Source organism: Azolla caroliniana, unplaced genomic scaffold (assembly GCF_043228905.1).
Source record: "Azolla caroliniana isolate FFs.n. ecotype wild unplaced genomic scaffold, voAzoCaro1.0.p SCAF_9, whole genome shotgun sequence".
Lineage (NCBI taxonomy): Eukaryota > Viridiplantae > Streptophyta > Polypodiopsida > Salviniales > Salviniaceae > Azolla > Azolla caroliniana.
Window position 1 is genome coordinate 16541067 of NW_028230444.1, and position 72089 is coordinate 16613155.

General features: G+C 41.7%; 1 protein-coding gene and 1 long non-coding RNA gene across 5 annotated transcripts; both read left to right on the forward strand.

Annotated features, from left to right (window-relative positions):
* The first annotated feature begins 12563 nt into the window (after positions 1-12563).
* LOC147860265 (UDP-N-acetylglucosamine diphosphorylase 2-like) lies at positions 12564-44814 on the forward strand. 4 transcript variants are annotated; one of them, XM_087324419.1, is made up of 16 exons: positions 12565-12783; positions 13110-13164; positions 13298-13452; positions 30358-30397; positions 31385-31477; positions 31560-31666; positions 31796-31870; positions 35348-35387; positions 35694-35776; positions 36028-36105; positions 36926-37069; positions 39778-39845; positions 43608-43722; positions 43821-43977; positions 44251-44348; positions 44641-44814. In XM_087324419.1, exons 1-15 carry the CDS (start codon positions 12622-12624, stop codon positions 44346-44348), a joined length of 1470 nt encoding a protein of 489 aa, XP_087180545.1. In that variant the 5' UTR covers positions 12565-12621; the 3' UTR covers positions 44641-44814. The 4 variants fall into 4 exon arrangements, 3 of the variants coding, with proteins under 3 accessions (XP_087180545.1, XP_087180544.1, XP_087180546.1); XM_087324418.1 differs by having other exon boundaries at positions 44655-44814; XM_087324420.1 differs by having other exon boundaries at positions 44251-44340; positions 44654-44814.
* Positions 44815-47920: 3106 nt separating this feature from the next.
* Positions 47921-49809, forward strand: LOC147860266 (uncharacterized). Its single transcript, XR_015530247.1, has 3 exons — positions 47921-48512; positions 48617-48696; positions 49278-49809. It is a non-coding gene; the product is annotated as an uncharacterized LOC147860266 (long non-coding RNA).
* Positions 49810-72089: the final 22280 nt, after the last annotated feature.

Genomic DNA, 72089 nt, shown 5'->3' on the forward strand with positions numbered 1-72089 from the left:
GCAATTTGTCTCCAAATTTTGGCAGCATCTCTTCAAGATGCTCAAGGTCTCCTGCAACCTCTCCTCCGGCTACCATCCTCAGACCGACGGACAGGCGGAACGAACAAACCAAACGCTGGAGCAATATCTCCGGTGTTTCCTGAGTTATCAACAGGACGATTGGGCCGAGGTTCTCCACTTTGCGGAGTTTGCGTATAATAATGCTATTCACTCCTCGACTCGGGTCTCCCCATTTTTCGCTTATACCGGTTTCCATCCTCGCTGGTCGGTGATCGACACTCCGGAGCTACCTACCAACCCTCGTGCCGAGGATCATTTGGAGAGGCTACGCAAGATCCAGATGGATCTCTCTACTCACCTTCGTCATGCTCAACACACACAGAAGACTTATGCGGATCGTCATCGGATTCCCTCCTCTTTTGCCATCGGAGATCGAGTATGGCTCTTACGTCGTCACATCAAGACTACTCGACCGTGCGACAAGTTGGATTATCGACGACTCGGTCCTTTCCGTATTACGGGGAAGATTAATGATGTCACCTTCCGCCTTGATCTCCCTCCGCAGCTTCAGATACATCCGGTTTTCCATTGTTCTCTTCTTGAACCTTATAAAGCAAACACCATTCCCGATCGTGTGACACCACCGCCGCCCCCACTGGAGTTGGACGCCGGCCCGGAGTATGAAGTTGCTGCCATCCTCGATTCCAAACTTGTTCGCAACAAACTCTATTACTTGGTCGATTGGCTCGGTTATAGTCCGAGCGAACGTACTTGGGAACCCGTCGAAAATGTTGCCAATGCACAAGATCTTCTTGCTGATTTCCACCGAAAGTATCCGGACAAACCCGGTCCGCAAGTAGCGCTGACTCGTTCCACTCGTCGTCTTTAAGGGGGAGATAGTGTCATGAGATGGCAAGACTCGAACCCATGACCTTATGGTATATGGGTCGAGCTCTTAACCATCTCACCATCTATTGTAATTCATAGAATATTATTTTCATTTATGTTTTATTATAAGAAAGTAATGTATATTCCAGATTTCTCTGGAACATTCTAGAAGCTTCAGGATTATTCCTGAGAACACTATAAAAGAAGGCACTAAGCATTATGTTGAACCAAATTGGTTCAACACCAGTCTTAAGCCTCTTAGTCGATTTGTACTTATCTTTCATATAATATAAGAGCTGCTTTCATCATCCTATTTTCTCTCTCTCTCTCCTCTTCTCACTTCCTCTCTCTCGGGAATCTTACGCAGTCCCGTCCTCTTAGTACTAATAGTACTACTCTTCTTAGTACTAATTCCATCTCTGTTTTAGTACTATTCCTGACAGAAGAAGTGAAAACGTGGCATTCGACACTGCCGGTGAGTTGTGGCACAAGAGGTTGTGTCACATGAGCCAAAAGGGAATGTAGAGACTTGCTGAATATAACCTCATTTTGGAGGTGAAAGATGTGTAGCTTGAGTAGTGCACCGATTGTTTGGCCGGCAAGCAAAACCGAACCTTTCTCCGATCCTGACCACCGTCAAGACGGAATGCACCGCTAGAACTTGTGCATACCGATGTATGTCAAGTGGACACGAAGTCACCATGCCAGATCGCAGTACTTCGTGACGTTCATAGATGACCATAGTTGGAAGCTATGGGTCTCACCCTTGAAGACAAAAGACCAGGTATTATCCATCTTCAAGGAATTCCACGTGAGACTGGAAAGGGAAACCGGCCGGAATCTGAAGGCGGTTCGAGCGAACAACGGAGGCGAATACCAGGGGCAGTTCGAGGAGTACTACCGATTGAAGGGAATCCGGCTCGAGTTTACGGTGTTGAAGACACTAGAGCTGAATAGATTGGCCGAAACGATGAACCGGACTGTGACGGGGAGAATCTAGAGCATGTTGGCACATGCTAAGCTGCCCAAGACATTTTGGGCTAAGGCGCTAATGACAACGACGTACGTGATAAACAGATCGCCCTCAACACCCTTGGATGGAGACACACCACAGAGAGTATGGACCGGTAAAGACGTGTCTTACCGGCATCTAAAGGCGTTCGGTTGTCTTGCCTATGTGCATGTAGCAAAAGACAAGAGAGAAAATTTGGATCCGAAGTCCCGACCATGCATATTCCTTGGGTACGAGGATGATGAGTTTGGCTACCGAGCGTGGGACTTGGTCAACAAAAAGGTCTTCCGAAGTCGAGGCATAATCTTCATAAAAGACAAGACCATTGCCGACTGGGAGTCAGAGAAGAAAATAGCGGAATATGGGTCGACTGACAGAGATCGGTCGGAAGATACAAGGACCCATCCGGTCGGAAGCCGGATGACACTCGAAGAACCGGCCAGATTCAGACAAGAAACCGAATCGACCGAAGAAGAAGAATTGGACACCGGAACTAGACAAGATCCCAAATCAGATTCTGATGAAGAACAGACAAAGGAGTCGGTGGTCGAAAACCAAGGATAGAAATACCCTCTAAGTGGGAGAAAGGCCCCCCGAAGATTTCCGAATGTAGAGCATGTTTTACAGACCGACGAGGGGAAGCCGGAAAGCTTCGAAGAAGCAAAGAAAGACACCCACAACCAAGTGGTTAAGTGCTATGTAGGATGAGATGGATTCCTTGCATGAGAACCACACATACTAATTGACGAAACTGCCGAAAGGGAAGAGAGCGCTACAGAACAAGTGGGTGTACAAGCTGAAACCGAGAGACGCCAGAAATCCACTGAGGTACAAAGACCGCATTGTGGTGAAGGATTCCCAGCAGAAAAAGGGAGTGGACTTTGACGAGATGTTTGCCCCGGTAGTCGAGATGACATCCATTCAGACTGTGTTGAGCATTGCGACAAGCATGGATCTCAAGGTCGAGCAGCTAGTCGTCAAGACAACGTTCCTACACAGTGACCTCGAAGAAGGGATCTACATGCAATAGCCGAAGGGATTTGTCAAGAAAGGGAAGGAGCACCTAGTGTGCTTATACGGACTAAAGCAAACTCCTCGGCAATGGTATCGGAAGTTCGACTCCTCAGGACCGACCAAGGATACCACAAGATACAGGCCGACCACTACGTGTTCATGAAGAAGTTCAACGGAGGCGACTTCCTGCTACTCATGTTGTATGTGGATGACATGTAGATCGTGGGACTAGACCGAATCAAAATTGGGAATCTGAAGAAGGCCATGAGTCGGACCTTCTCAATCAAAGATTTGGGTCTTGCGAGACAAATATTGGGATGCACATAGTCCGGGACCGGACAAAGAAGCTATTGTGGTTGTCACAAGAGAAGTATGTGACGAAGCTGCTCCAATGATTCAGCATGACGGATGCGAAGCTGGTCGGATCGACACTTCCGGCAAATTGCAAGTTATCTGGAAAACAGAGCCCAAAGACTAAGGCAGAGAAGTCGGAGATGATGAAGGTACCATACGCCTTTGTCGTCGGAAGCTTGATGTACGCAACGGTGTGTACCCGACCAAATATCGCATATGTTGTCGGAGTGGTAAGTAGATTCATGAGCAATCAGGGAAGAGAACATGTTGTCAAGTGGATACTCCGGTACCTGAAAGGCACCTCAAGCATGTGCCTCTAGTTCGGCTCCGGTAAACCCCTATTGGAAAGCATTATGGATTCGTACATGTCGGTTGATGCATATACCATCCGATCTACATCCAGATATGTCATGACATATGCAGGGGGAGCAGTATTGTGGCAGTCGAGGCTACAAAAGTCTGTTGCATTGTCAACAACGAAAGCGGAGTACATGGCGGCTGTAGAAGCTGACAACAAGGTAATCTGGATGAAGGACTTCATCGGAGAGCTAGGGATTCAGTAGGAGGAATTTTGGCTCTATTGCAACAGTCAAAGTGTCATCCACCCCGCGAAGAACGCGGTCTATCATTCCTGAACCAAGCATATCTAGAGGAGATATCACTGGCTCTGGGAAAAGGTAGAAGATAAAGAGTTTTCACTGACGAAGATCCATACAAAGGAAATGGATTGGTGTTGAGAGACAAGCTCAACATCGGCCGGATCGGCTGAGCAAGCCGAGGACCGGATCGGTTGGAAACCGGTACGCATACCGATGCGTAGGAAGGCCGGATCGGTGCAGAAACCGGGAGGCCATCAAAAAGATATTCCGCAAGGAATATATTTGGGAGTTAGTGTAGGGGCTCCTTAATGAGCATTGAGGTACTGTCAGTACTTCTGTCAGTCCGAAAAGGACTTTATAAAAGTGTTCACTGAACACACACTATGTACAGATTGAGTATTATTTTTTGAATATACTTCTGGTTTTTACTCTCTCTCTCTGTCTCTCTCGTGCATACTATGCAAACCTAAGCTTTCCATTAAACCTGCGTTTTCTGTTGTTCGGTTTCCTATATTGCTTCCGCACGCCATTATTTTCATGGTATCAGAGCGTGAGGATTGAAAACCTCTGCAGTCGACTTTGCTTGACGGAAAAACCAACGAAGAAGAACAAGAAAATCGATGGACAGAGGAATGGCTAGCTCGCTTCCGACAAAGAAGCTCAATAGAACCAACTACGCATCTTGGTCCTACAAGATGTACCAGTACCTGCTCGGGCACGGTTACTGGAGCTATGTCGAAGGAGCGAATGACGCGGCACCCGAATCGACACACAAAGACTTCCCGGCGTGGGAACAATCGGCGAGCAGAGTGTTGTACTGTTTTGCGTCTTGTGTGGGCGAACAACTATTAAGCTACATTCGGGATGCAAAAACGCCGAAGGGTGCGTGGGAAAATCTGAAGAAGATCTTCGTCGCGAGCACCACAGCCAAGAAGCTTCAGCCTTGACAGGAGTTGAGCAACCTACGACAACGCGATTTGTCGGTGGCTAACTATACCTCGAAGATCAAGGACATATGCAACTCCTCAGCTTCCATCGATGTGAACATCGAGGAAAGTGAGATGGTCCAGGTCTGTCTCGGGGGTTTGGCGTTGAAGTTCGGGGCGTTCCGAACTGATGTGTGTACCCGGGAGAATACACCGTCCTTTTTTTACTTACAGTTGATTCTCCTGGTAGAGGACAACCACGCGGGTGCGTCAACAACGAGCATGCACACCGACAGCAAGATGTTGTACACATAGGGAGATAGGCCCCGTAGATGTGGAGGACGAGGCGAGTCGGTGCGCAATGGAGGCGGCCGACGAAATCAAGGAAGGAGGCACCGAAATGATGCCGACAGCAATTCCGGACCCTCCGGAAACAGGGGGAGTCGAGGCGATGAGAACCGGCAAGGGAAACCCACCACGGAATGTTGGTATTGTGGCAAGAAAGGCCACAGGGAGAGCGAGTGCTGGAAAAAGCGCGTCGAGTCAAAGAGGACCGGTTCCGAATCTAGTTCCGGACATACCGACAAAGGAAACCGGCAACTATCGCACTACGCCGAAGGATCCGGAAAAGCCGGAAAAGGGTCTGCCTTCGTGACGAGACACGAAGCAAACTCAATGAAGCAGACCACCCCGAAATCGAACAAGGTGTGGTACGTCGACTCCGGCTTGTCAAATCACATGACGAGCCATAAGGAGTGGTTCTCGTACCTAGAAAAACCGATGCAACTGGAGACGACACTCCGCATCCGATCACGAATGTCGGAGAAGTTCCCCTAAGCCATGTCAGGCAGAAAGGGAAACTCATGAACGTGCTACATGTTCCGACAATCATGAAGAACTTGGTGTCGGTCGGACAAATCGTCGACCAAGGGATGGAGGTCTGGTTTACACACCTCGGGTGCTTCATTGAGGAAGAAGGCCATGTTATTGCACAAGGGCGCAGATATGGGAGGATGTTCATCCTCAACTCTACTGACGGTGGCACCGCAATGTTCGCGAAGGGACAAAAAGTCGAGTCAGACATCGACTTATGGCACAAGCAAATAGGCCACATCAACTACCAGCGGCTTCAAGACCTGCAATCGAAACAAGTGGTGTTCGGATTGCCCAAATTTAGTGGCCAGAAGGCACAAATTTGTGAAGCTTGCCAACTTGGGAAGCAACACCAACTTCCTTTCGCCAACGAGCGTAACCAGAGCCAGAACAAGCTCGACTTGATACACTCCGATGTGTGGGGGCCGGCACAAAACGTTAGTCTTGGCAAGAGCCGATATTTCGTCTCCTTCATCAACGACTACACGCGGCACACGTGGATCTACCTCATTGAGAGGAAGAGCGAAGTCTTCGACTGTTTCCGGGACCTCAAAGGGTTCATGGAAACGGAAACAAGAACAAAGATCAGGTGCCTGCGGTCGGATGGCGGAAAAGAATACTTTTCCGGTCAATTCAACAGTTATCTACAACATATGGGAATTCGGCGCGAATTCAGTTGTAGATACACGCCGGAGCAAAACGGCGTGGCCGAGAGGAAAAATCGATTGGTTGTGGAAGCGGCACAGGCAATGTTGGAGGAGAAGAGCTTGCCCGAGTTCTACTGGGCCGAGGCGGTAAGGACCGCGGTATACATCCAGAATCAAATCGAAGACAAAGTGTTGGCGCACGAGCTATATTTCGGAATGAAGCCGAACTTGCGACACTTACAAGTTTTCGGTAGCATTGCGTATGTGCATGTGCCGAAGGAGAAACGGAGGAAGCTAGACGCAAAGGCCGAGAAATGTATCTTGGTTGGTTACTCGGACGAGCAGAAGGGTTATAAGTGTTATAACCCGCACACCAAACAAGCGCGCGTGAGCCGCAACGTTGTGTTTGATGAGTCCGCGTCCTGGTACTTGCCTCCGACTCCGGACCTCGCCTCCAATCCGAGTTCTGATGATGAGGTCAGCGAGGCCGAGATGCCTCCAGATGAGCCTGAAATCGGGACCCGCGAAGAGAGTCCGATTTCGTTTCAGTTAAGTGGACCGAATGGACGACCGAGTCGGTTCAACCAGTCTGATGAAGAGCCGGCGAGTAGCGGAGACTCGGCCATGTATTCCCCACGCAAGAACCTGAGGAGACGGCGTACACGTAAAGAAAAAGGGAAGAAGAAGGTGTAAGATTACAACACGGATAGGAACGAGTCGGATCGACGCGAATCCGACTCCGAGGGAAGTGACGACGGGTCTTCGAGACCAAAGTCCACGTCGGCCAAGAAAGCCTCAATAGCGGTTGATGAGCAATTACGCCGATCTACCTACCAGAAGAACCTAGTTGTGTGGTTCGGATACAATGAGTACGTGGCGCATCATTATGCGTACATGACCCGTGTAGCGGAAGTGCGTGAGCCGGAGAGCTACGTAGAAGCGGCTAAGGATGCGAATTGGCACGCTGCGATGGAGGAAGAGATGCACGCATTGGCGGAAAATGAGACCTAGGACCTGGTTGACGCACCGAAGGGTGTGAAGCCGATCGGATGTAGGTAGATATACAAGGTCAAATACAACACCGATGGCTCGGTCAACCGATACAAGGCCCGGTTAGTGGCAAAAGGCTACGCACAGAAACACGGCATTGACTACGATGACACATTCACGCCGGTCGCAAAGATGACGATCGTCCGTGTTTTGCTCACGGTAGCTGCGGCAAAGGGGTGGCACTTACATCAGATGGATGTAAAGAATGCGTTCCTGCAAGGTGAGCTTGAGGAACAGGTATACATGGTACAGCCCCCCGGATTTCACTCCGGAATGAACACTTCGGTTGTGTGCCGATTGAAGAAGTCCCTTTACGGACTAAAGCAAGCCCCGTGTGCCTGGAACGAGAAGATCACGCAACGATTGTGTTGGATGGGCTTTGCGACATCAAAATCGAACTCCTCACTGTTCATTCGGAAAGGTCGACTCGGGCGTGTTAGTATTTTACTATATGTTGATGACTTGGTCATCACCGACGCCGACCTAGGTGAAATCGACCGCGTAAAGCTCCAGCTTGCGGTATCATTCGACATGAAGGATCTGGGGGACCTTCATTACTTCCTCGGGATCGAAGTGATCCGCACCCCCGAAGGCATACTGATCATCCAACGTCATTACGCGTTGAATATGCTCTTCAAATTCGGGATGGCAGACTGTAAGTCCGTCTCGACTCCTCTGGATAGAACCGTCAAGCTTCGCCCCAATTCCGGAAAGGTATGCGACCTGACGAGGTTCCGACAAATTGTCAGAAGCCTTATCTACTTGACAATCACCCGACCCGATCTCAGCTACCCGGTCAGGTTGATTAGTCAGTTCATGGTGCGACTGACCGAGGAACACCTTCAATGCACACAACGCGTACTCCGGTACGTAAGCGGCACTAAGGACCGGGGACTGCTATATCGGACCAATACAACCTTGCAGTTGGTCGGCTACACCGATGCTGATTGGGCTGGCAACGCCGTCGATCGTCGATCCACGTCCGGATACGCGTTCTCTCTTGGGAGTGTCGTGATAGCGTGGAGCAGTAAGAAGCAGTCGACAGTTGCACTGTCGAGCACCGAAGCTGAGTACCGAGGAGCGGTTGTCGCGACATGTGAAGCCATATGGTTGAAGCGGCTACTTAGGGACCTGCAAGAGGAGGTGTCCGATCCAACGCCGATCTACTGCGACAACCTCAGTAGCATCTAGCTCGCGAAGAACCTCGTTTTCCACGCACGGACCAAGCACATTGAGGTGCACTACCATTTTGTCCATGAGCGTGTCCTTTCTGGTGAAGTCGAACTTCAGTATGTTCCGACGGATCGGCAAACTGCCGACATCTTCACCAAGCCCCTTGGACTGGACAAGTTACAGCAATTCTCAGGTGCGCTCGGGTTGCGTCACCTCGACGTGCCGAACTTGAGGGGGAGAGATGTCCCGAATGACCACGAAAGGAAGCAGGAAAGGAGTGGAAAAGACCGTGATGCCGGGTCGGATGACGAGTTCGACTTCGGATCAGCTGAAGAAGCCGAGGGCGGATCAACAGAAGAGTCCAAAAGCGAACATAAGGGGAGCAACCGAAAGAAAGAGTTGAAGCCAACCAAGCATGGGGGAGATAACACCGTCAAGGGCGAGAAGACCGAAGATGAGTTGGAGACAGCCAACTCGGACGAGAGCGAAAACCGATCGGAGGTAGCCGAGTTGGTTCGGATGTTTGATTCGGATACACTGAATCAACCAAGGGCCAAGCGGAAAAGAAGGCAGTAGGAGAAGCGCCAACACCGCGACAACAAGGGAGTTGTGAAGGTCTGTGGGACCAGACAAGCCAACCAAAAGGGTCGAAGCGCGCGGAGTCGAACAGGCCGAGGAGCGCGAGCGAGGCGTGGAGGAACTGGAGCGGTGATCCGGAAGATCCGGAAGAGCCTCAAGTTGAGCTTGAAGGGGAGTGTTGAGAGACAAGCTCAACATCGGCTGGATCGGCTGAGCAAACCGAGGACCGGATCGGTTGGAAACCGGTACGCAGACTAGTGCGTAGGAAGGCCGGATCAATGCAGAAATCGGGAGGCCATCAGAAAGATATTCCGCAAGGAATATATTTGGGAGTTAATGTAGGGGCTCCTTAATGAGCATTGAAGTATTGTCAGTACTTTTGTCAGTTCGAAAAGGACTTGTATAAAAGTGTTCACTGAACACACACTATGTACAGATTGAGTATTATTTTTTGAATATACTTCTGGTTTTTACTCTCTCTCTCTGTCTCTCCCGTGCATACTGTGCAAACCTAAGCTTTCCATTAAACCTACGTTTTCTGTTGTTCGGTTTCCTATATTGCTTCCGCATGCCATTCTTTTCAATTGGACATGCCGACCAAGGTGTTGTCAGCTGACAAGCTGGAAGTGTGTCGGAGACAAATCGGACTGGCGAGAGATCCCATGCCAGAGTGAAGGGGGAGGTTGTTGGGAAACAAGTTCCTCCGGATGGGATTCGGGTGAGAACCGGACAAGCTGGATCAGACGAGGCGAAGGAAGGAACCGGACCGGATGGATCCGGAAAGGTATCCGGATACCGGATCAGATGGATCTAGAAGGAGTCCGGCCAATTCTGGTATGAACCAGCAAATAGGAACATATTAGTAAATATGTTCAGACGTGACTATTGAGGTCATATTTGTAAATAGCCCCAAAGTTTTATAAGTATAAATATAACTAGGGCAATATTGTTATGGTAGATCATTATCATAGTTGTTATTATCCTTCTTGTTGTACAGAGAGAGAGAGAGATACAGAAAGTTTTTCTGTTGTAACCACTGGTTGGTGAAGATAGAGCTCGAGGTAGTTGCCTCTGAGCCTCACATTGGTGTACCTCTCCTCTATAGTGATCCTGTTCGGAGTTCCGAGAACTCCGGTGGTTTTTCTCGATTAGGGTTTTCCACGATAATATTTTGTGTCGTCTTATTTCTGTTTCTGTTTCTTCCATTGTGTGATCGGGACTTGGTTGTGGCCAAGCACTATTTCTATCAACACATAAGTACTCCGTATCGGAATACAATCCAAAGGTGTGGTTGGAGAGATGGTAATAATCTGCATATTCAATCCGTCAATTTGTACAACACAGAATCGTCCATGCATAAGATTAGACATTCAAGTACACGAGATACCAAGTACACAAATCTTCCAAATATAATATATTACTTGCGTATCCAACAATACAATCCAGACTCCTTATATAGGTAGCCGGTTCTGATACAAAATGGTGTTCATCGGGATTTGCACATCTTTCTAGATTCTTCACCCCTTGACATAATAACTCTTCTAATCTATTTTTATTACAACGTTTCGCTTCTCCTAATATTTCTAATTACTACATATCCTCTAATATTCATCCCACTTTCAGTTCATACTGTATCCGGTTCACACTGCTTCCAGATTCCGATTCCCTCGACTTCCTTCCGGCTTTCCTCTTCTCGGCTCTTCTCCGATTCAAGCTTCATTGGGCAACAATATGGCCTCTACACAATAGATTGTTGCCCATGATGGCATAAACAACCAACATGATGTTCTCTCCATGAAGTAATTATGTGAGTTCCTTTGTGTGATTTTGGTGAGAAATGGGTTATGAATTTGCATGATCAAATACAATAGAAATGATGACCTTCCATTGGGCAACACTTGAGCTTCATGCCAAGTTCAACAAGAAATAAAAGTTCTCCCATGGTCATCCTCCACGGGGCCCAAACCATTGTGGAGGGGCCAAAGCCAAACTATAGTGTGGAGGCATCCATATGAAAGAATTCATCTTTTTTCTTTGTAGTCAACCTTTGTGGGTGGCAATTGAATAGAGATATCCACACAAAGGAACTATTTTGTTTTAGTAACATGCTTTTTACTAATGGGAAACCTTAAAATGAGGTGAAAACACGCAAAGAATAAAGAGAAGTATAGAAGTGTTGATTAGACACTAAAGAGCTTAGGGGTACTCAAAGTAAAGAGTGTAAATTTGCAATGTGATGTCTCTAAGTTGCAGACAATCAAACAAAGGTTTCCAGAGGGATTGCTTAAAGAAGCTAACTTCATGCAATTGGTTTCGATCGAAGTTTTCTTTCCTCCAAATCACTTTCTTTTTGTCTTGATCGGAAATCGACCACATTCATCAAAATTAGTGTAGAAATTTGAGTAGCAAGTCATAGAGAAACAAATCAATCTCATAGTCATGACTTGGGTGGTATGATTGGGCTCATACAAAAGAACGTTTGTGCAAGTTTCGAGAGGACACAAAAGTTTTATGTTGTGTGCTACGGACTTGGCCATGGTATGATGTTAATAGTTTTGACATTACCTTATTTATATACATGAGGACCTGGTATCTCAACTACATACATTCCATCATTTCACAAAGTAATCACATATTCTTCTTCGTCGTCCAAGAGAATGAAGCGGTGTTGGGAGAGGCACATGAAATGAGGTTACCAAAATGGGTGATTATGATTACTATTGTACACGTATTTTTCGTAGCTGGTTAGGCAAGAGTGTATGGGAGGGTTGAATATGGCCAGTTGAACGAGCCAGGATGGCGATGGTGACGGCAACTGGTGACGTTTTACATGCATTTATTTATATACAATATAGATACATACATACACACATGCATGTATTTGTGTGTGTGCGTGCGTGTGTGTGTATATATATATATATATACATGATACAAAATTCAAATACACAAACACATGGATTTATTTATATACAAATACAAATACAAGCACAAAATACAAATACATACATGTATATATATATATATATATATATATACACGATACAAATACACACACAAACACATGCATTTATACAAATACAAATACATACACAAACACATGCATTTATACAAATACAAATACATACACAAATGTATGTATTTATATACATACACTATACAAATACATACACAAACACATGCGTTTATACGAATACATTACAAATACAAACACATGCGTACACACACATGCACAAATTTCGGAGGAGGCTGGAACTCTTGTCTTTTTTGTCTGTCTCCTCTTTGTGTTCCTCCTGCGTCCAGTCGATCGATCTGTATACTACATATATTATATATATGTACTTCAGAAAGCTGACGAACATCAGATCTCTGTCTGTCTGCCTGTCCGCATCCCTCTGCGCTAGATCTATTTATTCCTACAATTTTATCTCGCTTCTGCCTGCCTGCCTGCCTGTCTCTGTGTTCTTTCTTGCGTTTTCCTCATCATCTCTTCTCTGTTTGCTGAAGATATGTGCGAATACAGTGGGGAACAAGTGGATCCTCCTCTTCCTCCTGCTACTCCTCCACAGGAGCTTGTGGAGAGGCTGAAAGACTATGGACAGGAGCACTGCCTCGACTTTTGGAAGGACCTCTCTCCCCCACAGAGAGAATCCCTCCTCAGAAACCTTGAGGTTCTCATCTCCTTCCATTCCTTCCCATTCGGTTTCGTTTCGTTCCATTTCATTCAAGATTCTTATATCGTCGTATCACATAGCTCCATTCCTTCCCCTTCCTGTTCATTTATTTCCTTTCATTTCATGTTCTGTTCCGTTTGATTCCATTCCACTTCCTTTCCTTTCGTATCCCAGTCCATTCCGTTCAATTTCTTCGTCAACTGCTCAGTAATGACACTCTTTTGATGTCTCGTTGCAATGGTAGGAGATGATAGAGGCTAGCTGGTAAGGCAGTGCGTATGTGCTGAATTGTTTACCTGTTTTCTCTCTGCTTTTCCAAGCAGGTCCTAGATCTTCCTCGCATAGACCGCAGTGTGAAACTGTCATTACGTTCTCAAGGTACTCTATTGTGCTTTCTTTGCCTACGTATTTTCAATATTCTGTTGATCACACTCTATTTTTACAAACAGAGAGATCTTTTAGGGGCCAGTTGATGATGGCCATGATCTTTAAAATCTGAGTCATGATACAGGTTTTCGTTCATCTTCTGACATTCAACCTGTGCCTGATGGCAACATCTCAACTATTGAAGCACGGACACAAGAACAAAAAGAGACATGGTGGAAGAATGGTTTGAAGGCCATTGCAGAAGGGAAGCTAGCAGTTTTACTCCTGTCAGGCGGTCAGGTTTGCTTAATTTGCTTAACTTCTGTTATTTATGTTGATCCACAACCTAATGATAGAGAACAGCTCTTAGAGTTTCAAATATCAATCTGAACAAACTAAAGCATGAATGCACATTAATTAGAAAGCAGAAAGAAACTGTTATATACAATACGTTTCTCCTTGTGTTCCTTAAATGCTTCATACTGCAAGGGCTGGGTGCCCCATAGTGCCCCATAGACAATTTGGATGACATTAGAAATGCTTAACAAATAGAGGATGAAGATCGCCATCACTAATTATGAGAGTTACAAGGAAGTATTTAGGGGTAAGATGAACTTGAGGCCATCTTGCAATTTATCTTGACATTATGCTCAATCAAGCCATCCACAGAAATTCTTGAGTTTGAAGATGATGGCGAAGAAAACTTTGAGGATGAGCACTGGTCCATAAATGGCGATGATATTGATAATGATAAAAGGTAGCTCTAGTGATACTTGATATTCAGTCTTGAGAACTCTGACACTTCCACTCTTTGTTTTAGCCTTCAATTTCTATTGTTTCTTGTTTCCACATCCAAATAATTAGTTTTTTGGAGTTTTCACTAATTTTTTGTTCTCTATCAACTGACTATCAAGATTTGACATTCTATTATGTTTAATTTATAGATGGAAAATTGTGCTTTTCAAAGGCATTTATTTTCATATTAATGTAGACTTCTGTGAACTGCTGCAACATATATATGGAATTTATTATGCAATATTAACATACCTTCTGTTGATATTAGGGCTGTGTATGATATCCCATGTATTTCAGAAGTTCTGAATTACCTTTTTTCTGCACTTCACCTTTTTATGTATTTGCTGAGACTTGGAAAAGTTATAATTATGACAAATTTCAAATTGACCAGCATAATCAAAAAAATCAGATGGAACCACCAGGAAACAATGTTGTAGATAATAAAATAAATCATGCTGGAAGTTGTGACATATAAAAGGTTTCAATAATGACCTTGGAGATAAAATTTACTACATATCTAGGTTGATACATTTATTTTCATGTATATTTAGTGAAGTTCTATGTGTAAACAAAGACCATTGATAGAGTTCAAAGTGTGACATACACCTCTCCATCTCCTCCACCCTTTCTCAAGTCTCCCTCTCCAGCCTCGATGTTATGTACTATATGAGTTAATAGATGTTTTCTTATGTATCTCAAGTTTCCCACTTATGATTTCTCTCGTTTTATTACATTCAGTTTTTTGTCTTCAGCTCTACAACTTTGCATTTTTTGGCCTTTTATATCTGATGCATTCTTAGGGTTTTGCTGATGATGATATCACATTTCATTTCATTTCTGGATTTCCGAAAATCCTTCAACACTTTTAACATGTGCTTGGGTTATGCAACAGCTAGAAGCCCTTGGTGTCCCTATAAATATGTAATGGGGGATCTATGCATTGTATGAAATGTGCCATCTCCCAATGGTTTGTTAGAGGCTATGGCTAGCACAATTGGAGTAACACAAGGATGTCTGTGAGAAAAGCTGTTAATAGCAGCAGCGGAATAGTTGTTAGAACAAAATAAACACAACCAAGCTGTGAGAAGGCTGTTAGACAGCAATAGAGAAAATAGTTGCAAAGAGCAGAGACACAGCCAAAGAGTAGTGCTTGTTTGTAAGTAGCAGCAAAAATAAAAGTCTTTACAAAAGAGGCTGGTATAGCTTATTTATACAAAATTGGGGAAAGTGAATGAAATGGTTGTTTGGTAGTTAAGTGACTCTTGTACTACCAAACAGGTACAATAAACTAGGAATAAGTGGGAATATCTTGGAAAAAGTGGAAGAGAGAGAAGGGATTTAAAGCATTGCAGATTCTAGATAGAGAAGGCATTTAAAGAGTTGTAGATTGTAGAGAGAGAAGAATCTAGAATGTAAAAGAGAGATAATAAAGGTGAAAGATAGTGTAGGTTTGGAGCTGCCACCCTCCAACACCTCTTAGCTCCAGAACGGTGGTCCAACATTGAGTCGACTGAGGAGTTGATCAATGGCTTGCCTTGGAAATGGCTTAGTAAATAAATCAGCCACATTTTCTTGAGGACAATATGCCAAGTTGATGACTTGTGATTTCACTAATTCACGAACAAAATGGTAGTGCACTTCAATATGTTTTGTTCTACCATGAAATGTTGACCTATGTGCCAAGGCACGGGCACTTTGGTTGTCAGTGAAAATTGCAATAGGAGAGTCTTGCAAAACACCAATGTCACAAAATAATTGCAAAACACCCAGGTTGTTTTGAGGTCAACGTGGAGCTCCTTGATTTATAGAAGCAAGGGACCTTGTAATGAGAAGGTCATCAACAAATAATATTATCAAGCATAGCAAATTATCTTTGGAAAAAACATAGAGATTGCTGTCAGCATAACACTGCTTAAACCCAAGTGAGAGAAAGAAGGTATTAATTTTGTCATGCCAAGCTTTGGGAGCTTGCTTTAAACCATACAAGGCTTTGTGTAACTTGTAGACCATGTTTTTCCGCTTTGATATCTCGAAACTTGGAGGCTGTTCAACATAAACTTCCTCTTTCAAGTCACCATTAAGGAAGGTTGACTTGACATCCATTTGAAAGATGGGCCATTTGTTGTGAGAAGCAAGTGCAAGCACACGTCGAATAGAGGTGTACCTTGCTGTTGGAGCAAAAGTTTCCTCGTAATCCACTCCTTCGACTTGTGAGTAGTCTTTTGCAACTAAACGTGCCTTGTGCTTATCCAAAGTACCATCAACATGGTCCTTGGTCTTGAAAATCCATTTCAATCCAATGACTTGTCGATGTTCAGGCCGTGGGACCAGCTCCTATGTATGATTCCACTCAATGGAATCAAGTTCAACTTCCATTGTTGCTTTCCACTTTGGAAGAACAAGGGTGTCCTCTTCCAGTTGGAGTCAAATATGACTCAACATACCGACAGAGGGAGGAACAGACAAAGAAGTCCACAAAGAAGGGACAAGTTCCAAGCTAGGTCCAAGTCCAGAGGGAAGCTCACATGTTTCTATTGTGGAAAGCTTGGACACTTTCAGAAGGATTGCTGACACCTCAAGAAGAACAAAGGTGTCGGTAATGATGTTGAACCCAGGAAGATTCTTGATGAAAAGGGCACTTCAGCTGTAGCTACAAGTGCAGAAGAGATCCTATTCATTTGTGAGTAGGCAAGCACAAATCTTGCAAGTGATGAGTGCACATGGGTGATTGACTCCGGTGCATCGTTCCATATAACTCCGTTGTGTTTCTCGACTTAACAAAACCGGGGACTATGGCTATGTAAAGATGGGAGACAATGGTGAGTGCAAGATAGCCGACATCGGAAGTCTAAGCCTGATGACGTCGACAGGTTGTCAATTGACCTTGAGGGAAGTTCGACATATCCCCGATATCAAATTGAATTTGATATCGATTGGAAGGTTGGATGACGAAGGCTACAATGGCAACTTTCGAAATGGCAAGTGGAAGTTCTATCTTGGAAACCTCATAGTGGCTCGAGCACAGAAAGAGGGTACATTATACATGATGCATGCTTGACTGTGCAAGTTGGAAGTGAATGTGGCAGTCGACTCGAGTTATGGCATAAGAGGCTCGGCTATGTGAGTGAAAAAGGAATGCACATATTGGCCGACGAGGAACTTCTCCTAGAAGTGAAAGGAGTACACTTGGAGAATTGTGTCGACTGCTTAGTCGGAAAGCAGAATAGAGCAACATTCCACTCAAGACCACCAACAAGAAGAGAAGTGACACTGGAACTGGTTCACACGGATGTGTGCTATGTAGATGCTCCATTGCATCGAGGTGGACAATACTTTGTGTCATTCATAGATGACTACAGTCGGAAGACATGGGCCTTTGTATTGAAGTCGAAGGACCAAGTATTGTCAATGTTCAAGGAGTTCCAAGCAAGAACCGAAAGAGAGTTGGGTCGGAGGTTGAAGGTTGTCCGAACTGACAACGGTGGAGAATATAGAGGGCAGTTCGAAGAATATTGCAAGGCCCAAGGTATTCAAATCGAATACACAGTATTGAAGACCCCTGAGTTGAACGGGCTTGCAGAGAGGATGAATCGGATGATAATGGAGAGTGTTGAGAATGTTTAAAAGTTGTAACGGCTAGCCCAACGGCTAGTTAGCCCAACGGCCAGATCTTGGCCTTTATAAAGAGGGACTTCTCCTCATGTAAATATAAGAGATCTCTGTATTTTCTCCCTCCAACGAAGGTATATTACAGAACAGATGTGCTTTCTCATATTTCTTTATGGTATCAGAGCATAGATCCGCCCCTCTGCAAAACCCTAGATCTGTCCTCTGCAAAACCCTAGATCTGTCCTCTGCAGAACCCTAGATCTACCCTTCTGCTGAAATGACAGTGATTGGAACAGCACTATCCTAGCATTCAAGAGAGGAAAGGGGGATTTTTGTTTCATTTGGGATGACATTGCTATGTGATTGAGAGGTGACTTGGGAAAAAAAGTCAGAAGAGGAAAGCAGAGATAGGCCAAGTTGACAAGATGGATGATGTGTTCTCAAAATTGAATGAAGATGAGGTGAAAACATTGGTGAAATACATGAAACAGGCTGAGATAGTAGCATCTGGAGGTGTGACAGGAATGCAACCACCACCCCGACTTGAACTCCTCCCAGTTGAGTTCAAACTCGATGGACCAGCCACATACTTGAGCTGGTCGCGTCGGATTATAGGTGCCTTGGCAGGAAGAAGCCTTGACGGCTACCTTACGGGAGAAGAGAAAGAGCCTCCTATCAAAACGAGCAATGAATGGAAAGCATGGAGAGCTACCCACATGTCATTGTACACGTGGCTCCTAAACTCCATGATTCCATCAATCGCCACAACAGTTGATGGAATTTTAAGTGTAAAGGAGATATGGGAGAAATTGCAAAAGACGTATGCAGGGAGGGGAAACAACATGAGAGTATTTCAAATCGAGCAGGAGATTGATGCTGTTTGCCAGGGAGATAGGATGGTCCAGGAATATGCCATAGAGTTGGAGCGTCTATGGGCAGAATACGATCATTTCTCGCCTGTGACAGTGTGCAATGATCCTCAGTGTAAGAGCAAGGAAATTTCTGCTCAAAGAAGAACTATGCAATTTTTGAAACATCTCAACCCGTCATTTGATCAAAGAAGGGCAGTTCTTCTAGCTAAGGCAGAAATTCCTACACTTGATGAGGCAATCGCGACTATGATACAAGAGGAGAGTAGAATGAAGCTGCTCTCTGACACTACCGGACTTCCAGGGGTACGATCGGCACTAATGGTATCCAATACAAGCGGAAGTGAAAATCGAAAATGCTACAATTGTGGTGAAGCTGGTCATTTCAAGAATGCTTGCCCTAAACCATCTAAGGAGAGAGAATATGGGGGACGTGGACAAACTAGAGGTCGTGGTCGAGGGGGCCGAAGAGGTGCACGAGGAGGTTACCAAGCAAACTTGATGGTAGCAAAAGAAGAGGAAGGAACTAAGGTGGTGTTCACCGAAGAGGATCAAGCTCTCTTAGAAATACTTAGGAGGAAGCAAAGAGCCGCAGATGATACTTCATTCATGTCAAGAGGTAACACTGCCACCTATGCTTATTCGGCCACAAGTACTAGCAACACAAATACTCTTGCCTCTACACCAGAATGGATAATTGATTCTGGTGCATCTAGGCATGTGACGGGTAATGCTAGTGAATTCTCCTCATATACTCACTTATCAATGCCAGAAAGCATTCAAATTGCTGACGGTACTATACAACCTGTAGTGGGTATAGGTACAGTAAAATGTACCGACTCTGTGACATTGTCTAATGTGTTGCATGCTCCTTCTTTCCCAGTAAACTTATTATCTATAAGTTCTATCATACACCAACTAAAATGTGTTGTTTCTTTTGATATTCCCAAGGTGATATTCCAGGAGAAAGGGACAGGTCGGAGACTTGGGACTGGCACATGGCATAGTGGACTATGGTATTTGGATCGTGAAGGGCTGGATTCAGCATTAGCATCTATGGTAGAGGGAATAGATGTAAGGGGATCTAGAATGAGTTATGAGGACTTGTTAATACTTCATCACCAACGCATGGGACATGCCTCTTATGGCATTTTGAGTCGGGTGTATCCACACCTTTTTGAAAAGGCGGATAAAACAAAACTTGTTTGTGATGCATGTGAATTTGGTAAGCTTACTAAAAGTTCATATGCTAGTTCGGGTCATAGGAGTTCCCATGCATTTGATGTAATACACTCCGATGTTTGGGGACCATGTCCCACAAGTTCTATTAATGGATATCGATATTTTGTCTCTTTCATTGACTGCTTCTCTCGTGTGACTTGGTTATATTTGATGAGGAAAAAGAATGAAGTATTTGCTTGTTTTAAAGATTTTCATAGAGCAGTTCAAACTCAATATGGTGCAGTAGTAAAAGTGTTGAGGTCTGATAATGGAACAGAGTATGCTAACATGACATTTAGGGCATACCTCTCAGATCAAGGAATACAACATCAAACTACATGCCCATATACACCAGAACAAAATGGAGTAGCAGAGAGGAAGAATAGACATCTTCTAGAGGTAACGAGAAGCATGATGATTTCTATGAATGTCCCAAAGCAGTTGTGGGGACAGGCAGTTTTGACGGCTGCCACATTGATCAATAGAATGCCCTCTAGAGTATTGGAGTGGAAGTCTCCATGTGAGTTGTTGCAAGGCAATAACTCTGGAATCCTTCCTTTGAAGGTGTTTGGATGTGTGTGTTTTGTAAAGGACAGTAGACCATCAGTAGGAAAACTTGATCCTAAAGCTGTAAAATGTGTATTTGTGGGATACTCTGCCACACAAAAGGGCTATGTTTGCTGGAGTCCAGTAGAGAAGAGATTATTTGTGAGCATGGATGTGCATTTCAGAGAGTCAGAGCCATATTATAAACAAGGGGTAACTTCACCCTTTGATGACTTAATTCAGACTGAAAATATGAGGGAAGGAGATAATTGTGAGAGGTTGCTAAAAATAGGATCAATTCCTTTGCTGATCCCTACATCAGCTGAGAAAGAAGTGAGCGTAGGAGGTACGGAAGAAGAAGGAAACGAAGACGAGGAGCCTATATGTGTTGGGACTCAAGTTGAGGGGGAGCTAAAGGTGTATACAAGGAAGAGGAGGCAGAAAGACGGAAATGTGAACACGTCTTCAGCACCACATGTGCCATCAAGTTCCATGTCCCGACCTGCCTCGACTTCTGAAATACCTACAGAACTCCCGAACCTAGAAATCACAGGTGATATGATTTCCTCTCCTTCTCCTATCGAGATTAGGAGGACCTCTCGCAGTAATGCAGGGGTCCCTCCTGATCGTTATGGTTTTCCTCATGATATTGCTCAGTTTATCTCTTATTCTAACATATCAGCTACACATAGAGCATTCATTGCATCATTAGACTCTGTCACTTTACCCAAGTGTTGGCAGGTTGCTAAAGAAGATCCAAAATGGAAAGCAACCATGCAAGAAGAACTCGGAGCTCTTGAGAAGAACAAAACTTGGGAGATTGTGTCACTACCACCGGGAAAGAAGGCGGTTGGGTGCAAATGGGTGTTTACAATAAAACAGACCCTAGAGGGAAAAATAGATCGATACAAGGCACGATTGGTGGCTAAAGGATATAGTCAGACATATGGCATTGACTATGATGAGACTTTTGCACCTGTGGCGAAGATGAGCACTGTTAGAACACTTATTTCCATAGCAGTGAATAAGGATTGGAAATTACATCAATTAGATGTAAAAAATGCATTCCTTCATGGAGAGTTGATGGAGGAAGTGTACATGGATGTTCCCCCAGGTTTCGGTACAATTCAAACAGTAGGTAAGGTTTGCAAACTTAGGAAGTCGCTTTATGGACTAAAGCAATCTCCTCGAGCCTGGTTTGACAGGTTAAGAAGGGCTATGGTGGGTATGGGATACCAACAGACGAATGCAGACCATACAGTGTTCTTTCGACAACACAAGGACCATACTACATTGCTTGCTGTGTATGTGGATGATATAATTATCACAGGTAACGATGAAGGAGAAATTGCCCAACTGAAGATGCAATTGGGTAAAGAGTTTGAGGTGAAGGATCTAGGATTGCTACGCTACTTTCTTGGAATTGAGGTAGCTCGTGGAGCAGAAGGAGTTGTTCTATCTCAGCGAAAATATGTACTTGATCTTCTCAAAGAAACTGGAATGTTGGGTTGTAGGCCTGTAGCTTCTCCAATCGACCAAAAGATCAAGCTAACTGAACTTGCGGGAGAGAAAGTTGATCGTGAAAGGTATCAAAGATTGGTAGGTCGGCTGATTTATTTGACCCACACCCGTCCAGATATCTCATTTGCAGTAAGTGTGGTAAGTCGCTACATGCATGATCCGAGGAAAGATCATATGGATGCAGTGTACCATATTCTGAGATATCTCAAAGGTGCCCCAGGGAAGGGATTAATCTTCAGAAAACATGGTCATTTTAACATTGAGGGCTATTGTGATTCTGATTGGGCCAGTTGTGCTGATGACAGAAAATCCACATCAGGATACTGCATGTTTGTTGGAGGCAATCTAGTCTCTTGGAAGAGTAAGAAACAGTCAGTAGTAGCAAGGTCAACAGCTGAAGCAGAGTATAGAGCTATTGCTATAGGAGTTGCGGAGATGTTATGGCTGCGAACTCTCCTAGTAGAACTAAAGGTGAATCAAGAAAATCAGATGATGTTGTGGTGTGACAATAAGTCAGCAATCAGCATTGCCAACAATCCGGTACAGCACGATAGGACCAAACACATCGAAATCGACAGGTTCTTTATCAAAGAAAAGCTTGATAATGGAATATTAAAATTGAGTCATGTTTCTACTGAACATCAAGTAGCAGATTGTCTTACAAAGGGACTTGGGCCAGTAAGTCTTACTAGATTGTGTGACAAGATGGGCTTAGTGGATATTTTTCACCCATCTTGAGGGGGAGTGTTGAGAATGTTTAAAAGTTGTAACGGCTAGCCCAACGGCTAGTTAGTTCCAACAGCTAGTTAGCCCAACGGCCAGATCTTGGCCTTTATAAAGAGGGACTTCTCCTCATGTAAATATAAGAGATCTCTGTATTTTCTCCCTCCAACGAAGGTATATTACAGAACAGATGTGCTTTCTCATATTTCTTTAGAGAGTATAAGGAGCATGCTGTCACATGCTAAGTTGCCGAAATCATACTGGGGAGAGTCGATGTATAGAACTATTTATCTAATTAACAAGTCTCCCTCAGTGCCATTGGAAGGTAATGTCCCACAGAGGGTTTGGACAGAAAAGGATGTCTCCTACCGACACTTGAGGGTTTTCGGATGCTTAGTGTATATGCATGTGGCTAAGGATCAAAGGTCGAAGCTCAACAGTAAGTCTAAACCATGCATATTCATGAAGACAAGCAACACATAGGGTATTGGGAGTTTTCAAAATAGGCAGACCCTCAATTAGCTGTGAAGAGGAGAGCTTTTGTAGAGAATCGTAGTTGAGGTGACTGAACCTAGCATGCCACAACGTGGGATCTTCTTGTGCCACCAAATCATGAGAGTCTTGAAGAAGATGAGATTTGGATTTTTCCAAAGGGCCATGGGAACTTTTTAGGTGATGTAAACCCCCCCTTGTGTGCCACTAGCTACAATTTGTAGGCTGTTGGTGTCAATGACTTCCGAAATTGAGCTATCAAAGTAGACTTCATAACCTTGCTTAGTGATTCGGTAGACCGAAAGTAGGTTGGCAGAGATGCAAGGCACATGTAGCGCATCTTGAAGAACGACAGGTTCGTCATTTGACGAAGTGTTAAGAAATGCATTACCCACACACTAAGCCTCAATGCTTGAGGCATCTCCTATGGAGATTTGGGAGGAGCTAGGCTTCACATCATGTAGAATGGATTTGTCATAAGTCATGTGTGCAGTGGCACCATTGTGTACTAACCACTCATCAATGGGTGAGGTAGTTCCAGCCAAATGTGAAGAATGTTCCTCAATGCCAAGGAAAATTGTTTCTTTGGCTGAGTGGACTGAGTTTGATTTTGGTGTATGTTGACTTTCGGCAGAAGAAGATTTCTTGGCATTGTCCCTTTTCTTTTTCTGATAGTCGGGCTGAATGTGACCTTTGTAGCCACAATAATGATAGGTGAACTCTTTATAGACTGGGTTGTTTGGTGGTCTTGGATTGGGTTTGTTGTTGGAGTTGCCATTTTGCTTCCACTTGCCTTTACTTTTCGCATATAGAAGTGTCTCATTGGAAGTTTGAGCCCTTTTCTTCCTTGTTACCCTCTTTTGTAGCATGCCAAGAAATGTATTCATATCAGGTGTGTTGGGAAGAAGAGAAATTGTGCTACAAAAGGCTGAGAATAACTCAGACAACTTTATCATTAGATGATGTACAAACTACTTTTCGCATGTAGAAGTGTCTCATTGGAAGTTTGAGCCCTTTTCTTCCTTGTTACCCTCTTTTGTAGCATGCCAAGAAATGTATTCATATCAGGTGTGTTGGGAAGAAGAGAAATTGTGCTACAAAAGGCTGAGAATAACTCAGACAACTTTATCATTAGATGATGTACAAACTCAACTTCAGTTGACTTGCTTCCCAAAGAAACTAGTTCCTTTTGGAGAGTAACAAATTGCATTATTTGATCCATGATGTTGGGTAACAATCGGCAACGGTTTGGTTTGGTTTGGAATCGAACCGTTTAATTTTTTTGAAACCTGAACCAAACTGAACCGAACCACGAAACCGTTAAACCGAACCGTTAAACATTTTTCAAATTGTTAAACCATTAAACTGTAAAAACTGCGGTTTCGTGGTTCGGTTTCGGTTTTCAACATAGGTCAAATTTTTAATTTTTAAATTTTTTTAAGATGTTCATAAAATGTGAGAATAAGGTCTAAAAATGAAAAGATTGTTTAAAAACAAATTTTAAAATTTTTTAGAATTTTTTTAAAGGTTTTTAAAAATAAAAATAAAAAATAAAAAACAAAAAACCGTTAAACCGTGGTTTTTGATTGTTGAAACCGAACCGAACCGTTAATAAAAACCTAAACCTGAACCGAACCGAACCGTTGAAAACATTAAGTCGTTAAACTGTGGTTTGGTTCAATTCAAGCCGAACCATTGCCGATTGTTAATGTTGGGAGTGTCATGAATCTTTAGATTTGATAGTTGGCTCTCAATAGCTATATTATTTGAGCATGATTAGCTTGATGATACCTCTTTTTGATGGCTGCCCATAGTTCATTGGCTGTCTCTTCATCTGTATCTTGAAATTGACGAGCGATGCTCGGTTTAGTATTAAACATGAGGAAATCATGAGCACGAGAATCCGTATCTACCAAGCTTCAATCTCCGCGTTAGATGAGCCGCAATCCAAGTAATTGTTCCCATCCAAGATGGACTCTTTAGGGAGGTGGGGAATGGTTGATGAAACAATGGTGGCATGTGAAGCCATGTATATCCTCCTCTTGAGCTACAACTGGACAATTTGCAGCAGCTGTAAGTAGATGCTTAGGGTCTTTCTACTCCTCCCTAGATGCTAGGCGAGGCCTAGATGAGGGGAAAAGAAAAAAGAACCTCCTTTGTAGGTTGGGAGGGTGGCTGCTAAGAGAACCTCCTCTTTAGGGTTGGGAGGGAGGGATAAAAGAAGATAGGTTTGTGTGCTCTTTGGCAAAAAAAATCAGGTTGAGGATATGGAGACCTCACTGCTTTGGTACCATTTGAGAAAAGTTGTTAATAGCAGCGGAACAGTTTTTAGAACAAAATAGACACAGCCAAGCTGTGAAAAGGCTGTTAGACAGCAATAGAAAAAATTGTTGCAAAGAGTATGTTAGGTGTAAAGGCCCGTAGCTCACAAATTAGGTCATTGTTGGACACCTCCTTTTGTAATGTGAACACACCGCTTTTTTTTTAGGGTTAACTAATATAGTAACCTTTTTTCTTGTGTACCAATAAAGGCGGTTGGGTACACCAAAAATCCGTGTGTCTCTACTCTCGTCTCTACTACAGTCCTGTTTTCTGAACATCATCCCTCAATAGCTGATCCCTCAAACATCCCTCTTCACCTTTAACTGGTATCAGAGCCAAATCTCTTTCCTTTCCTTTGCTGTTTTTTTAGATTCAGAATCAGCAAAAAACACTTCAGCTTTTCTTTCAATTCTTTCAGACCCTTTCCTGTCGGTATTCTGCTCAATTTCTGAAGAAATTTGTCATAAATCTTGGGAGCAATGGCCTCCACCTCAACTGAAGTGAAAAACCTCTTTGAAATCAAGAGATTTGATGGAAAAGGTTTTGAATTGTGGAAAGAGCGTATGCTGGGCATCCTCTTTCTGAGAGATTGTGAAGATGCTCTCGTGGAAAAGAAACCAGAGAGCATGGAAAATGATGCTTGGAACACTCTAAATAAGAAAGCCATTACATATATTAAAATGCCTTTTTCTGATGAGATTCTTGTAGATAAGGGCTTGATTATTGCCCATCAAGTCTGGGAGAAACTTAAGACAACTTATGAGAATACTACTCCTGTGAATCAGGTGCATTTGATGAGAAAACTTGTCAGTATGAGGCTTGATGAGTCGAAAAATGCAATAGAGCATCTATTGTTATTCACAGGTACTTTCTCCCAACTACAAGATTCAGGATATACCAACTTTTGATGACAAGCTCAAAGCTATCTTCTTAATTATGACTTTACCCGATTCTTGGGAAACATTATTTGTTTCACTGTCTAATAGCCCCAACTTGACCTTCAATGGTGTGGGGGGCTCTACTCTCAATGAAGAGATTAGAAGAAAATCTAGTGGAGAAGGTAGTGGTTCAACATACAATATTAGGGGGAGATATGATAACAGGAACCCAAATGTAGGACAAAGAAATAGACGTAAGAGTAAAGGGAAAGGAAAGCAACAAGATATCACATGCTATCAGTGTTTCTGTAAAGGTCATAAGAAGCTTGATTGTAGATATTTGAAGATGGAACTAGAAAGGAAGATGATAAGTTTAATAAAACAGAGAAAGCTAATATGGCTTCAAATGCTATCATTGAAGACCTATTTGGTGAAGATGGTGATGAACTTTGTATTATAGGTGACGCCTTCATAGCTCATGTTCAAGACATGCAAATCACCAAAATAGATGTTATTGATGCTTTATTGTCAATCGATGATGGATTGACGCAGACATGGATCATAGACTCTGGGGCTTCTTTTCATGTTACTCCATGTTTGGAGTGCTTTACCACATTTGATGTAGGCAGTTATGGAAAAGTTTATCTTGGTAACAGTAATGCTTGCAATATTGATGGTATTGGCACCATACACTTGTCTTTGGATAATGGTTAAGAGCTCGTGCTCAAAGATGTCAGGTATGTACTTGGCATTAAGAAAAGTTTGCTATTTGTAGGACAGATGGATTTGCATGGTTACACCACATTATTCGGTGGTGGATTGTGGAAACTTAAGAAAGGATCTATGGGTATTGTGAAAGGTTGCAAAAAGGGCACTCTCTACTGTTTGCAATGTAAAGCTTTACCTGGAAGGTTTCTTGCTATTGCTGTATTTGATTCTCGTTTAGACCTTTGGCATAAGAGATTAGGACATATGAGCCAAAAAGGACTTGAAGTCCTTTCTGCTCTAAAAAGACTTGACGTTAAAGGATCAAAGCTGGTTTTTTGTAATGATTGTCTATTTGGCAAACAAGTGAGTAATTCTTATTATTCTGGCGTCTCTCGTAAACCAAATGTGCTAGATTTGGTGCATTTTGAGTATGTAGCATGCCTGTAAAATCTTTGGGCGGTGCTACATATTTTATTTCCTTTATCGATGATTATTCTAAGAAGATTTGGGTGTACTTGATGAAAAAAAAGGTGATGCATTTGATGCATTTAAATCTTTTCATGCATTTGTGACTACCCAAAAAGGGACAAAACTGAAATGTCTTAGAACAAATAATGGGGGTGAGTTTACATCTGCAGAATTGAAGTCCTTTTGTGACTTACATGGTATTAAAAGAGAGCTTATAGCTCCATATAACCCTTCATCAAATGGGGTGGCAGAAAGGTATAATAGGACATTATGTGAGCGAGTACGGTGCATGCTGTCCACAGCTAAAAACTGCGGTTCATATATGTAATCGTTCTCCTAACAAGTTCTTAAAGAATGGAATCCTTGAGGAGGTTTGGTCTGGCAAACCAGCCTCATATGACCATTTACGAATTTTCGGTTGTGATGCATTTGTACACATTAGAAGTGAGCTAAGGAACAGGCTCAATGCTAAGTCCACCATGGGCATTTTTATGGGCTATGGTGATGAATGGGCTATAGGATTTGGTTACCTCAGTCCTGAAAAATTGTATGCAGCCGGGATGTTGTTTTTAATGAAGAAAAATTGCTGAAAAATGCTTGTTCTTCTGTTGGGAACTCTAAGAGCGTTACATTTCAGCAATTACAGCCATCCACAAAATCTGAAAATAAACCTCATGATGCTATACCAAAGGTTGAATATGATGATCAACCGGTTATCCTTGAGCCAGAAGAAGTTGGACAGCAAAGAGATGCTCATGAAGGTGTTGGACAACGAGATGAAGGTACTGAACAACATTCTTCCATCAGCTTGGTGATCTCCTCCTTGTGACTCGTTGAAAGTTCGTTGTGAAGATTCATGGCCATAGTGAGAAAACCGGAGAAGTTAGTGGCATTGGCGAAGTGCATCATGTGCACTTACCCTTGTATAAACGTGTGAATAATAGGGGTGCCTTTATGGCGCCGAATAGGAGTTAAGTTGGGATAGAGAATCCCATGTAATAAGGGATTTATCCCACATTGTTATGCGTCCCTCTCCTTGTTCTATAAAAGGAAGAGAGTGTCCCTTGTAAAAGGCGTTGCCAGATGAAAGACAGTGCAGGTTTGGAGTTGCCACCCTCCAACAATGCTCACTATCAACCACGCTTTCTAGTCTCTATAGAGGTGAGGTATCACATTACATAGAGAGGTTCAGGTGTTCTGGAGCATGTCCAAAAGGTATAGCCCATGTAAATATTACTATATGCTGATGATATTGTGCTGATTTTTGACTCTCCGGAGGGACTACAAAGACATCTAAGTTCCTTAGAAGTATTTGATACGGACAAAGGTTTGTCGATAAACATGGATAAAACTAAAGTGATGGTGTTTCACACCACTCAAGCATGGTTAACAAGATCAGAAACAGAATTCTTCTTGTGAGATGAAAAGGTGGCATACATGCTCCTACACATGCCTAGGAATAACATTAACAGGGCCTAGGTTCTCCACACGAGAGGCTGCTTGGACGTGACTTTCTCGTGGGTATGCACCCCTTGGTGTTCTTGAAAAGATGATGTGCACATTTCCAATTCCAAGAGCCAAGAACTAAACCATGGTTATTTGATACAATTGTGACACCAACGCTTCTCTATGGAGTCTTAGCTAGGCAAATAACTGGAAAGATTTAGAGTGACCTTTAATCTCAAGGATTGCCTGCATGATAAGGGGCAAAGCATCGGTGCCCCATGATATAATCCGAGTAAAGATGGCAGTAGCCCCTATAAACATTGAGGCACTATTCAGATCTGTAACTTGTATCCAATGGCTTTTGGAGCTCCCTAACTGAAGGTACTCAAGGTTGGCACTTGTGTCATCAAAACAACTTGTTGAACATAGAGACATTCATTGTTGGTATGCTGAAATGCAATAGTGATTTGAGTCACATGGCATAATCGTAAATGCCCTACCCCCTTGGATTGTCACTATCTAAACATGACCAAAGTGGAAAAGAATAGAGTGATTGATCCCAACTGATATTATTAACCTGGAAAATAAGATAGCATAGATTAGCCCATAAATATCACTTGGTAGGAACATGGCCCACTATAAGACACTTTTCACACACATTGGAAGATGGATTCATCATAAGGTCATCTTTATATGGACATACATCTTTCCTATGCATTGTATAGTGTGATAGTGCAGCTGTGAACTTCGTCATATCAGTTAGAGGTATATAGAGATACATGAATATTGTTAGAAGAATGAATTTGCCAATTGTGTCAGCAAGGAGTGGAATTGGAAATAAACTATGTCATTGTACTATATTTTATGAAATAAGAGGGAGACACCATTACCTCTTTAAGCAAGGCTTTGGCCCACTACAAAAGGCAATGGAATATGAAGATCGACATTGGTTGGGGCTTTTCTTGTGAGAACTCAAAAGACATAGGGAAAAGTTGTTAACGAACAACAATACAACCATGCAAGCTCATCAACAAAGAACAATAACAAGTATCTTTAGCCCCATTACTCCTACTCATGCTACAAGTAAATCAAGGGCTACACAAATAGGCTCTCGACAAGACGTAACTGAGTGGCAATGGCAATTTGTCGTGCATGTAGGCCCTGGCCACATGGACGACACCCTCCTCGTCGACAGATAAAGGCAATTATCTCCTGCGATCGCATGTGCTTCCCTTGCTTTGGAGACCTCTCCATTCTGGATCAATCTATGCTAGAGATCTTTTGAAGGGAGAAATTACAATCTATTTGACTTGAAAATCGTACATGTGCCTGTAGCAAGATTCTTTAGTTTCTTTTTATCTTATTTACTCTTATTTACTAGTAACATTTATTTTGATTTGTTGTTCTCAAAAGGTGGGACAACATTTAAGATATATAATCTCTTGATTGGTCTTATAGGCCATTTTGGCCTCATAAATTTTTTTAATATACCTTTATTTCTTTTTGTACATTTTTTCACGTTATTTGAATATATGAAATACGTGTACTTCTAGCTGTAGTCATGACAAATGTTGCTACTCTAATATTTTCTAGTCTTATTTTCTCAGGGTACTCGCTTAGGAACGTCTGAGCCCAAAGGCTGTTTCAGTAAGTTCTCAGCACACTTAATGCAATTGATCTCTCGCATAACATGAAAGTACATGCATTTTATTTCCTAGTGTCATAATACTGATGCTTTATATTCTTGCTACCCACTACTTGTTGGTTTATAACATGTGTATAGAAGGCTTATTGTTCATTTGGGTCTTTTATTACCTTATTCTATGATCCGTTATGTTATTTTTAAAACTTAACCATGGAAAGTCTTGCATTTTTGAAATCCAATGTTTATATTGTAAAGATCTGAGTGATGTGTCCTAGTACCTATATCTCCAATCATGGTTTTATTTCTGTACAGTACAATTGCCACTGCAAGATATGGGAATATATTGATTTTGATGTAGTCTTTGTAGCAAGCGATTATCGTTATGGATGTAGCATTTAGGATCAATGATAGACTGTAGGGCAGAATTAGTGGGAAACTGGTTTTCCTAGGACTTGAGGACAACCCATAAAGACCTGGAAGATTTGGCAGTTTAGAAGCCTAAAGATTTCATTTGTATGAGGAAGCTCCCCTTGTACACAGCATATTAGAGACACAAGGCTCTCATATTTTGTATCTCTCTGTGGTTTCCTCCTGAGCTATAATGCAAGGCCAAATTTGGTGTTATGGGATGCCGATGGGGTTTTGTATCTATCCCTTATTCTTTGCACGGGGGTGCTTGATGTAGGTAACCACCCTTAATCCTTTCATTTCATCAATTGCTTATCATTAGTATTGATTAATATTGATGAGTTAATGGATCACAAGATGCCATATCTAGGTGGTCTAGGTATTATGCTAGTCTCAATCAAACCTCATTTGTCTTGTTCATAACTGTGGATATATGCCTTACTTTCCTTATATTTAGAGTTTTGCGATTTGATGAGACTATGCTAGAATGTAGATTCAGTGCCTATACATGTATTAATGAATAATCCAGGTGGATTTGATGAGATCAATGTTTGTAATCATAAGTTCTTTTATTTGGACAGATATTGGGCTTCCCTCTGGAAAATCTTTATTCCAATTGCAAGCAGAACGCATGCTACGAATTCAGAACTTGGCTTCATCAACAATTGCTAATGGTTAGATAGAAATACTTTATTATTAGTATTAGACAATCTGATGGCCAAACACCTTTTTTGACTAATATATACTAATATTCAGGGCGGAAAGTTCAGATAGCTTGGTACATTATGACAAGCCTATTCACAAGGGATTCAACCCAGCAGTTTTTTGAGAAAGAGAGCTTCTTTGGCTTAGACCCAGAACAGGCAAGGTCCTGTGCCAATAAAATGAGATAACATGCATAGACATGGGAAATTGTAAACTGTTTTTGGGGCATGAATTGATGGTTTCTTCTGAAATTTTGATCTGTTTCTTGGTCTTTCTGCTTTTTTCAGGTTATATTCTTTGAGCAGGGCACATTGCCATGTATATCAAAACAAGGGAAGTTTATAATGGAGACACCGATACAGGTGAAGATGCTGTTCTATTTCATATACCGGTGGACAACACATTATGTGTGCATATGTTTATAATTGTCTATATAGCCATTTGCCTATTCCCGAACAATATATACAATTCCTCCAGAAATGTGTCTATATAGCATTGGCCAATCTGTCACATGTTTTTCAAACAATATATACAATTCTTCCAGAATTATGAGTCATATTGGCCACATTACATATACTATAATGTGCACTTTTAAAACAATACATTGTAGATATAATCAAAATTCTTATTCGTCAACAATCAAGGTTCAATTAAAACTAGATTTTGAAAATACACATATCAAGACATTAATAAATATGAGCTAGATTCAATCATTTAAGGCAAACTTCAGAAAACCAGGAAGCTGATCATTGATTAGTCATGACTCATGACTGAAATCTGATTTTTAACACACAGAGAATAAAGTTAGGAATCTAGAGCCTAAACCTTTGGCTCGCTAGAAGAGGATGTAGAAGTTGACATGGAGAAAATGGACATATCTAATGCAGCTGAGCTTGTTGAAGCAACATTACAACTTAGACACGAGGATCTAAGATTATAGGTTGGCTCACTAACTCTTGAATGCATATGGTACAACTCCGTGTCCTATGGGAAGATGATCAACATCTCATTCACATTTTCAATGTCGATCTTATTGATACTGACTTGATGAGGTTGGATGGTGAGACCTTTCCCTAGAAGAGGCAAATTGCAATATCAATAATTTAGTATCTTCAACTGTGAAGTACTTGGTCAGTTTCTCCAATTATTGTCACCTGGATTTAACAATCGGTAACGCTTCGGTTCGAGACTGTCAAAACCAAACCAGTTTCAAACCGAATCGTTTAAAAAATTTGAAATTGGAACCGAACCAAACCACGAAACCATTTAAACTGAACCGTACAAAAAATTCGAACCATTAAATCGTCAAAACCACTGTTTCATGGTTCGGTTTCAGTTTTCAAGTTAGGTCAAAATTCAAACTTTCAATTTTAAAATTATTCATATTTCAAATTTTAATTTTTCAAAATTTTATAGTTTTTTCCTAAAATGTGAGAATTAGGCTGAAAAATGAAAAGGTTGTTTATGAAAATATAAAAAAAATCAATTGGCAACCCTAAACCATCAAACCGTTCACCCCTTAAACTGAACCAAACGGAAACCGAACCGTTAAAAAAACTTGAACCAGAACCGTTTTAACTGTTAAGCTGTTAAGCCATTGGTTTGCGGTTTGGTTCGGTTCAAACCAAACCGTTGCCAAATGTTACATGGATTGACATTGTTCAATCTTGTGATAGAACATGGATTGCAAGGGTTCGTCGTCAAGAAGTAATACAGAATATTATATTGGTATAGATATCCTTGGGCCTCTAAAGAGCACACAGCCCCATTCAAGCTTGATGAAACATCATTTGTGACTTGCAGCATTTGTAGGAGTGACATGACTAGAGAAAGTTGTGAATGTTCTTTGTTGATGAGTTCGTGTGGCTGTACTATTGTCCTTTAACAACTCGCCCTTTTTCTCGCGAGTTTAGCAAAGAAAAGTTCCAATCATCGTTGGTCCCTATTATATTACCATGTGTAGTGGGCCAAAGTCTTGCTTAAAGGGGCAATGGTAGCTCCCTCTTATTTCATTAAAAAGGGTACAATGGCAATCATAGTGTTCTTCATATTCCACTCTCTAATGATAGAATTGGCAAATTCTTTCTTCTAGAGGCTTTCATGCATATTTTCCTACCTCAATCTCTAACAGATGTGAGGAAGATTACAGCTGGCCCATCACACTGTGCAACACATAGGATAGATGTATGTCCATACGAGGGCCTGATGATAAATCCACTCTCCAAATTGTGTAAAAAGGGTTTTATAGTGGGCCGACTATGCAAGGCAATGGAATATGAGGGCCAACAGTGCTTGGGGCTTTTCTTGCAAGAATTCAAGAAACAAAAGTAAAAGCTGTTGGACAACAATACAGCCACACATGCTTATCAACAAAGAACAATCACAACTTTCTTTAGCCCCATCACTCCTACTCATGGTACGAGTCAATCAAGTGCTAGACAAATGGGCACCTGACTAGGACATAATAATGGGGGTTACAATAGATCAGGCAATAGCAATTTGCAGTGCACGTAGGCCTTGGACCCGTGGACCACGACCCCACCACCCTTGTCATCAACAAATAAAGGCCATTATCTCAGACTATCGCAAGTTCTTCCCTCCCTTTGCAGACCTCTCCATTTTGGATCGACGTATGCTAGATATATTTGGAAGACAATGACTTTAGAATCTTACATGTACCAATAACAAGATTCTTTAGTCTTTTTTTATCTTATTTACTTCTTTTAATTAGTAACATTTATTTTGGTTTGTTCTCAAAGATGAGACCTCACTAGAGATGTAATCTCTTATTTGATCTTATTGGCCATCTTGGCCTCTTGAAAGACATTAATATATCTTTCTTTTTGTTGTCATCCGATTTGAGATTTATTGTGGGTAATTTGCCTCATGATCAAGTGGGTAAGAGAAATCTTTTGCTGATTTATCATGGATAGTGCAACTAGAACCTGCATGCCGTAATATTTACATCATCACTTGATCCTCTCGTTTCTTTTGCACCAATGGATGCGGAGGATGAATGATGGCAACTAATGGTGAACCTGTGGTTGTAGATGATTGCCAATAATCCACCAAATGAGCCATCCTTTTCTTAGTACGATCTCTTCCATTTAGTACGCTTCTTGATTCCTTTGCCCTTGACACCAATTAAATGTGCTTCCAATTTTCTAAGAAATCCTGTGGATGAAATGCCACAAAATTTGCAGGTGAAGTTTCTATTCCCAGTTCCTTTACTTAACCCCTAAACTTTCTGTTTTTCGGACCATGCTTCGTCCCATAGTGTGCTCAGTGGCTTTGTTTTGATTAACTATTCTCAGCTGCATCAATTTAAGGGAAGACCTGCTACATGTGTTGTCGATGCCCTGCGGTCTATGTACTTGCTGCCTTGGTATTTGTGTATTTGGTTGCCTCTGTTACTTGTGTATTCGTTGCATAATTGCCTGTGTAATCAGTGCATTTTTGTCACCAAAAAAGTGCACAATATATTGGGACGTAGTGAAACTGTTTAGGGATTTTTTTTCCTGTCAACCCAGATGCATCTGATTCAAGATGTTTGATGTGGCGCATCTACATCTTACACATCTTACTTTAAGATGCCTGCATCTGTGAAACACTGGTTTTGGCTAAATTTTAATAACACTGCATGATTTGAGAAGTTTTGCAACTGTCTTTTTGCACATGGCAATGATACATTGTGCAAGTTTGCTGATATTGATATTGATCTTTAACATTTTTACTAAGGTTTAATCACCTGTATTGCACTTTAAATATTCAGAGTGTGGATTAAATTTTATTTATTTATTCTAGTATTAGTTTTTGAATGCAAGTTTATACCTATGTAGGTGGCTAAAGCTCCAGATGGAAATGGTGGTGTTTATACAGGTATGCTGAAAAACTATCACAGCTTGTGAATGGAATTCCTATAGATTCTTACTCTATGTAAAATGGTTTTTTAGCTCCTCTTTAATTTACGTTGGGCCTGCTATTGTGAGTACCTCCACTATATATAACCTTCGGGTTTTGTTTGTCAATGAATCCAACTCTTTGCTTGTGTGACTGCTCACAGTCTTGGAAGTAGGATTTAAGGTCAATATCATAGTTCTCACACAAAGTTACTGTTTATTTTCTTTTAATAGGATTCAGTCTCATCATGTTCATAGTATAACCATTTTTAAATAACTCTTGCAGCTTTAAAAGTATCGGGTTGCTTGGATGACATGGCTCGACGAGGCGTCAAATATATAGACTGCTTCAGTGTTGATAATGCTTTGGTAGGTGCCCTGACATTAATAATTATGTCTCTACTATAGGATCAGTGGTGAACTTTTGGACAGAAGTTTCTAATAATAAAGTTTCCCTTATCTTCAGATAATAGAATATATGAGAAGAGGGGAATAAGTATGAACTTAATTGCGAATACTTTGTAGCTATTAATTGTACCATTTCATGAGTTGCGGATTGTTGAGTGACATTTCTTCTTGAAGTGAACTTTGTTTTTCTCATGTTTTACCTTTTCTGTCAGGTACGTGTGGCAGATCCTGTTTTTCTAGGTCATGTTATTGAAAAAGGTGTTGCCTGTGCAGCGAAAGTTGTGAGGAAGGTAATAAGGTCATTACTGTTTATTCTGATTAAGGAGATGCTAAGCATTTTCTGGAAGTTGTCGAAGAGTTTATGTTCATTTTGCATGAAATTTAGAGTACCTAGGGAAATGCTTTATCACTTGATTATATGGGTTTATATAAATTGTGCAGTGATAAAAGGAAGGCCAATGCTGCAGACAGAACTTGGTGATATATGTTAACATTAGAATATACAAGTCATTATGCATCAGACACATCACTGGTTTGCATGGTATTTGTATATGAGTTTGATATCTGATTCAAACATGCTCATGAATGAAGTCATTGCTAGGTCATTTAATTGAAATTTGCTTGATGTATTGTGTTTTCTATCCATGAAATATCCTGGTTTGGAACTCTATCCGGATCCTATACTTGTGGAAATTCCCCTTGTATAAAAGCTAAAGGTTTGCCTATTGTTCATAACCTCTGAAATTAGATATAGCTATAGCAATGTCAACCTTTTCACAAACCATTCACAATTAGATGCCTTATTCTGATTCTTTATTATTTATTTTAAACTTCAGACCATTATTTAGACAGCCACGTGATGATGAGTTCTATATAATCTTTAATGAATTAAAATGTTTGACTTCTTACATGACGGGATACTAGCCATTCAATATGTAAGCATACCATTTAAAGAACTAGATGAATTGAATTGAACTATGATCTCTGCATTGCTTGGTAAAGAAATTGAGATTACATTTGATTTTCCCTTTTTATTGCAGGGAAACTCAAATTTGTTTATAGGTTCCTTAAATAAATTTTCTACAATTGCTAAAACACCTATATTTACAGGCATTTCCTCAGGAGAAGGTTGGTGTTTTTGCACGTCGTGGTAAAACGGGTCCTCTTGCAGTAGTTGAATACAGTGAGCTAGACTCTTCACTTGCGTATGCTATCAACCAACAAACTGGACGGCTTCGTTTTCTTTGGAGTAATGTAAGATATTTCCCTTTCCCTGGTGCTTACTACTGTGAGCATAAGGTTGGATGTTTTAAGTTGTAAACATTTGAAGGAAAAACAATGTATACAGTAGAAAAACTATGAAAGTCTCTCATACACATGATTTTTTAGGTTTTAGATGTGAGTTTGCTGTGTAAAATCATCCTAAACTATTGAGTAGAATCACTTACAACCAATTTATACCTTAGTACAAAAATGCAAAGCATTGATACAGCCTTCTATACCTTGGATTCAACCTTAATTAAGTCTCCTTAGTATGAAGGTGCAAAACATCGAGAAATCCATTTGTACCTTGGATTCCACATTACTCAACTGTCCCCAAAGATATTATTGCCCTGAGATACGTTCACATAAAATTCCATGTCTACAGTTGATATTTCTGTTTTGATCATCAACATTGAATTTTGCATTCTCCCTTGGTGGCAAGTACTTCTTACTAGTAAAATTTGCTGCTTGGATGCTGCACTCTTCAAGGCATTTGTTATTGAGGATATTTTTCTGTTTCTCCCAGTGATATCCAAATAAATTTTCTATTTTGGCACTAGCATTTTATACTGTGCTGTCATTGATGTTTCTTGCAAAGATATATAGTTAGAATAGTGTGACCTAATCAAGTGACCGTTGGATCTCCAGCTACCTGTAGTAAATATAGGTTATATAAGCCATTATACATCTTGTAATCAAACGTTGTTTTTCCTAATCTACTGATTTTTCTTTAAGTCTTCATGGGATCTTGCTGTGTGGGAGTTAGTCTAAGATCCTACATTTTCTATAAATGATATCAGAGCAAGTTTAGGTTACTTTCTCTATCATATTGTTCCTAATATGCATACAAAAATCTTTCACGTTATCTCTTCCCTTCTAAGAAGATGTCGAACCTCTCCATCACAAGAACGGCACTTGGGAGTTATGTGATCTACCTAAAGGTCGAAAAGCAATTGCCACCAACCAGATTTATAAAGTCAAACGTGATGCAGATGGTAGCCTTGATTGTTTTAAAGCAAGACTTGTAGCAAAAAGTGTTCCCAAAAAGAAGGGATTGACTATGAAGAAACCGTCGCCCCCACTTCAAGGATGACTACAGTCAGAGTTACAGTTGCTGCAGACGCAAATAAAGGATGGAAGGTTCACCAATTGGACATTAAGTCCGCCTTCTTAAATGGAGATTTAGAAGAAGAGGTTTATGTAACTCAACCTCCAAGTTTTTGTCATTAAAGGTGCAGAAACCAAAGTTTTCAGGTTACTTAAAGCTTTGTATGGCTTAAATGCAAAGATCCATGCTCATCTTCTGCAGCACGATTTTGGGAACTTCCCAACCGAAAGCACTCTATGTCCGAATGATGGAGAAAAATTACTAACTGTTGTTCTTTATGTTGATGAGTTGATAATCACCGAACCTAATGAGCAAGAAATTGCAGATTGCAAAGCTGATCTAAGCAAGGTATTTGAACTTACAGATCTTGGGCATCTCAATTACTACCTGACCATTCAATTTAGTATTGTTGAGGGGGGCATTTGTTTGAGTCAACGAAAGTACATTGAGAAGCTCCTACAACAATTCAGGTTTGAAGAGTGCAAACCAATCTCTACTCCTGTAAAAGCAGGTTACAAATTCTCATATCAAGACAAAGGAGAATCAACTGATGTACTCTTATACCAGCAAGCTGTAGGTTGTTCGATATTTTTGTGCAACAAGAGACCTGACATTCAATATGTAGTTTCACAATTAAGCAAGTTTATGCACAGCCCCAGAATAAAGCATTGGCAAGCAGCCAAGCAGGTTTTCCGTTACCTTTAAGGAACTATTGATTTCAGCCTCTTCTATGGAGATGGCAATTCATTTACTTTAACAGCCTTCACTGGTAGTGATTGGGCCGGCTGCTATGGCAATTGTTTCATGATCGGCAATTCCTGTGTTTCCTGCCTCAACAAGAAGCAGCCAACAGTGGCAACATCAAGTTGTGAAGCTGAATATAGAGCAGCATTCAGTGCTACAATAGGGTGTGTGTGGCTCAGAAGATTATTTTCCAATTTGTCACTTGAGCAACCATCTCCTACTTGTATATGATAGTTAAAGTGCCTTGCTTATTGCAAGAAATTCCATATTCATTCACGAACAAAACACATTGAGTTGCACTCATGAAAAGGCTCTATCAAGAGAAAAGTTCGAGTATTTTTGCAAGGAATTGGGCATTCTTCCAACACTTCGATAGTGACAACATTCAAGTTCACACCATTCATGTTAGGGGAATTTGTTACACGTAATGTGTATCCTATGAAAGCTTTGGTGTGAAAGTAGTTAGAATAGTGTGAACCTAGTTAAGTAATTGTTGTGTGTGAACATACTTAGAATGGTGTCAACCTAGTTAAGTATCTATTAGGTGTGAACATAGTTAGAATAATGTGAACCTAATTAAATGACCATTGGATCCCAGCTACCTGTAGATACTGGTTATATAAATCATTCCACATCTTTATAATCAAACGTTGTTTTTCCTAATCTACTAATTTTTTCTTAGTCTTCTAAGTGATCTTATTGTGTGAGAGTTAGTCTCAGATCCCTGCATTTTCTATAACAAGCACTGTTTTTTGAAAAGGAATAACAAATGTTGAGTAAGAGATATGGAAATACTCTTTATTATATCAGGATATGAATCTTATGAGTTTTTACATTTTACTGACAGATTTGCTTGCACATGTTCTCACTTGACTTTTTGGTAGAGGTCACTGACTCCCTCGAGAGGAATAGCATGTCGGTAATCATTCTCTTTCATACATTTTCCATATTCTTTTGATTTGTCAAGTACATCTTGCTGTTAATGCTCTTGCTGTGTGAACTACATCACTGATGAAGTGATACTTGACATGTATGCGCTTCATATTTGCATGAAAGACAGGATTCTGTGCTGGCCTTATAGCACTCTGACTGTGACAATGAAGAGCAGGTAACTATGTAATACCAAGATCTCCAACCAGACACGAAATTCATAAAGCCTCCTTGTATGCCTCAGTAGCAGCCACATACTCTGTTTCTGTAGTAGACAATGCAACATACTTCTGTAGTCTGGAGATAGAGGAGACTGCTCCTCGTGTTAATGTAAACATATAGCCAGAAGTGGACTTTCTGCAGTCTGCATAACCAATGTACCCTGCATCTATAAAGCCAATGAAAGATGCCTTCTGCTTCCCAAAGCAGATCCACAAATCCTTTGTGCCTTTGAGGTATTCCATAATGCCTTTCACTGGTTTCCCAATGCTTTTTGCTAGGGTTTGCTATTGCTATGTACCTGCTAACCACTTCCTCTGGATGTGTAGCAACCATAGCATACATAAAACTGCCAACAGCTAAAGCATATGAAAACGTGGCCATTTCAACCTTCTCATCATCAAATGTAGGCTTTTCTTCTGCACCGAGTTTCACATATGGGGCAATAGAACCCCAAATGTACAGCCTTCCCCTCTTCTATATTAAAACACTGCAAAATCTTGGAGATAGAATTGACCGATTTCTGAGTATTTGCATGCCTAGAATATGAATTGCTTCACATATGGGGCAATAGAACCCCAAATGTACAGCCTTCCCCTCTTCTATATTAAAACACTGCAAAATCTTGGAGATAGAATTGACCGATTTCTGAGTATTTGCATGCCTAGAATATGAATTGCTTCACATATGGGGCAATAGAACCCCAAATGTACAGCCTTCCCCTCTTCTATATTAAAACACTGCAAAATCTTGGAGATAGAATTGACCGATTTCTGAGTATTTGCATGCCTAGAATATGAATTGCTTCACATATGGGGCAATAGAACCCCAAATGTACAGCCTTCCCCTCTTCTATATTAAAACACTGCAAAATCTTGGAGATAGAATTGACCGATTTCTGAGTATTTGCATGCCTAGAATATGAATTGCTTCACATATGGGGCAATAGAACCCCAAATGTACAGCCTTCCCCTCTTCTATATTAAAACACTGCAAAATCTTGGAGATAGAATTGACCGATTTCTGAGTATTTGCATGCCTAGAATATGAATTGCATCATCAAGATCCTTCATATCAAGGCTGCCATGAAGCTTCAGTGAATTGAACGCATGAGTATCCCTGCACGCAATCAGCATGACATCAACATACAAAACCAAGATAATCAGGTTGCCATCTACTGCCGTCTAGGTGTACAAGCAGTGATCCACTTGACGTCAGTAAAAACCTTGAGACTGCATACCCTTCTCTTGGTGCTAGTTTCAACACATTCAAACTCTTTTTGAGCTAACAGACCAGCTTCTCTTCTCCTTTTTCCACAAACCTTCAGGCTGCTACATATATGTCTTCACACAGATCCCCATGTAAAAAAAGCAGGATTTATTTCCATCTGTATGAGCTCCATATCTTCAGCTACAATGAAGCCCAAAATGGATCTATTTAGTCATTTCAACTACAGGAGAGCTCTCATCAAAATCAATTCTATATTCCTCATATCCCCTTGCAAGCAATCTTGCTTTGTACCTTGTCGAGGAACTAGAAGTGACTTTCATCTTGTAAACCCATTTGCATGCAGGTGTTTTCTGCCCTTTAGGTTTAGGCAAATGCACCAAGTTCCAAGTGCCATTTTTTCAAGAGATTCCATCTCTAACAACAAGGTTTTATACCATTTCTTGCTGTCTTGTATGACTGTTGCTTCCTTGAAGTAAGAGAGCTCACCGCAATATGTCACAATGACATAATCAGCCACGTCATTTGCACAAGGAACAAATCTGTCAGGCTGTCTAGTGGCCCTAGACGATCTGCTAACTCAATGATCATTGTTTGCTGGATGTTGAGCTGACAAATTATCGTTTTTTAAATTGATGTTCCTTCACATTTGATGGCTCATCATTATAGGCGCTGGATGATCATTTTCTGCATTTGCAGATACATTTACAGCTGGCATATTTTGCTCTCCAAAAGGTATTTCTTCTCAAAATACAACCCTACAAACTTCATCAGTCTTTATGGGCTGTTTATGCATGCAAATTTCCTGGTAGATGATATAATTGCTGTGTTCTGGGTGCCTTGTGCAAGCAATGACATTAGGGGACAATACAAGCTTCTTAGACTCCAACTAAAAACAACTATTTAGAACTTTTATTCTTTCTATGAATTTACACCAAAATAGATTTCCCTTCTTCCTTCCTTCTACCAAGACTCTTCTCACTTTTTAGACCTTCTATTTTTCCTCCTTCAAATTGTGAAGAATACCCACCTATATATAGGTTTTTTTTATCCTCAACTATATGTGAGGCGTTTTTTTTATATCACTATTTCTACTCTTAATCCCAAGTTTGTCATACAAGATATTTTTGGAAAGCTCTCGTTGTCATCTTTTTGATGAATCTTTGTTAAGAAGTCTGGATATTGAATGAAGAAGTTATCAGCTTTTTTCTTTACCTAAATCTTCATATACATGTCTTGCTTTTTTCTGCTATTTTTACTTTGGAAAACACCGCTAACTTTATATCCCTTAAGGTTCCTTTCCTCCTTTAATATTTAATCCTCCGATATCGCGCTTTATTCTTAGACATCTTAACATTTAACAAATTTGCAACAATCTTTTCTTATGAACAAAAACTGACTTCACAGTAAGGTTTAGAGAAGGCTTATGATCATTCATAAAAAAACCTATAGATCTTCTCTGAAGAACTCAAGGAAGTGATGGTGCTATCAACTCCCTGTAAATCGCTAGATAATGATCAATTCACTTATTTAATTAGAACTCACAATAAAAGCATATTATGAGCTCTCAAAGTTTTAAGAAATGGTCAACTAAGAAAGCTCATAATACCTCCCATTGAACATAGTTACAATTCCAGTTTGCCTGTCAGATTTGGAATCTGTTCTTATTTGCTGTTGTAATTACTTCTCTTCAATGCTTTCTAGTTCTCTTGGTTGATGCTTTTCTTTTGCATATGATTATATAAGGAGCCTGATTTTTTTAAAGTTCACAAATGCTTCTATTGACCATGCCTACTAGGAGCAACAAATCCAATAGAAGCTCTCAACGAACTTTCACCTTGCAGAAAAGTTACACCCACTCCTAAAAGCAGATATTTTGGATCCAGAAATTGCTGTCATTAATATTAAGGAAAAAACTAATATTATTGTTGATGAAAAGCCAAAGCATATCTACAAGTTTATAAAATTGATGCAATTTTATAAATAGTCAACTAACTAATTAAGAGCTAAAATTGAGATGCTACCTCAGTGTAGCCTTCATAGGGTATTCTAAAAAAGAAAGGCTACCATATTGTGGCCTACGACCACTATGAGAAGGAATGCTGGCATTTCTTATTATGAGATAGTCATGTTGTGGTCATTTTATTTACTAATGTATGTTTGAGATGCTTACTTTATTTAGTGATTTTATGGCTGTTTTGCATGACGGTGCTATAGGTCTAATGAGGGAATTTTTCAGATGCAGCTTTTTTTTTTTAAAGTTTTAGGTTACTTAAACTTACATCCTCGGCATTGTCTTAGTTACCACATTGCTGAGAAGAAGATACCTTCGGTTGAAGGCATGATTGATGGCATAAAGCTCGAACAATTCATTTTCGATGCATTTCCACATGCACCGACGTTATCACTGTTCGAGGTTTGGTGTTAAAATTAAACCGTCAAACAATTGGTTAATGAGCAGAACTTCGATGGACATTATACTTAATAATATTTGGAATTTCCAAATATTCACAGGTTGTGAGAGAAGAAGAATTTGCACCTGTAAAGAATGCAACTGGCGCTGCAGTGGATACACCTGACACAGCTCGGCTTCTGCTACTAAATCTACATACACGTTGGGTTGTTGCGGCCGGTGGTTTTGTCACACACTCGGTACCTTTACAGCTCACCGGTATGATATAACAAATTAACGAACCAATTCCTCTTCCCGCAAAAATAAAAAACAATTTGGAAGAGGTTTGCATGCAAGGGGAAGAAAAATGGCTACGTTTATCAAGATTCTTGGAAACACACTTTCAGCTATCCAAGCATTAAGCCAATGTTGCAGAAGTTTGGTTACTGTTAGGATTTCACAAGAAATTAATCAGCCAGTTTTCTTTGCTTGTGAATGTGAGGGGAAAGACAATTTTATTAAGTGACTTTGGAAATATTGTGATGCCTGCAGGAATAGAAGTTTCGCCTCTTCGTTCGTATGCCGGTGAAAACTTGGATGATGTGTGTCGTGGTCGGACATTTCATGCGCCTTGTGAAATCCGAGATTAGGTATCTAACAAAGTTTACCTTAAGAAAATTTTCCTTAATTGATATGTGTGTGTATGTATACATTTTACGTATCTAACCAAGTTTGTCTTAAGAACCTTGCTTCTTGAATTCATGCACAGCTCTACAATATGATTGTCCTTAATAGATATATATATGTGTATGTATACATGTACATATAAATAAGGAAGGTTTCAAATGTAACATTGCATTCAATCATTAAGTTTCTAAATATCTGTTATGGACCTACCCTCAAAGCTATGCTTTGCATTAGTTTAACTTCATTGATAAATAGTTTTGTTCTCGCAGGTAATGCAGCCAAATTTCTTTGGCTTCACATTTTCCTTTTCCTATTATTTTTTCATGTGCCATCAGTTATTATTGAAAACCCTTCCATTCTATATTGATGTAAAACTATTAAGTAACAGTAAATGGTTGTCGCCATAAATGGACTAAAATGTTTTCTGCATGGCACATTAATTGTGTGTTAATTATAGAAAGATTTTCCAACAGATTTGACATCCAACTTAAATTAATTTATGATAGAAGAGCAAAATGCAAAGCATATTTTCTCACCAAAATCAGTGATAGGCCCTGCTGACTTGAAAATATTTGTCATGGTGAAGATTTGTTTAATGTTAAAATAGAGATCGCTAGAAACATTAGTTTCAAAGTATTTTTTAAGTATATCTGTTAGTTGTGATCACTTCGGTGTTAGGAGATTGGTGCTTTATGAGGCAAATTTGGCATGATAGTGCTTCTAAACAACTATTTATAAAACCTTATAGTAAATGCAATCCCTGACAAAATAGTGATGCATCTTTTTAATGGATATGATCTCATTGTGAACCTTTGGAAACATGATATGAGACTTAGCTGCATATAAAAAGTATTCATGAGTGGAATCTACATTCCAAGTCTTTTCTGGTCGGCCATGTTAGATGTTCAATAAACTGACTTGAAACAAACTTCTGTTTGTGAGGGTTCTGCTTTGGATGACAATTTCTGATGTAAGAAATGTTCTTCCAATTTTTTGAAGCCCATTTGTTTGCTATCTCACTGTGATGTGATGGACTAGTTGTTTGTGGACATATTGAGATGAACAAGTTATGATAAAAGGCTTTGTCTTTTATCACATTTGACTCAAAGCCTTTTATATCATTATGATAAAAGGCCTAGGATGTCAAAGTAGTAATTAATCTAATTAGATGCGATGCTAGTGGATTAAGCTAATAAATTGTCCTTTTGAGCATGCATACCTGAAACGGATGGAGAATAGAGAGTAAACAGACATCAAACTTTAGTTTGATAGAATCTGTTGTTCGAATAACCCTTTTTAATAATGGTGCACAACTTTAGTTCATCAGTTGTTCGAGTAACCCTCTTTAATAATGGTGTACAACTTTAGTTCATCAGTTGAATAGCCCTATGAAAAAGTTTAAATTGCAGGATTGATACACCTCAACAAAATAGTGTTATGGAATAAAAGAATGGAACTTTACTCGATGTGGCTCCAAGAATTATAAAATTTGCAAAATTACCACCAAAGTTTTGAGAAGAAGGAACATGCTACATCCAAAAGCAACAATTCCATTCAGCTCTAGAATGGTAAAAAACCTAATCTGAATAATCTTCAAATTTTTATATATGATGCTAATGATTTTCTTCCGTGTATTAATTGAAACAGATTAGATACATTTTACTTCCTATGGAGAAAAACCTCACCTATAAATCATACAACGTAAACAATCTTCAAACACATCAAATGTTCTCCAATCATAGTGTCATATTCCAAGATGGCTTACTATACATTTCTACAAGCATCTTCAATTTCAAAAAGAACTCAATGAAAATATGAATTTAGTGGAAATATCATATCAATCAGTTTTCCTAACATTTTCACCCTAACATGTTCAAGGAAACTACTTCATCAAATTACATTACAAAATATTCAAAGGCTACTTCTATTCCTACTCCACATCCTCATTGACAGTACTAGCAACACTATATCCTTTACCTCCATGCCTATTGCTCCAAATCAAGCTTTCTCATCATCATCCATAAGTTCCACTCCAACTAAGTATTGACCTCTAAATAGCATATATGAACAACTTGATCAAATGGAAGCACATTTTGTGGGCTTGGACTCAGAATCTTATATACATGAAGAGATGCTCTAACCCTTAGGCAATGACATAAATCTATCAATCAAAGATGCACTTTTAGGAAAAAGGCTATAATAAAAAATGGTACTTGGATGTAGTCGAGTCTCTGAAGGATCACCACATAATTGGCTCTAAATGAGTCTTATGCATCAAATGAGATATTCACAGTAATCCAAACCACTTTAAGATTTGTGTTATTGTTAGAGGCATTTCACAAGTTCTAGGTATCGATTTTCAAGTTGCTTTTAGTCTTACACTGAAGATACGTGGTTTTTCAATGCTCATCATTCAACATGACCTACAATTGCACCACTTGGATGTAGAAACCAACTTTCGTCATTGAGATTTGGATGAAGAATGTTACCTGCAAAAACTAATTTTTTTTGAAGATCCAAATCATCTGAAGTTTGTACATTGAGGTTGTAAATCAATTTGAGGCCTTAATCAATATCCATGCATATAGTATCACAAACCTCATTCCTTTCTTATTAAGGTTGTATTTCATCGTTTTAACAATGAACCAAATATTTAACTTGGTTATCATTTGTGTCTAAATCCTATTTAACTCTCACAAAGAAGGAACTTGCATTTGTTTTTCCAATCATTGATGTAGGTCCTACAACACATTTTATTGGCATCCAAATAATTCAAAATAGATGAAATCGTATCATCTCTCTATCACAAGCTGAATATATTACCACCATCCTTCAAATATTTGATATGTTCCATGATAATGCCATTAGTACTCCTCTTACCACTCCTTATAAATGCACCAATGCTAATACATGTTTCTAGATATATTTAGATATCTAGTTAGTTGCCCACGTCCATATATTTGTTTTGTTATTCACTTTCTTTCTTGTTGCATGGCTAATCTAGGACCGAAGCATTGGACCTCCACCAAAATGTTACTACCATATTTGAAGTATACAACACTATGCATCGACTTATTGCACACAATTCGAGTCAACCAAACTTGTGCAAGAATAGACATACTCGTCTAGTCAACTAACTAGTTGGATTGACTCTAATTAGAGGGAGATGTGGATGACTGCAAAGCAATAGCTGCCTATGTCTACACACTAGTTAGTGTTGCTATTTGTCGGAAGTCAAAGAAGCAATCTTAGAAGACAAATATGTGGCCGCAACTCTAACAGCTAAAGAAGGTGATGTGAATGAGGTCCGAAACAACAAGCAGACTAATGAAAAACATAGCACTGTTATGAACTCATGCATAACATGAGTTATGCTATACTTATCTTAGTCTTAAACTCTAGTTAAGAAGACTTCATGATGTAAATAGTATGCATGCATCTCATCATCTTGTGAGTCATAAAACTTATGTATCTCAATCATATTGAGGATATAGAGATGAGCATAGCCTATGAGTTCTATCTAGATATTGTATTGTGATCTTGATTAATATCTAATCACTCTTTGATCTTACTTAATTACTCTATTCTATAACACGTTATCAACATGATTAGCCTCTACCATAGTAATTAATTATTCTCTTATATAAATCTACCTTATTGTTACCATTAGCATGACTTCTCAAGCTCTACAAATAAAGAAATGCTTATTCCTGCCACTTGCCTTGGATGGGTCCAATTATATGACTTGGATGGTTCATGTCGAAGGCCATCTCACGGCGAAAGATATCCTTCATACGATAAGTGATCATTTTAATGGTGCAGAGAACTCAAATACTAGGATGAAGGGAGCAGAAGCATTCATATTCATCCTTCATCACCTTGATCTAAGCCTTCAAAATCAATACTTCTCCATCAAGAATCCATCAACTCTCTGGAAGCAATTCAAAGCCCGCTTTGATCATCAACGAAGTGTTCTTGGCCCCAACACTTTGCATGAATGGAATCAACTTCGTTTTCAAGATTTCAAGAAAGTTGTTGAATATCACTATTTGGTATCGTTTCTAAACTTAAAATTTGCGGTCATGAAAACCTTGTTCAAGAGGTGAATCTAATCAACAAAACGTTAAGTACTTTTCATTCCTCAAATTTTAATTTTGTCATTGAACTTTTATGCAAATTTTAATCTTTTAAAACATATGCTAAACTTTTATCTACACTTCTTACTGTTGAGCAACACCACCAAGTTCTCCTCAAGAACGACAAAATTCATCCAGTTAGTCAACATGTGGCTCCTCTACAATTCAAGGATTTGTCACATGTCGAGAGCATAGTTCCTAATATTCGCGTACGTCCAATTTACTGGACGTACACGAACGTTTGCAAACGTACGCGTATGATACGCGATATTCGTTTGGTTTTTTTTTTTTTTTTGACTTTTTTTTGGTTTTTTTAATTTTTGATATTCATAATATTTTGTGAATAGAAGTGACATCTGACACACATACACACACACTCTCTCTCTCTCACACGAGAACTGACATATTTTCTCTCTCTACAAAATCTAGATATCTAATATACATATTACATACTCCCTCACACAGACAAAACCCATAGCTCCTCTCTCTCTCTCTCTCTAGAGTCTAGATATACACTCAATCACTGTCTCCTCACACATGCAAAAGAGGGCTTCTCTCTCTAGACCACACACGCTCTCTCTCTCTCTCTCTCTCCCCCTCACACACACACACACTATGTACACCATATACACCATATGTATATATAATATATCTATGTACCGCGTATGGATTTCAATCATACTTGGAGCCTTTTCAACCATATGTATGATACGAATATTGGCGTTTGAGTATGACACGAATGAGACGTATGGCTAGAACTATGGTCGAGAGTAATTATTCTAGACGACAACATCGTCATCAACACCCATATGCACAGAATCGAGGAAGAGGAAGAGGAGGAAGAAATCAACAAAGGAAACAATATCCTACAAGTAATCAAGTCAAGCAAATGCATCATTAATCAAAGTCAAGTCAAGATAAGCCTTCATCAAATTCATGTCTTCGATGTAGTTTACGAGGGCATTGGGCAAATACTTGCTGAATTTCTAAGTTTCATGTTGATCTTTACCAAAAGTATGGGAAGCAAGATCAAGATAGGAAATTGGAGGCTAATACAAAAACATCAACGATCTCACCATCAATTCCAATATTGGAATATAGTTTTATGGATCAACCTTTGGAATTTGAGCCCGAAGCTAACATGATTGAAGCCCATATGATTTATTTGCATACAAGTAATTTTATTTGTCTTATTGATTGTGCATACCTTGCTGAGAAATCTTCTTGCATTTGTAGATGTGTGACACGATGGATACCACCTCATGACATCGGAGCAAGATGGGAAAAAGACAATGCCAGTTGTCAAGCACCTGTCAAATACTACCCAAGTTATTGATGAGTTAGAAGTCTTACCAAATCAATTGTATTGTTTAAACCTTAAAGCCCCGAAGATCCGCATGGCTTCATTTGCCCACTACTCCAAATATTTATTCGAATGTCAATACCGATATAATGGATCTTTGGCATGATAGACTAGGTCATCTTGGCCATACAATGATTAAGAGAATGATCAATAATGTTCAAGATCTACCTTTAAAGTTGGAATACTTGAATCGAGTTAAAACTTGTTTTTGTGTTCCATGCACACAAGGAAAGTTGGTGATTCGTCATTCCTTGCACAAGGAACCGTATGAGTCACCAAATTTTTTGGAGTGCATACATGGTGATATCCATGGTGATATCCATGGACCAGTGCACCCTCCTTTTGGACCATTTTATTACTTCACGGGAGTTAAAGATGCTTCATCACATTTTTCTCACGTCACACTTCTTTCTACTCGCAATATGGCGTTGCCTCGACTCCTCATCCTTATCATCAAGTTGCGCGCTCAATTTCCAGATTTTCCAATTAAGTCGATTCGGATGGACAACGCTGTCGAGTTTACGTCAACAACCTTTATTCGCTATTGCGAATCTATCGGTATTAATTTTGAAGTTTCAACTCCTCATGTTCACACTCAAAATGGTATGGCTGAATATTTGATTAAACAAATTCAAGTAATTGTGCGGCCAATTCTTCTCAAATCAAATTTGCCTAGTTCAACATAGGGACATGCAATACTTCATGGATCGCAACTTCTCCGACTACGGCCATCGTCATATCATGTTTACTCTCCCCATCAACTCATGACAGGTTTTCCACCTTCTGTTTCTCATTTACGAGTATTGGTTGTGTAGTTTATGTTCCTATTTCTCCACATTACCGTAGGAAACTTGGTCCTCAACGTCGTCTCGGAATTTATGTGGGATTCAACTCTCCTTCAATCATCCGCTATCTCGAACCTACAATTGGCGATTTATTTACAACTCGCTTTGCCGATTGCCAATTTGATGAATCAACTTTCCTGATTTTAGGGCAAGATATCTGGAAAAGAGAAACATTAGGAAAGATTGATCAAAGTCTAATGTTTAATTGGCCCAAGGATAAACCAGTGCCACCAGATCCTTATACTAGAGAGGTGGAGAAAGAAGTTCAACGAATATTACATCTACAAAGTATTACCAACAATGCACCAGATGCTTTTGTTGACACTTTCAATATGAAGGTCTCCGACATTAATCCTGCTATGAATGTGCCTGCTCGAATTGGTGAATCACGGCACATGTTGTAGAATCTCAAAGGAAGCGTGGATGGCCTATTGGAGCAAAGGATAAACAATTAAGAAAGTGAAAACCAACAACTGAGGCTGAAATTGAAGTTCCTATATTATCAAATAGGATAATTAGTGAAGAGTCTCCAATTGCTAATTATACTAATTCTAAGTTAATAACATGACAAGAGGTTAATTATATCTTCATTTTCTATGTCGCAACAACTTTTGTGAATGAATCTGATCCTCAAACTATTCAAGAAGCAAAAGCATCCCCTTTTTGGGATAAGTGGAAAGAAGCTATTCAAGCTGAGCTAAATAGTCTTCTCAAACAAGGAGTTTTTGGTAAAATTCAAGAGACGCCTATTGGTCATACACCTGTTGGCTATCGTTGGGTTTTTGTGCGGAAGCATAATGATAAAGGAGAAGTTATCCGTTATAAGGCAAGGTTTGTTGCTCAAGGTTTCATGCAACGATTTGGTATTGATTATACTGATACATATTCTCCGGTTATGGATGCAACAAGTTTTCGTTGGTTGATTCATTTCACTATTCAACGAAGTCTTCATATGCATCTCATGGATGTGGTTACAACCTATCTTTATGGTGATTTGGATAAAGATATATTGTCAGGAACTCTATTAAGGCAGAGAAGGAATTAGTACTAAAAGAAGGATTAGTACTATTTTCGGGGAATAGTACTAAGACAGAGAAGGATTAGTACTATGAGAGGTGTCGAACTTTGAGAGAAGGAATGAGTGAGAGAGAGAGAGAGAGAGAGAGAGAGAGAGAGAGAGAGAATGATGATGCGAAAGATATATGTATTATATGAAGGAAGATATACAACAGTAGTTAGAAGGCTTAAGACTGGCGTTGAACCGATTTGGTTCGAACTAATGCCTTGCGCCTCCTTTTATAGTGTCTTCAGGAATACTCCTGAAGTTTCTAGAATGTTCCAGAGAAATCTGGAATATACATCAATTTCCCAATAAAACCTAAATGAAAATAATATCCTTCAAATTACAATTCATAACCTAATGGTAAAGTCTCGACCCGTGTAACAAAAGGTTATGGGTTCGAGTCTAGTTATGACACTATCCCCCCTTTAAAACGACGAGTTCCACGAGTCGTTTTGGATTGAGGACCCGGTTTCTCGGGATATCGTCGATGGAAGTCTTCTTGAAGAGCACGAGCATTGGTCACATTCTCGATCGGTTCCCAAGTACGCTCGCTAGGACTATATCCTAGCCAATCGACTAGATAGTAGAGCTTGTTGCGAACAATCTTGGAATCGAGGATGGCAGCGACCTCATACTCAGGTCCATCTTCGAGCTCGATAGGAGGTGGTGGTTGTATAGTACGTCCTGGGATAGTGCTCTCGTGATAGGGTTCGAGGAGAGAACTATGAAACACCGGATGTATCCGAAGCTGCGGAGGTAGCTCGAGACGAAAAGCGACATCATTAATCTTCCCGATAATACGGAAAGGACCTAATCGCCGATAATCCAACTTCTCACATGGGCGAGTAGTCTTGATGTGTCGTCGTAACAGCCACACCCGATCTCCAATGTTAAAACTGGATGGAAGTCGATGACGATCTGCGTAGTCCTTGTGTGATTGTTGAGCTTGCTGGAGTTGAGTAGATAAATCCGCTTGTATCTTGCGTAACCGCTCCAAACGATCCTCCGCGCAAGGATTTGTGGACACTTCTGGGGTTTCAAGGACACACCACCGGGGATGATATCCCGTATAAGCGTAGAATGGCGTGACTTTAGTCGATGCGTGGATAGCGTTATTATAGGCAAATTCGGCGAACTGAAGAATATCTGCCCAGTCATTCTGATGATAGTTGAGAAAGCACCGCAGATACTGCTCCAGTGTTTGATTTGTTCGTTCGGCTTGACCGTCGGTTTGTGGGTGGTAGCCGGAGGAGAGGTTACAAGTGACCTTCAGCATTTTAAAAAGGTGCTTCCAGAATTTTGACACAAACTGGGGTCCACGATCGCTGATGATATTATCAGGGAGTCCATGATGCCGACATACTTCCCGCATGACAATTTCGGCGGTGTCTTCACTAGATATTTCTTTAGTACATGGTAAGAAATGAGCCATCTTCGTATATCGATCCACCATTGTGAGAATCGCACTGAATCCCTTAGAGACTGGAAGATCTGTAATGAAGTCAAGAGCAATGGATTGCCATGGCTTGCTTGGAATTGGTAATGGTTCTAATAAACCATATGGATGATGTCTTGGCATTTTCGCTCTGCAGCATGTATCGCAAGTCCGAACAAAATCTTCGACAAATTGTCGCATACGGGGCCACCAGAATGATCGTTGTACTAAATCTAATGTTTTAGTACTACCAAAATGTCCTGCTGTATATATGTCATGGCAGTTTTGTACTACTCGAAGGCGGCAAGAACCATTAGGAACATACAAAAGTTCTTTAAAGAAGAGTAATCCATCACAGTATTTGAATTGTACCTGGTGATTGTGATTGTGAACATGACGCTCGAGATGGGTCAATTTGTGCTAGTATAGCTTGGGCGAAAGCGTCAGTCTTCAAGTCCTCACGTATAGTATTGGTAATGTCGGAATCCACGGGCATGTCAAAGACCTGTGCTGCTTGCAGTCGTGCTGGACCCAAGATTACTTGCTTCTGGTTATCGAAAGCTGGCTCACCGGGACGTGGTGTTAGATACGAACGCCGTGATAATGCATCTGCCTTCCCTTGGTGCTTCCCCGGACGATATGTAATTTTGAAGTCGAAGCGTGTGAGGAAGTGGGCCCACCGAGCTTGACGTCGATTCAGTACACGAGCATCTTGAAAGTAGGCAAGGTTCTTGTGGTCACTGAATACAGTGACCTGATGAGGAGATCCCTCCAGGAAATGCCTCCATTGCATAAAAGAATCAACTATTGCTAATAGCTCTTTATCATGAATTTCGTAGTTGATTTCGGCGGCGTCAAACTTACGGGAGTGGAAAGCCACAGGATGTAGCTTCTCGTCGTTACCCTGTTGTGACAGAATGCTCCCCAATGCGAAATCCGATGCGTCAGCTTCAATAATGAATGGTTTTTCCGGATCCACATGACCTAAAATTGGAGCTGATGTAAACGCCTTCTTAAGACTCTCGAAAGCCATGTCCGTCTCTTTAGACCAAATGAATGATTGTCCCTTCCTGGTGAGCTGTGTGAGAGGCAGCACAATTTTTGAGTAATTTTGTATGAACTTCCGGTAAAAATTTGCAAAGCCTAGGAAGCATTGCACATCCCGCACCGAACGCGGAGTGTGCCATTCTATCACCGTTTTGACCTTGGCTGGGTCCATAGATATGCCTTCTGAGGAGATGACATAGCCGAGAAACTCCACTTGGTTGCACCCGAAACTACATTTCTCTAACTTTGCATACAGACCATGTTCTCGAAGTCGTTTTAGTACTAATAGTACATGAGAATCATGTTCTTCTTGGGTCTTTGAATAAACCAGTAGATCATCCAAATAGATGATCAAAAAATCATCCAAGAGATCTCGAAATATATCATTCGCCATGTGCTGGAAGACTGCCGGCGCATTAGTGAGTCCGAACGGCATGACCGTATACTCGAAGTGCCCATATCTGGTGCGAAACGCGGTCTTCCATTCATCTCCTAGTCGGATCCGTACGAGGTTATAGGCTCCTCGTAAGTCGATCTTCGTGAAGAACCTGGCACCGTTGATCCGTTCTAAAAGACTTGAGATAAGGGGAAGAGCATACCTATTTTTTACTGTGACCTTATTCAAGCCACGGTAATCTACAACGAGTCGAAGCGAGCCATCTTTTTTCTTGACGAAGAAAATGGGTGCGCCGGCTGGAGATTTCGAATGCCGAATGAAACCGTTCTCCAAATTCTCCTCTATATAGGCTCGAAGGACTTCTAGCTCGGTTGGTGACAAATTGTAGATCGGCCCCCATGGCGGCTCTTTTCCCGGTTGTAAGTCGATGGCGCAATCGTACGGCCGATGATGAGGAAGTGTGTTGGCTTGTACTTTATCGAACACATCAGCATACTGACGATACTTCTCGGGAAGTTGAACGGTGGACTCCTCTTTGGTGGTGCTGGAGGGTTGTACTGATATTGCGAAGAGAAACATTTCCTCCTTGCGCCCTTCCTCACGCAATTGACGTAGCGAAATGGTTGCAACCTTCTGGGTAGATCCTTGGGTTTGTCGCAACCGGATTTCCCTTGTCCTCCAATCTATGTCTGGGTTATGTAACTCGAACCATGGTAATCCTAAAACTATGGGATGTTCTGGAATACTAATAATATTAAATGATACTACACATGTTAAGTTATCTAGGACAATATTAACGGGTTCCGACTCTTCTATGATATTACCAGAAGCAATGGGACGACCATCAATGACTACTACTGAGGCTGGACATGGGAGCTTTCTGAGAGATATCTGATGAGCTCGGGCAAAATTCCTATCCATGAAGCAAGAATTAGCTCCGGAATCTAGAAGGGCTAAGGTATGTACTGGAGGGGTACTTTTAGTACTAACTGCTACTTGGGCTACGAACACATCACTAATTTGCTTAGAGGGAATGGAACCACTAATGGGCTGCACAGATCTAGGGCTGTCCAACCAAACGGCTCCTATTTTGGCTGGACTTAGTCGTTTAACTCTTCTACTAATTGGCTAAGGACATCAAATTTGTTTGCGAGATTCGGACTATTAGTACTATTAGGACTATTATGACTATGAGGACTATCAGAGATTCCTACTGAAATAGACTCGGGTTTAGTATAGTCAGAACTAACAACGACTTGGTTTACCTGCCTTCTTGGTCTATGGGGACAGTTTATCGCGATATGCCCTGGTCCACCGCAATAAAGGCATAATCGGTTTGTTCGGCGTCGTTGCTTTTCCTCCTCCGATAGCGGCCCACGACGACGTGTAGTGTCAATTTCCATTGGAGTTGGAGTACTTACTGGAGGCGCATTATGTGACTCCCTTTGAAAAGGTTTCGCTACCACTGAGGCATAGGTAGGCTCGGATCTTGCCCTCGGCATCTGAAATTGTCGTTCCGAACGTCGCTCGAAGAGGCGGTTGTCACATCTGACCGCTCGACTGATTGCTTCTGTTAATGATTTTGGCTCTTCAGGGAAAGTCAAGAGTAAATCCTTGACATCGTTGCGTAGACCATAGCGGAACTGCTCCATCAATGCTTGATCATCCCAGGGGATATCGGCGGCGAGTAGGCGGAAATCTGCAGCATATGCGGAGGCTGGACGGTCACCTTGGCGTAATCGCCGGATTTTGTTGATTGCAGTCCTTATGCTGTCAGTATCTCCAAAACATGCTTTAAACTCACTTATGAATTCTTCAAAATTATTTAGTACTGGAGATTCCTTTTCTAGTAGCGGAGCGAACCATGCTAATGCTGAGCCATTTAACAACGTGCCTACTAAACCCACTCGTGATGCATCGGTGGGATATCGGGACGGATGCATTTGAATAACTAACCGTACCTGGTTAAGAAACCCTCTAAACTGCGATCGCGTTCCATCGAACTTCATGGGAAGGCCAATCTTGGGTTCTTTATGAATCCCTTGTGCTCCGTGCCCTTGTTGTTGCATTGCTACGATGGTTGCTTCGAGTTGTTGCACGCGTAACGCAAGTTCCCCATGCTGTTGTTGCGTTTGCTGCTTTTCTAAGGAAATTTGCTGAAGATCCCCCAACAAGCGTTGATTTTCTTGTTCCAAAGCATGAAACTTCTCTTTCAAGCATTGAAATTCCGAGAAAACGGATTGATACTCTTCAGCGCTAACGGTGGCCATGGGATGAAGGAAAAGGGAAATAAGAGACTAATAGGAAAGGAGGGAGACAGAAGGAAGAGGGAGAGAAAAGACCAGACAGGCACCCTAAATCGGTTCAAATTGTCAGGAACTCTATTAAGGCAGAGAAGGAATTAGTACTAAAAGAAGGATTAGTACTATTTTCGGGGAATAGTACTAAGACAGAGAAGGATTAGTACTATGAGAGGTGTCGAACTTTGAGAGAAGGAATGAGTGAGAGAGAGAGAGAGAGAGAGAGAGAGAGAGAGAGAGAGAGAGAGAATGATGATGCGAAAGATATATGTATTATATGAAGGAAGATATACAACAGTAGTTAGAAGGCTTAAGACTGGCGTTGAACCGATTTGGTTCGAACTAATGCCTTGCGCCTCCTTTTATAGTGTCTTCAGGAATACTCCTGAAGTTTCTAGAATGTTCCAGAGAAATCTGGAATATACATCAATTTCCCAATAAAACCTAAATGAAAATAATATCCTTCAAATTACAATTCATAACCTAATGGTAAAGTCTCGACCCGTGTAACAAAAGGTTATGGGTTCGAGTCTAGTTATGACATATATACATGAAGATACTTGAAGAACTTTGCAAATCTATGCAACTTTGCAAATTTCTCAATCCATTGATCAAGTTATGTAAGTCACTTTATGGACTTAAACAAGCCGGTTGTATGTGGTATCAACATCTTTCTCAATATCTTCTTTCACATGGATTTAAGAATGATGATATTTGTCCTTGTATATTTATCAAGCATTATCTCAAAGAATTTGGCATCATCGTTATTTATGTTGATGATGTCAATATTATAAGAACATCTAATGCTATTGAAGATGTTGTTGCTATGCTTAGCTGCCAATTTGAAATAAAAGACCTCGGTTTAGCTACATTCTGCTTGGGTCTTCAGATCGAGCACCTATCTAATGGAATTCATCTTCATCAAACCTCTGATATCCATAAAATATTAAAATGGTTTTCTATGTATCAAGCTCATGTTATTAGAACTCCTATGGTAGTGTGCTCTCTGGATCCTTCTCGTGACCCATTTCGGCCAAGATTTTCTAACGAGTCAGCATTGGAACCACAATATCCTTACATGGTTGTTGTTGGTGCACTTATGTACTTGGCCAATTTTACGCATTCGGACATTTCGTTCGCTATCAATTTGCTGGCTCGATATAGTCACGATCCTACTAGAAGACACTGGATTGGAATCAAGCAGATTTTCCGATATTTATGAGGCACTCAAGATATGGGTCTTTTCTTTACCAGCGATTCTATGCACGGTCAATTGACCGGTTATTCTGACGTTGGGTTTTTATCTGACCCTCACGTTGGCAGATCACAAATAGGATATGTTTTCCTTGTTGGTGGCACAACGATCTCTTGGCGATCAACAAAGCAAACATTGGCTTCAACATCTTCAAATCATGCTGAGATATTGGCATTACATGAAGCAAGCCAAGAATGCCTATGGTTACAACGCTTAATTGGGCATATTGAAAGTTCTTGTGGTTTTATCGGCCCATCATTACCAACAGTTATCTATGAAGATAATTATGCTTGTATCAATCAATTCAAGAAAGGCTTTATTAAAGGTGATCGAATCAAACATATTTCTCCCAAGTTTTTCTTTACTCGTGAGCTTAATGATAATTATATCAACATACAACCTATTCAATCAAGCAAGAACTTGGCGGATATTTTTACCAAAAGTTTACTTGCATCAAAACATTGGCTAAACATTCCTTCTCTTAGACTCAAAAGATTATCAGAGCTGATGAGCTAAACCAATGATGATGAGATGAGGGGGAGTGTTATAAACTCATGCATAACATGAGTTATGCTATACTTATCTTAGTCTTAAACTCTAGTTAAGAAGACTTCATGATGTAAATAGTATGCATGCATCTCATCATCTTGTGAGTCATAAAACTTATGTATCTCAATCATATTGAAGATATAGAGATGAGCATAGCCTATGAGCTCTATCTAGATATTGTATTGTGATCTTGATTAATATCTAATCACTCTTTGATCTTATTTAATTACTCTATTCTATAACAAGCACGAGATTTTTAACGTGGAAACCCCAAAATTGGGAAAAACCATGGGACCCTCAGGGTACCAACAATTTGACTAGAATTGGAGTGTACAAGAGATACAATCTTTCTCTCTCTAGGTAACAATAGAGCAATATATAGAAATACCCAAAACTTCAAGGCACCAACCTTGGCATAGTCTTCGTCTCACTCAATGGACGAAATAGAAATAGTAAGAGAGGTACAAAACAATAGAACCTGATTTGCTGCTTAAAACAGAGTTCGTATAGCCGTCGATCCGCATTGATGAGACTCGAGTGCCACTACACCTGCGAGGTCTTCTTACACTGCATTGTTACCTTCTCTGTCTTGTCTCCGTCTCTGTCTCTTACTCATAGCGTGGTTCACACACACACACACACACACACACACACACACACACACACACACACGTATGTATATGTTGAGAAATAGGTCCCTTCGGATGGGTCGAGCTCCACATGGGAGAGATGCGAGCCGGATCGAATGTCACCGATCCGGAATCAGATAGAGTTTGGATAGGTATCTGGGGATAGGACACATTTGTATATAGGTTTCAGTGTCACGCCTATTAGGGCCAGTTTTGTAAATAGCCGAAACGTTATTGAAGATAAAGATAACTAGGGCAAAACTTTATTGAATGTTGTTCATTGTGAGTAGCTATAGCGCGTGCGAGGTTGTTGCCTCTGTTTTAGAAATGAGGGACAAATAAGTGCGGAAACGTATGCGAGGACCTGTTGGTTATGCTCAGCAAACAACACAGATGGAAGGCAAGAATATATAGACAGATAATAGACACACACGGATGAAGTTTTAATGGAAGTTCTCTTTATTTCTGTTTTCTCTCTCACTTAGAGACTCGATGTACAAGATGATCAAGCGACTTCTTTACAATGTTAGTTTATCGCTTATATACTAAGCCCTAACTATGTGGACAAGTTCACACTAGGATACAAAGTGGAAGGAGTCAACCTTTTATGCCAACAAAATCCCCCGTAAAAGGACTATACTCTTTCCTACATGTATATGTGTTTGGGGTTATCTCCCCTGTAAACCTAGAATACAATATTAATCTAAATTTATGTTACAAGTCATTCAACATATAGTCGAGTCAACATAGGTGAGGTCCGTGTCAAGCCTAGCATGGCTCATTATCATGATTGATTCGGTCGACTCTTACCTTCTACTCCTCGTTCGGCTTTCTTCTGCTTGGTTGCTTGTCGTAGTCTGACCTTTGTTCTTAGTGCTCCGAAGCATTGATCTGGGCGTGGCTTTGTCAGGCAATCGGCAATGTTCACCTCGGGGTCGATCTTCCAAACTTCGAGTGTCTTCGCAATTATGAGCTCCCGGATGTGATGATACCGTACCTCAATGTGCTTCATCTTTGCGTGATAGACGAGATTGTTAATGAGGTGAATTGCACTCTGTGAATTACAATAGATGACCTACGCTAGTCGGTTGATTCGGCTTGTAGATGAGAAGTTGGCAGACAGTCGGTGCTGCCAGATCGCTTCCTTCGCTACGTTCGATGCTGCTATGTACTCGGCCTCTGTGGTCAACAAGGCCGTGCACTCTTGAATCTTCGACCTCCATGATAACGCGCCACCACCATAGGTGATAATATATCCTGATGTTGACTTACTATTGTCCATATTTTCGGCATTTAGTCCGAGATAGTGCAACCTTCGACTTCGCCTGAGGTTGTCAAACCAAAAGTCAAATGTGTATCTTCGGTTCGTCTCAAGTACCTAAAGATGTGCTTGACGGCCTCTCAATGCTTCCGTCCTAGGTTTGACATGTACTGGCTGACCACCACTATGGCATAGGCTAGATCGGGTCGAGTCGCCACCATTGCATACATGATACTTCCTACAGCCGATGCGTAGGGCATCTTTCCATTAAGCTCTCTCTCCTTGTCCGTTGAAGGGGAGTCTTTGTCCGATAGTCTGATCGACGTCGGGAGTGGTGTTGGTACTGGCTTCGCATTCTCCATGTTGAAGCATTTCAGCACCTTCCGGATATAGTCGGACTAGGAGAGTCAAAGTCTTTGTCGTCCAATTTCACTCAATCCTCATGCCCAGTATGTGACGGGCTTGTCCGAGTTCCTTCATCACAAACTTGTCGTAAAGGCTCCGATTAAGCTTTCCAATTTCTAAGTGATTGCTTCCTGCAATCAACATGTCGTCGACATATAGGATCAGATAAATCCTAGACTCGTCGACTAGTTGCCGAATGTACATACATGGGTCAATGTCTGATCGACGGTATCCAAGCTACCTGATGTAGGAGTTGAACTTCTGGTACCACATCCTCGGCGCTTGTTTCAATCCATAGAGGCTTTTCTTTAGTCAACATACGAGGTGACTTTCCTCCGCCGTCGCCATGAAGCCTGTCGGTTGAGATATGTAAATGTCTTCATCCAAATCTCTGTGTAGGAATGTTGTCTTTACGTCCATTTGCTCGAGCTCTAGATCATCTATCGCCACAACTCCTAGTAAGAGTCGGAGGGTGGTCATCTTCACTACTGGTGAGAATATCTCGTCGTAGTCGAACCCATGTTCTTGTTTGAACCCTTTTGCGACAAGCTGAGCAAGGTAGCGATGTTCTTCCAGCTGGTAATTCAACCAACTCCCATGTCTGATTCTTGTGAATCGAGTTCATTTCGGATCTCATGGCTTGTAGCCATGTGTCAGCGTCCGGTGTGGCCATAGCTTCGTTGTATGTACTTGGTTCGCCTGCATTAGTGTAGTTTACATAGTCGAGGTCCGGTTGAAAAAACTCTATTGGCCTTCGAGCTCGTTCAAATCTCCTGGGTGCCGAAATAAGTGGTTCGGATCCTTCGATCTTCTTTGTTGGTTGATCGGCATTTGTTGACCCACTTGTTTCAGGAGTCTTGTTGGTTTATCTGCCCCTAAGTTGGGATTTCGGTGGTGTCACGTTGTCCTCCCCTATGGACTTTGTCGACTTAGCTCTGTTTCCAACTCGCATCTTGTTGATTTTGCTTTGTTCAACTCTTGTCAAATCAACTTTGTCTTTGATGGATTTGTCTTCGAGTTTGACAAGTGGACCTCCTACCAATTCGGAGTTGGTAGGTATGTTGTTGGCTTGTTTGAGGTCGATTGTTTGTCGAATCTCTGAGTCGGCCCGGTGGGTCAGTCCTCTATAACGTCTCTATCATCTTTGAAGGATACCATTTTACCAACTATTTTCTGGTGGTTCCGTTGAGAGAAGATAGAGTCTTCATTGAAGACTACATAACTGCTCCGGATTAGTTTCTAGTTCTCAGGGTCCCATAGCCGGTAACCGAAGTCCACATCGGTTCCATAACCGAGAAATGTGCATTTCGTCGCATGGGGTGCCAACTTGGTCCTTTTCTCCCTTGGGATGAACGCGTAGGCTTCGTATCCGAATACACGGAGCCTATTGTAGGTCAGCGGTTTGCCTAACCATAGTGCATGTGGCACTTCCACCCTGATTTCTTTCAACGGTGATAGATTTACCAGGTAAATTGTCGTCTGCAATGCCTCAGCCTAGAACTCCAGCGTCAGTTCAGCTTGTTGGAGCATTGTCGTCACCCTCTCTTGGATCGTTCGATTGATCCATTCTGCCACTCCATTCTGCATGGATGTGTAAGGAATGGTCTTTTGATGTTGGACCCCTTTGTTGGACAAGTATTGTTGGAAGGCTCTGGAGGTATATTCGCCTCCGTTGTTGGATCAGAGTGTCTTCACTCTATGTCCCGACCGGTTCTCCACATCTGATCTCCATCGAGTGAAGACCTCGAGCGCTTCGTCTTTGGACTTGATCGAGTAGGCTCAGACCTTCCGTGTATAGTCATCTATGAATGTGATAAAGTATCAGGAGCCTTGTAGTGATTGTTTTGGCATGGGCCCACATATATCTGTGTGCACGAGCTCTAGGGGTTGGCGTACCGTCTCGTAGTGGAGAGTGTGTGGACTTCGGGTCGGTTTCCCGTATCGACAATGCTCGTAGAAGTCAGTCTTTGCTTGGAGTTTAGGGATGTAGCCAACCACCATCAACCGATCGAGTTCGGCTTGAGACATATGGCCCAGTCGGCCATGCCATAAGTTTGGTTCTGTCTTTTTAACTAAGTTCACGATCCCTTTTGGATTGATTGCCATTAATGGGTACAAGTTATTGTACTTGTGTCCACTCCCAATCGTGAGATTTCCTCGGTTGATCATCCATATCGACTCATTTAGAGTCGTTTGGTACCCGTCTTCGGCTAGCATGCCGATGGAGACCAGATTCGATTTTAGATCGGGTACATGCCTGACTTGGTCAGGGTGATCATGTTGCCATTGGGCAATTGGATGGGAACCTCTCCGGTCCCTGCGATTCTACACTCCTACCCATTACCTAGTCAGATTGTGCCGCTAGCGTCGGCTGAATAGTTCGAAAACCATTCAATGTTGGGGGTCACATAGAATGTGACACCGGAATCCAGTAACCATGTGTATGCATCTTGTGCACGGTATAGGACTTCTCCGATCATTGAATCCTCTAAGTAGAGAATTTCTCCTGATCGGGAGTCGGCAATGTTGATTTGGTTGCCGACTAGAGAGTGGTCCGAGTCGGGTCGGCCTCGATTTCGCTGGGATCGCCGACCACTCTCTTTCCTCTTGATCAACCAACAGTCGGAAACATTGTGGCCAACTTTTCTACGGTGTGTGTAGAATTCGCCTGACCGGTCTGTTCTTGACTTCGACCGTTGTCGATCTCCCCTTGTTTTTGATCGGTTTGTATTCCGACCGGTTCTGTCGGCTTGTTCTCTCGTTCGACTCTGCCGATTCATCGATGGTAAGTCCCATTGATTTTTGTCAAATGTCCTCGGTGAGGACTTGGTCGATCGTCTCATCCAGATTTAAGATCAGTAGGTTATTGGCGTATGTCGTGCAAAATACGTCCCAACTCGCCGACAAGCTTGATAGGAGGGCAAGGGCTTTCCCTACTGAGGAGAGTTTTGACAACACTCCTCTGAAGGTGTTGATGTGAGCGGTAGCCGGATTGGTCTCTTTCATCTTCATGTTGAACAGTTGTTTGATTAGGATCAGTTTTGATGATGAGGACTTTTTCTCGTACACGGCTTGTAGCTTCTCCCATAATGCGAATGTTGTCATCGCTTTTGCCATGTTGAAGTAGACATTTTCGGCTAGGTACATTCAAATGGTGGAGTGTGCGATTTCGTCCATTGATCTCCACTCATCGGTTCACATTGAAGCAGGCTTTTCGGAGTGTTGAAATACCTCGACCTGTCTTCGAATAATCAGTACATCCTACATCATCTCCTTCCATAGGGCAAAGTTTTTGTTGTCGAATTTCAGATCTCAACTCCTGTACCGGATGTTGATGTCATGATTCTCTTGAAAGTGAGATTTGCTACCTGGTCTTTTTCCTTTCAGTTTTTTCTTTTTATGTTTGTTGTTGTCGAGCTGTGGATCACTCTGATACCAGTTGAGGGACAGATAAACGCGGAAATGTATGTGAGGACCTATTGGTATGCTCAGCAAACAACACAGATGGAAGGCAAGAAAATATAGACAGACAATAGACACACATGGATGAAGCTTTAATGGAAGCTCTCTTTATTTCTGTTTTCTCTCTCACTCAGAGACTCGATGTACAAGATGATCAAGCGCCTTCTTTACAACGTTAAGTTATCGCTTATATGCTAAGCCCTAACTATATGGACAAGTTCACACTAGAATACAAGGTGGAAGGAGTTGGCCTTTTATGCCAACAAGAAAAACATAGCATGACAGAGAGAGAGAGTGCTCTTAGAGCACCTCTGTTGTAACCGCCTATTGGCAAAGCAAACAAACTCAAGGCCGGTGCCTGTGGGTTCACTATGTATTTCCTCTCATAATGATTTGTTCGGGGTTAGTAGGTGCGCTCTCGTGGTTTTTATCCGGTTGGGGTTTTTCCACGTTAACATCTTGTGTACAATATTTTATGTTTTTCTCTATTTTTCTTGTTTCCCCATTTCGCACTTGAAACTCGGTTGTCGTTGAGTTCAATTTTTCTATCAAACTCGTATAAGAGTGAAGGTTCATTGCCTTCAAGAGAAAGAAAATGGAAGACACATTCAGGGGAATGTTCAAGCTGAATATTCAGTGTGGAAGTCGAAGATGAGAAATATGTTGGTATGCAAAGATCTCTAGTTGCCAGTGCAATATGGGAAGACTAAGCCCAACAAAATTGATGCATCGAGTTGGGAAATCGTGCATCTGAAGGCGGTAGCATACATAAGGTGTTTTATAGACAAGATTCTGTACAACAACTTTGATGGTGAGAACAAGGCAGGTGTCCTTTGGGAGAAGATCAACATTATGTTCGAGAATAAAAATGTCGTCAACAGGGTCTCAATCTTTAGGAAGATTGTGAGACTCCAGTATCAAGATAGCTCCAGCATGGCTGAGCAGCTGAATGCCTTCCAAGAGCTCATCAACCAAACCACTCTCTAGAAGTGCCTCTAACCGACGAGGTACTAGCACTACTATTGTTGGGATCCCTTCTGGACAGTTGGGAGACACTCATTGTCACACTAGGGCTTGCCGAACCGGAAGGCAAGCACTTATCCCAAGAGAAGGTGAAGTCGAGCTTCTTGAACGAGGAAGCTTGTCGGAAGGATAAAGAGCCAATTTCCGACCTGAAGGCCTTAGTCATGAAAGGTGATACGAATCGGGGAAGAGGCTGGAATCGGATACCCCAGAACCAGGAGAAATCGGGGACCAGGTTGAAGTCAAGGGGAAAGCCCACGTGCTTCTATTGTGGGACGTCGGGGCACTTCCATAAGAATTGTTGACCCTTCCAAAAGGAGAAGGGCAGAGTTGTCGATGCAGACACGAAGAAGAATCCAAATCAGAAAGGCACGTCAACAATCGCGACAAGTGAAGAGCAATTGTTGCTCATCAGTGAGCAAAACTGTAAAGAATCGATGGTGATTCTTGTGCAACGGAATAGACTAGAGATATGTGTTGTGAGTGTGTGTGTGTATGAGAGAGAGAGTGAGTGAGAGAGAAACACAAGATAGATTAGAGAGACAATAGAATACTCAAGAAGATGTATATTACAAAGGAGATTAATCGACTTAATTACAAAGTAGGAGGAGAGTGCTTTATATAGTCACTCTCTCTCTTCATTAACTACCGAAGCTCATGGGTCATGGGGAATGTGAAAACTCATTAGTTATGTGTCATAGAATATGATTCTATGACACATAGTTAATGTGTAGATAAGAATGGTGACTTTTGACCTTTGAGTGCACACTCTCAAGGGTGTGTTCACACACTAGACTAGGTTGAGCTTGATTCTCAACATGCCCCCTCAAGCTCAACTTTGGTCAACTACTTCGGTTGAAGTTTGCTTCGGCTCGTATCCGGTTCGGACAATATCCGATACATCTGGTTCGTATCAGGTTCGGACGGTATCCGGTTTTCGCTTGTACTCCCCCTCAAGCTTGGCAAGTCAAGGACTGTCAATCCAAGGTCTGACAAGAATTGCCAAAGCTTGTCGGCTCCTAGGGCTTTGGCGAAGATGTCGGTTGTCTAAAGATTTGTAGTGATATGTTGAAGGTCGACATCAGCAGCCTGAACATGCTCTCGAATGAAGTGATAGTGCACTTCGATATGCTTCGTGCGTGTGTGGGACACCGGGTTCTGAGCCAAATAAATACTACACATGTTGTTGCAGTAAAGGAGAATCGGATCTTTGATGGGAACACCCAGATCCTTTAATATCCTCTTGAGCCATACGGCTTCACATGCAGCCACCGTCGAGCCCCTGTATTCGGCCTTTGTGCTCGGAAGAGCGACAGTTGGTTGCTTCTTGTTACTCCAAGAGATAGATCCACTTTCAAGGGAGAAGACAAAACCAGAGGTTGATCGTCGATCGGCTTTGTAGCCTGCCCAGTCGACATCTGTTTACCCCTCGAGTTGAATTGGCATGGCCGACTTATAGAGAATGTCATACTCCATCGTTCTGCTCACGTATCGTAGCACTCTCTTAGCACAATCCAAATGGATATCTCGTGGCGTTTGCATGAACTGGCTAAGAAGGCCAACCGGATTGCTTAGTTCCGGTCGAGTGATCGTGAGGTAGATAAGACTATCGATCAGTTGTCGATACTAAGTTGGCTCACACTCTGTGGTGCTAGAATTGGCATCTAGTTTGAGGTTTCGGTCGAGAGGTGTTGCCACAGACTTGCACTCAGTCATCCTGAACTTGTATAACAAGTTGAGAATGTAGTGCTGTTGGGAGATCATAATCCTGGCTGGAGTCCGAATTACCTCGATGCGAAGGAAGTAGTGGAGCTCTTTCATGTCTGTCATCTTGAATTTGCTAGAAAGGAAGGACTTGACCTTGTTAATGTCGACTAGATGCTCACCTCCAATGACCAGATCATCCACGTATAGGATGATGACGATCGGACTTTCGGAATCACTTCTTACATATAGAGAATTGTCGGATTTTGACATTCGGAAACCTATTTGATGAAGATATTGTGTTATCTTCGAGTGCCAAGCACGTGGTGCTTGCTTAAGGCCATAGAGAGGCTTCTTGAGTCGGCAGACATCTTTCGGATGAATGCTAGATTTGAAGTCGGGTGGTTGTACCATGTACACCTCCTCTTCTAATTCACCTTGAAGAAAGGCGTTCTTGACATCCATCTGGTGGAGGTGCCACCCTTTCGCTGTTGCAAGCGCTATCACGGTTCGCGCGGTTGTCATCTTTGCCACCGGGGCAAAGCTCTCTTCATAGTCGACACCCTGTGTTTGTGCATTGACCTTTGCTACAAGTCGAGTTTTGTTGCAGTTGACGGAACCGTCGGCATTATACTTCATTTTGTATATCCATCTACAACCGATTGCCTTTTTGTGCGGTGAGTGAGGGACGAGATCCCATGTGTCATTCTTGCTGAGAGGTTGCATCTCCTCATTCATCGCTTCAACCCATCGTGGATCTTTAGTGGCTTCAGCAAAGCTCTCCGGTTCTCGAACTGTTGCCACCTTCATCATAAAGGCATAGTGGTATGCCATATAGTCGTTGTAGCCGAATCGGCTAACCAGATTCTTCTCTCGAGTGGAGCGACGAAGTTTCGCATTTGCCGATGTGAATGCTTTCTCAACTCCAGATGACCTCATAAGATGCACATCAAAGTCATCGAACTCACTATCGAGTGTATGAGTCGATTCGTTGCCGTCGATGTGATCATCTTCATATTTTGGCATTTTTGCCTTCCCTTTGTCCATCTTTGGACTTGGTCAAGATGAGCTTTGGTTGCTTGGAGGCTCTTGTGGTCCGCTCAATCTGGTTGAGATCAGACTCTCTTCGAGTATTGACCTTAGTTGATCATCGTCTTCTGTGTTGTCAAGGTCGTTCGTAGATGGTTCGGGAGGAATCGGCTCGGGTTTGTACCATGATGTCGATTCGTCAAAGATGACATCCCAACTTACACAAGTCTTCCGAGTAGAGGGGTTGAAGCACGTGTACCCCTTTTGCTCCAGTGAGTACCCCACGAGGATGAACTTCTCTGATTTTGGGTCAAGCTTCTGCCACTTCTCATCGGGAATGTGCGCGTATGCAATGGAGTCGAATATCCTTACATGGGATATATCCGCCTTCTTCCCATAGTATGTCTCGTGTGGGGTGACCTCGTGCACTCTGGATGTTGTGCACCGGTTCATGAGGTACACGGCGGTATTTGCAGCTTCTGCCCAATATGACTTAGGCATATGCTTCTCGTTGAGCATGGCCCGTGCTACCTCGAGGATGTGCCAATTCTTTCGTTCGGCTACACTGTTTTGTTGTGGTGTGTGTCAGCAAGTGATTTCTCGTTGAATTCCTTCTTGTCGAAGGTATGTCGTGAACGCATCAGAGAAATATTCCTTTCCTCCGTTTGACCGAAGAAATTCTACATGACACCTAGTTGTCTTTTCGACTTCGCTTTTGAATTTTTGGAAGTATCTAAACACTTCGCTCTTCATCCTCATGGGAAAGATCCATGTGTATCTAGAGAAGTCATCGATGAAGGTAACATAGTACCGACATCCTCCGAACGTAACCGTCTGTGCCGGACCCCACATATCCGAGTGAACTATGTCCAATAGGCCTTTGCTCATGTTCGTCTCCTTCGGGAATGGATGTCGATGTTGCTTGCTGAATTGGCATGCTTCACATACTCCTTCAATCTTTTTCTCTTTGAAGGTCGGGAGCCCAATGATGACTCCTTTCAATTGCATCACCTTGAGTTTGTTGAGATTGATATAGCCGATTCTTTTATGCCATAGCTCTATGTTGGTGTCGGGTTTGAGGCACTTTGCAAACATGGCCGATTTTACCTCGTTTGCTTCGAGGATAAACATTCGGCCTTCCCTTCAACCACGAGCAATTAGTTGGTCGTTGTCGTGAAGAATTTCGGCCAGAGGCGGAAACCGGGAAACATTGGCTACATCGGCGGGGTGCAGCACGTGTGCTCACCGTTGTACATTTAGTGTGAATAACGAGGGCGCCTTTATGGCGACGAAGAGTAGTCAAGTCGGGACAGACGATCCCATGTAAGTCGGGATTTATCCCACATTGTAACGCATCCCTCTCCTTGTTCTATAAAAGGAAGGGAGCAACCTTTGTGAAATGGTTGCCCATTTTTCGTTAGAGGATATACCGTTAGATTTAGGGTTAGTTATTCTTCTTCTTCTTCTTCTTCTCCCCTTCATGTTCGCTTACGGTTGGCTTCAGCTCGTCTCCTGCGCAAGACCCCGCTCAGCGCGACAAGCCCGTGAGCTCCCGACCTGCGGCTTGGCAACCGACGACTACTGTAACCTACCTTGGTCCGGCTCGAAGCCGGGAATGTATTCCCGCTTTTATATATATACATTTGCGTCTGTCTGTGTATATTGGTCTCTCTGTTGGTGTCGGGTGCTTCCCCTTTTCCTGCGTTTCCTGTACATAAGGGCGTGAGTCGGGTCGGCCTGTGTATGTGTGTGTGTGAGCGTGAGTCGGCGTCAAGCGCACGCTCCCTCTCTTTCTCTCTCTCCCTTCGGTTGCTTCAGGTGTGCTTCTGGGATGCCCCGGAAACGGTGAAGCACGACTTCCCACGCTCCGTCACTCCCTAGTCCAAGACCCCCGTGGTCCCGCCTTTCTCCATGCACTCGCGTAACAACGCGACATATTTGGTGAACCCGACGTGAAGGGCGGCAAGGGAGGATGGAGTCGGAAGACGACGACCTCGCGGAGATGGTGGCCGAAGTGGTGTTGGAGTCGGCACGAGTGGTGATGAGGCGAGAAGCAGTGCAACAAGCAGTTGAGTGAGTGGTCGAAAGAGTCGGCCATTTCAACGGGGACAAGGTCCCATCTTACTTGGAAGCCTACAACACGGAAATGGAGGAGCGCGGCGTAGACGAGGCGTTGAGGCTGGAGTTCTTTTGTCGGGTTGTAGCTGTCCCGATGCATGCGGAAGTAAAGGAGCTCCGTGAGGCTCATAGTTCGTGGGAGGCCTTGGAAGAGGCGCTCCTGAAGGCATACAGAGGACGGCGGAAGAGCCGGGGACGACACGACTTCGACCAGTGGGTAGCATCGGCAAAGACCCACCGGGGCGCGACCAAGGTGTTCCGAGAGTTCGAGCAACGGCTTGCTCAGCTCCAGGAGCAGGAACAAGGTTTGGCGGGGGCGGACAAGGTCCTATTGTTCGTCAGGTCGATCGATCGAGCGGAACGGGAGGTCATCGGCATTGAGCTCGAAGACGATGATGGAGCGAATGGGCTTACGGAGGACTGGTCGAAGGTCGAAAGGGTGTGCCAACGGCTAGACGATGAGCGAGCCGAGAAGGCTAAGAGGAAGGCGCGCGAAGGCATGCCATCACAGCGGGAAGAGGTCGAACGGCAAAGGGAGTTGGTAAGGGTCGACGAAGAGACCAAGGAACGACCCGACTGGGGACCGACCCACGCGATGCTCCGATACAGTGGAGTGTGATACTGTCGTGGATTGTTCAATCGGGGCCGGATTCGGCATAAAGGTGCCGATACGGGAGAGGGTGCGGGACGAGCCGCCCTCTTTTACATGGGGAGAAAGACCGACCGGGCGAAGGTCGAGAGTTGGAAGGAGGGTGATCAGAGGTTCGGAAAGAGTCTGGCAAGATCGGCGTCGGAGCCGAAACTCCGGACATTGGAGAATCAAGCTCAGGCGGGGCTTAATTGATCACAGAGTGGATGCTATCCACCGACACCACTAAAAGGGGCGGTGGTCCGGACGAGTCACCGAAAGAAGTTGCAAAACCGGTTACCCCACGTCCTATCCGGAGACTTCGGCAGTTTGGCCGACGTGGCAACATGAGACCGAAAGAGATGGAGGATGGAGGCGAGAACGCGAAGAGGAGAAAAATGACGAGTTCGGGAGAAGTACAAGGGATGAAGAGGAGAATGAAGACCGGTCCTACAGGATCCCCACACCAGTCCGGAGACCCCGGCAGTTCGGCCAACGTGGCAACGTTGTCGTAGTGTATTCCACACACTACGTGAAAACCATAAAATAATATATCCGATTTTAGATACATAAATAAATAAATAATATATCAAAAGAATTTATCACGTGCATAGGGCAAGATTCGAACCATGCACCTCCACGTAGATAAACCCCAACTTTACCATTGTAATAACTTATCTTTAGTGTTATAAAGATAGATTTAATACGTATAAGACCTTTATTTACACATACCTTTATTAAAAGGTAAAAATCATGTATTCTTTAGAGTGTGAATATTTTATTTACACGTGCCACTAAAAGTGACTCATGCACATCTAGCGTGCATGAGCCCTATATTTAGGAAATGACAAAGCATCACATGCACATTTAGTGTGCATGGACACTTTAGGTGAAAAAGCATGAAGCCATGCTTAGCCTCTTCCATCTTTATATAAGGAGGAGAGAAATATGTATAAGGTTGTTGATTAATATAGAAGAATTGATCAATCTAATATATTCGGGGAATTCACGAATTTTGCCATCAAAATTACTCTTACAATCTAAATATTGTTTTA

What these genes read in the sequence shown, in the direction of transcription:
- LOC147860265 (XM_087324419.1), top strand. Translation starts at nt 12,622, where the DNA reads ATGTGCGAATACAGTGGGGAACAAGTGGATCCTCCTCTTCCTCCTGCT. An exon ending in ACTGTCATTACGTTCTCAAG is followed by an intron (nt 13,165 to 13,297) that starts GTACTCTATTGT and finishes GTCATGATACAG; the next exon opens with GTTTTCGTTCATCTTCTGAC. An exon ending in AAATGGTGGTGTTTATACAG is followed by an intron (nt 35,388 to 35,693) that starts GTATGCTGAAAA and finishes TAACTCTTGCAG; the next exon opens with CTTTAAAAGTATCGGGTTGC.